Source organism: Hordeum vulgare, chromosome 3H, assembly GCF_904849725.1.
Source record: "Hordeum vulgare subsp. vulgare chromosome 3H, MorexV3_pseudomolecules_assembly, whole genome shotgun sequence".
NCBI classification, from domain to species: Eukaryota; Viridiplantae; Streptophyta; class Magnoliopsida; order Poales; family Poaceae; genus Hordeum; species Hordeum vulgare.
In genome coordinates, this window is record NC_058520.1 from 556,577,750 (window position 1) to 556,649,838 (window position 72,089).

At 43.9% G+C, this 72,089-nt stretch overlaps 3 protein-coding genes across 4 annotated transcripts; all 3 read left to right on the forward strand.

The window, feature by feature from the left end:
* The first annotated feature begins 27,234 nt into the window (after nt 1-27,234).
* Nucleotides 27,235-29,558, forward strand: LOC123440589 (protein LOW PHOTOSYNTHETIC EFFICIENCY 1, chloroplastic-like). Its single transcript, XM_045117152.1, has one exon. It carries the CDS (start codon nt 27,299-27,301, stop codon nt 29,183-29,185), a length of 1,887 nt encoding a protein of 628 aa, XP_044973087.1. The 5' UTR covers nt 27,235-27,298; the 3' UTR covers nt 29,186-29,558.
* Nucleotides 29,559-38,190: 8,632 nt separating this feature from the next.
* On the forward strand, nt 38,191-43,272 carry LOC123445012 (UDP-N-acetylglucosamine--peptide N-acetylglucosaminyltransferase 110 kDa subunit). 2 transcript variants are annotated; one of them, XM_045121926.1, is made up of 12 exons: nt 38,191-38,525; nt 38,945-39,018; nt 39,090-39,154; nt 39,343-39,435; nt 39,513-39,614; nt 39,713-39,877; nt 39,979-40,067; nt 40,142-40,263; nt 40,425-40,609; nt 41,446-41,730; nt 41,854-42,001; nt 42,380-43,272. In XM_045121926.1, exons 1-12 carry the CDS (start codon nt 38,338-38,340, stop codon nt 42,718-42,720), a joined length of 1,857 nt encoding a protein of 618 aa, XP_044977861.1. In that variant the 5' UTR covers nt 38,191-38,337; the 3' UTR covers nt 42,721-43,272. The 2 variants fall into 2 exon arrangements, with proteins under 2 accessions (XP_044977861.1, XP_044977860.1); XM_045121925.1 differs by having other exon boundaries at nt 38,198-38,525; nt 40,428-40,609.
* A 1,075-nt stretch (nt 43,273-44,347) lies between these two features.
* LOC123445010 (vacuolar protein sorting-associated protein 53 A) lies at nt 44,348-52,945 on the forward strand. Its single transcript, XM_045121924.1, has 24 exons — nt 44,348-44,690; nt 44,866-44,960; nt 45,204-45,260; nt 45,472-45,622; nt 45,740-45,810; nt 45,971-46,095; nt 46,550-46,710; nt 46,814-46,955; nt 47,176-47,239; nt 47,607-47,795; nt 47,885-47,926; nt 48,036-48,140; nt 48,229-48,288; nt 48,514-48,591; nt 49,250-49,357; nt 49,449-49,514; nt 50,327-50,404; nt 50,498-50,631; nt 51,238-51,331; nt 51,437-51,514; nt 51,589-51,651; nt 52,002-52,070; nt 52,179-52,274; nt 52,384-52,945. The coding sequence occupies exons 1-24, from the start codon at nt 44,642-44,644 to the stop codon at nt 52,723-52,725; spliced, it is 2,517 nt and encodes an 838-aa protein (XP_044977859.1). The 5' UTR covers nt 44,348-44,641; the 3' UTR covers nt 52,726-52,945.
* Nucleotides 52,946-72,089: the final 19,144 nt, after the last annotated feature.

Here is a 72,089-nt window from a genome sequence, read left to right on the forward strand (position 1 = left end):
TCGGCCGAGTCCAAGGGGGGAGGACTCCCCCCCAAACCGAGTTGGACTTGGTTTGGTGGGAGGGAGTCCCCCTTCCTTCCCACCTCCTCCCTTTTTTTTCTTTTCTCTTGATTTTCTCTTCTTGGCGCATAGAGCCCTTTTGGGCTGTCCCACCAGCCCACTAAGGGCTGGTGTGCCACCCTCAAGGCCTATGGGCTTCCCCGGGGTGGGTTGCCCCCCCCCCCCCCCCCGGTGAACTCCCGGAACCCATTCGTCATTCCCGGTACATTCCCGGTAACTCCGAAAACCTTCCGGTAATCAAATGAGGTCATCCTATATATCAATCTTCGTTTCCCGATTATTCCGAAAACCCTCGTGACGTCCGTGATCTCATCCGGGACTCCGAACAACATTCGGTAACCAACCATATAACTCAAATACGCACAAAACAACGTCGAACCTTAAGTGTGCAGACCCTGCGGGTTCGAGAACTATGTAGACATGACCCGAGAGACTCCCCGGTCAATATCCAATAGCGGGACCTGGATGCCCATATTGGATCCTACATATTCTACGAAGATCTTATCGTTTGAACCTCAGTGCCAAGGATTCATATAATCCCGTATGTCATTCCCTTTGTCCTTCGGTATGTTACTTGCCCGAGATTCGATCGTCAGTATCCGTATACCTATTTCAATCTCGTTTACCGGCAAGTCTCTTTACTCATTCCGTAATACAAGATCCCGCAACTTACACTAAGTTACATTGCTTGCAAGGCTTGTGTGTGATGTTGTACTACCGAGTGGGCCCCGAGATACCTCTCCGTTCACACGGAGTGACAAATCCCAGTCTTGATCCATACTAACTCAACTAACACCTTCGGAGATACCTGTAGAGCATCTTTATAGTCACCCAGTTACGTTGCGACGTTTGATACACACAACGCATTCCTCCGGTGTCAGTGAGTTATATGATCTCATGGTCATAGGAATAAATACTTGACACGCAGAAAACAGTAGCAACAAAATGACACGATCAACATGCTACGTCTATTAGTTTGGGTCTAGTCCATCACGTGATTCTCCTAATGACGTGATCCAGTTATCAAGCAACAACACCTTGTTCATAATCAGAAGACACTAACTATCTTTGATGAACTGGCTAGCCAACTAAAGGCTTGCTAGGGACGGTGTTTTGTCTATGTATCCACACATGTAAATGAGTCTTCATTCAATACAATTATAGCATGGATAATAAACGATTATCTTGATACAGGAATTATAATAATAACTATATTTATTATTGCCTCTAGGGCATAATTCCAACAATTCACACCTATCGTTTCCACTTTCGCTTTTACTTTGCTTTGTTACTTTTTTGCTTTTAGTTCTCACTTGGCAAACAATCTATAAGGGATTGGTAACCCCTTCATAGTGTTGGGAGCAAGCTTTTTGTGTTTGTGCAGGTACTTGTGATACTCCTTCACTGGATCGATACCTTGGTTCTCAAAACCGAGGGAAATACTTACCACCATTGTGCTACATCACACTTTCCGCTTCGAGGGAACACCAATGCAGAAAGATTCCTGGTGCCGTTGCTGAGGAGTATCAAGACAAGAATAGTCTCCCGTCAGCACGTATTTCTGGCGCCGTTGGAAGGTCTTTTGTTGCAGTAGCAGTCCTCGCTATGTTACTTTGTCTAGGCTTGTCCCTTGCTACAAAAGGGATTGGACCACTTTGCTACTACTGTTGCTACTGCTATCACTTTGCTGCTACTGTTGCTATTGCTGTCACTTTGCTGCTACTGCTGCTACTATTGTTCCTTGCTACTCCGCTGCTACTTAGTGTAAGACCTTTTCTGGAGAAGTTGCTGGGTAAGAATAGTCCCCCGTCAACGTGCTTTTTACTGGTGCCATTGATACAACAGTTAGGAATAGTCTGCCGTCAACAGATCGTTTCTAGCACCTTTGCTATCATACTACTTTGCTACTGATACTTTGCTTACACACACTAATCTTTCAGGTGTGGTTGAATCTGACACACTCAGCTGCTAATACTCGAGAATATTCTTTCGCCTCCCTTGTGTGAACCAACAAATTTGGGTTGAATACTCTACCCTCGAAAACTGTTGCTATCCCATACGCTTGTGGGTTGTCAGCTGGCAAAGTCGACAAAAGTATATTGGATATACATGATATTGATGTGTACCTTACTAGTACTCCTAGTAGCACTGTTAATAACTCGAAATTATAGCTACGGATTAAACGAATACTAGTAACGGTTAGGTGACGATGTGTGTTGGAAGTAATTCCAAGGTTGATGTGATCGACATCGCACGCTCCCTCTACCTTCGCGATTAGTGTTAAACCTAAATGTAGATTGGTGCTTCCGTTGGACATGATTGGATCATGTTTATTGCAATGCGATTATTCATTTATAGAGAATATTGTTACTCTATTTACTTGTATAATACCTTCAATGGTCATGCACCTAATATGAATGGTTTATTGAATCTTGATCGTAGTGATACACATGTTCATAATATTGATGCCAAAAGATACAAAGTAGTAATGATAGTACCACTTACTTGTGGCACTGCTGATTGAGTCATATTGGTATAAAACACATGAAGAAGCTCCATGTTGATGGATCTTTGATTCACTCGTTTTGAATCATTTGAGACACCGAACCATGCTTATTGGTATAAACGCATGAAGAAACTCCATGCACATGGATTGTTTAGACTCACTTGATTTTGAATCACTTGAGACATGCAAATCATGCCACATGGGCAAGATGACCGAAGGCCTCGTTTTTTAGTAAAATGGAACGAGCAAGTGACTTGTTGGAAATAATAAATTTTGATGTATGCAGTCCAATGAGCGGTGAGACACGCAGTGGATATCGTTGGGTTCTTATTTCACTAATGATTTGAGTAGATACAGGAGTATTTGCTTGATGAATCACAAGTCTGAAATATTAAAAGTTCAAGCTATTTAAGAGTGAAGTTGAATATCGTCGTGATAAGAGGATAATATGTCTACGACGTGACCGTGGAGGTAAATATATCTGAGTTGTGAGTTTGGTAAACATTGAGGACAATGTGAAAATTGTTTCACACCTCATGCCACCTCGAACACCATAGAGTGATGTTGTGTCCGAACGTCGTAGCCGCACACTATTGGATATGGTGCATACTATGATGTCTCTTATCGAATTACCACTATCGTTTTTGGGTTAGGCATTAGAGACAACCGCATTCACTTTAAATAGGGCACCACGTCATTCTGTTGAGATGACATTGTATGAAATATGGTTTAGAGAAACCTAAGTTGCCATTTCTTAAAAAGTTTGGGGTTGCGACACTTATGTGAAAAAGTTTCAGCCTGATAAGCTCGAACCCAAAGCGGATAAATGCATCTTCACAGGACACCCAAAACAGTTGGGTATACCTCCTATCTCAGATCTGGAAGCAAAGTGTTTGTTTCTAGAAATGGGTCCTTACTCGAGAAAAGGTTTCTCTCAAAAGAATTGAGTGGGAGGATGGTGGAACTTGATAAGGTTATTGAACCATCACTTCAACGAGTGTGTCGCGGGGCGCATGAATTTGTTCGTGTGGCACCTACACCAATTGAAGTGGAAGATGATGATAGTGATCATGAAGCTTCAGATCAAGTTACTGCTAAACTCGTAGGTCGACAAGGAAATGTACTGCTCCAGAGTGTTACGGTAATCCTATCTTGGAGGTCATGTTGCTGGACAACAATGAACCTATGAGCTATGGAGAAGCGATGGTGGGCTTGGATTCCGACAAATGGCTAGACGCCATGAAATCCGAGGTAGGATCCATGTATGAAAACAAAGTATAGACTTTGGAAGAAATACCTGATGGTCATAAGGCTGTTGGGTACATATGGATCTTTAAAAGGAAGACAAACGATGATGGTAAAGGTCACCATTAAGAAAGCTCGACTTGTCGCAAAGATGTTTCTGACAAGTTCAAAGAGTTGACTATGATGAGACTTTCTCACTCGCAGCGATGCTAAAAGTCGGTTGGAATTATGTTAGCAGTTGCTGCATTATTTATGAAATATTGTAGATAGGAAGTCAAAACATTGTTTCCTCGACGGTTTCCTTGAGGAAAGGTTATATGTGATACAACCAAAAGGTTTTGTCGATCCTAAAGGATGCTAACAAGTATGCAAACTCCAGCGATCCTTCTATGGACTGGAGCAAGCATCTCGGAGTTGGAATATATGCTTTGATGAGATGATCAAAGATTTTGGGTTTATACAAGGTTTATGAGAAACTTGTATTTCCAAAGAAGTGAGTGGGAGCACTATAGAATTTCTGATTAGTATATGTGATTGACATATTTTTTATCGGAAATGATGTAGAATTTCTGGAAAGCATATAGGGTTGTTTGAAAGGTGTTTTCAAAGGAAAACCTAGATTGAGCTACTTGAAACATTGAGCATCAAGATCTATAGAGATAGATCAAAATGCTTAATAGAACTTTCAAATGAATACATACCGTGACAAGATTTTGAAGGAGTTCAAAATGGATCAGTCAAAGAAAGAGTTATTGACTGTGTTATAAGGTGTGAGTATTGAGGAAGACTCAAAACCCCACCACGGCAGAAGAAAGAGAAAGGACGAAGGTCATCCCCTATGCATCAGTCGTAGGCTCTATAGTATGCTATGATGTGTACCACACCTGATGTGTGCCTTGCCATGAATCTGTCAAGGGGTACAAAAGTGATCCAAGAATGGACTACTTGATAACGGTAAAAAGTTATCCTTAGTAACTAGTGGACTTTGGAATTTTTTTCGATTATGGAGGTGATAAAATAGTTCATCATAAAGGGTTAGGTCGATGCAAGCTTTGACACTAATCCGGATAACTTTGAGTAGTAAACCGGATTCGTATAATGGGGGAATCATTTGGAATAGTTCCAAATGGCGCGTGGTAGCAGCATCTATAGGATGAAATAGAGATTTGTAAAGCACACAAGGATCTGAAAGGTTCAGACCCGTTCACTAAAACCTCTCTCACAAGCAAGACATGATCGAGCCCCAGAACTATATGGGTGTTAGATTCATTACAATCACATAGTGATGTGAACTAGATTATTGACTCTAGTGCAAGTGGGAGATTGTTGTAAATATGCCCTAGAGACAATAATAAATTAGTTATTATTATATTTCCTTGTTCATGATAATCGTTTATTATACATGCTAGAATTGTATTGATTGGAAACTCAAATACATGTGTGGATACATAGACAACACTGTCCCTAGTGAGCCTTTAGTTGACTAGCTCGTTGATCAAACATGGTCAAGGTTTCTTAGCCATAGACATGAGATTTCGTTTGATAAGGGGATCACATTATTAGGAGAATGATGTGATGGACAAGACCCAAACTATATACGTAGCAATGATCGTGTGAGTTTATTGCTACTGTTTTGTGTGTGTCAATGTATATGTTCCTTTGACCATGAGATCATGCAACTCCCGGACACCGGGGAAATACCTTGTGTGTATCAAACTTCGCGACGTAACTGGGTGACTATAAAGGTGTTCTACAGGTATCTCCGAAGGTGTCTGTTAGGTTGGCGTGAATCAAGACTGGGATTTGTCACTCCATATGACGAAGAGGTATCTCGGGGCCCACTCGGTAATACATCATCACAATAAGCCTTGCAAGCAATGTGACTAAAGAGTTAGTCACGGGATCTTGTATTATAGAACAAGTAAAGAGACTTGCCGGTAACGAGATTGAACTAGGTATAGAGATCTCGGGCAAGAAACATACCGAAGGACAAAGGGAACGACATACGGGATTAACTGAATCCTTAACATAGAGGTTCAACCGATAGAGATCTTTGTAGAATATGTAGGAGCCAATATGGGCATCCAGGTCCCGCTATTGGTTATTGACCGGAGAGTGTCTCAGGTCATGTCTACATAGTTCTCGAACCCGCACGGTCTGGACACTTAAGGTTCGGTGACGTTTCAGTATTATTGAGTTATGTGGTTTTGGTAATCGAAAGTTTTTCGGAGTCCCGGATGAGATCCTGGATGTCACGAGGAGCTCCGGAATGGTCCGGAGGTAAAGATTGATATATAGGAAAGTTGCATTTGGCTTTCGGAATGGTTTGGGGCATTACCGGTAAAGTACAGGGAGTGACGAATGGGTTCCGGGATTTTACCGGGAGAGGCCACCCACCCGGAAGAGAACCTAATAGGCCTAAAGGTGGTGCACCAACCCTTAGTGGGCTGGTGCGGCCAGCCAAATAAGGCTATTTCGGCCAAGGAGCAAAAGAAGGGGAAAACCGAAGGAGAGGAGGTTTACAAGTAGAAGGAGTCCTACTTGGAGTAGGATTGGAGGTGGACTCTTCTACCTCCACCTATTCGGCCGAGCCAAGGAGGAGCCTTTGGGCTGCCTCCTCCCCTCCCCCTCCTATATATACTAGAGGGTAGAGATGCTTTTGACACCTCGAGCAATGGCGCAACCCTCTCCCCCTCTAGATCGTTTACTCCTCTAGATTAGTTCCGCAGAAGCTTGGCGAAGCCCTATTGGATTAGTTCACCACCACCACCACCACGTCGCCGTGCTGGAGAACTCATCTTCCTCTCTGCTCCTCTTGCTGGATCAAGAAGACGGAGATCATCATCGGGCTGTACGTGTGCTGAATGTGGAGGTGTTGTCCGTTCGGCACTAGATTGGGAGGAATCCTGATGGGATCGCGGGACGGATCGTGATGAGATCGTGGGACGGGCTGCGATTTGGATCGCAAAGATGTTCCACTACATAAACCGCGTTATATACGCTTCTGCTTAGTGATCTACAAGGGTATGTAGATTTACTCTCCCCTCTTGTAGATGATCATCATGATGTATAGGTATTGCGTCTGCGTAGGAAATTTTTTGTTTTCCATGCAACGTTCCCCAACACCCTTAGCCCGCTGATAACCAACAAGTATAGCGGATCACAATAGTTTTCAAGGGTAGAGTATTCAACCCAAATTTATAGATTCGACACAAGGGGAGCCAAAGAATATCTGAAGGTATTAGCAGTTGAGTTGTCAATTCAACCACACCTGGAGATTAATTATCTACAACAAAGTGATTAGTTGCACAGTAATATGATAGTTTTGATGATAGTAGCAGCATCAATAATAACGTAAGAGTGATAGCAGTGATTTTGTAGCAGTAACGATAGCAGTAGCAATAGTAGTAACTTAGCAAGAATAATATAAGGTAAATTCATAGGCATTGGATCGGTGACTCGTTGGATGATATTCATCATGAGACACTTACAACCTAGGACGATACGGCACTAGCTCCAGTTCATAAATATAATGTAGGCATGTATTCCGTAAATAGTCGTACATGCTTATGGAAAGAACTTGCATGACATCTTTTGTCCTACCCTCCCGTGGCAGTGGGGTCCTATTGGAAACTAAGGGATATTAAGGCCTCCTTTTAATATAGAACTGGAACAAAGCATTAACACACAATGAATACATGAACTCCTCAAACTACGGTCATCATCGGGAGTGGTCCCGACTATTGTCACTCCGGGGTTGCCGGATCATAACACATAGTAGGTGACTATAACTTGCAAGATTGGATCTAGAACATGGATATAATGGTGATAACATAAACGGTTCAGATCTGAAATCATGGCACACGGGCCCAAAGTGACAAGCATTAAGCATGGCAAAGTCATAGCAACATCAATCTCAGAACATAGTGGATACTACGGATCAGGCTCTAACAACACTAACTCGATTACATGATGAATCTCATCCAACTCCTCACTGACCAGCGAGCCTACGAAGGAATTACTCACCCCCGATGGGGAGCATCATGGAATTGGCGATGGAGATGTGTTGGTGATGACGAAGATCGAAGATCCCCCTCTCCGGAGCCCCATATGGACTCCAGATCTGGCCTCCCGATGAAGAACACCGGCGGCAGCTCCGTCTCATGAAACGCGATAATTCTTTCTCCATGATTTTTTTCTAGAATAATGTGATTTATAGCGTCGGTTTCAGGGTCATAGGGGCCACAAGGTGGGGACAACCCACCGGGACATGCATGGGGGGCAGGCGCACCCTCGTGGGTTGTACCCACCTAGGTGCCTCCCTTAGGTGGCTCTCGGCTCCAGAAATTTTCTTTATTGATATAAAAAAATCCTCGCAAAGTTTCGTTCCATTCCGAGAACTTTTATTTCTGCACAAAAACAACACCATGGTAGTTCTGCTCAAAACATCGTCAGTCCGGGGTTAGTTTCATTCAAATCATGCAAATTTGAGTCCAAAACAAGAGGAAAAGCGCTAGGAAAAGTGGATACGTTGGAGACGTATCAACTCCCCCAATCTTAAACCTTTGCTTGTCGCCAAACAATTCACTTGATAAACTGAAAGTGAAAAAGAAAAACTTTTACAAACTCTTTTGCTCTTGTTTCATAAATAAGCTTAAACAACACCCAAGTTTTCAGCAAAGATTATAACTAACCATGTCTACAATAACTCTTAAAAATTATATTAACTCATATCAATGAAATAATCAACTAGAGAGGAATAATAAGATTTATCAAACAACAACACGTTATCAAAACAACCATGATACAATATGACAATAGTGGTATCTCGCTAGCCCTTTCTAAGACCGCAAAACATAAATGCAGAGCATGACAGGGTTATAGCCCTAGGGTAGGGTCATAGGCCTGACCTACAAGTCCTACCCAAGGGCACCTCATTATTAGCTTAAGGATCGCAAGATACTTACTGACTGGATTAAGACAACCTCTGATCCACTTGTTAAAGAAGCACTCGGAAGATTACCTAATGCTCGACGACTGGATTCCACTCGGTAAAGACCACAAAGCCAGTCGACATAGAAGGCCAGAAGACACTCCACAGAGGCTAATGGTCAGACGTTATACTGCCATAGTTAATGTCATTTATGGCATACATTACCTTTAATGTATGCATTCAATCTCATTTATTGCACCCTTGAAGGCTGGACACTTATGAGGGGCAGCGCACTCTATATAAGTCACCCTTCCCCTCTGGCACAAGGGTTCACATTCCGTAACATTCATATTCCACTCGACACCAAGCTCCAAGAGTACTGAGATGTAGGGTTGTTACCTCCACCGCAGAGGGGCCTGAACTAATACAACCTTGTCGTAGCTAGGACTCTGCCCTCTACTTTTGTACCCTACACATCTACTATCAGGCTTATATCCACGACAGTTGGCGCGCACCGTGGGGCAAGCGTCTAGGCGACTTCCGACAAGTTTGCATTTTTTCCTCTTCACCATGTCTTCGGGCGGTGATTTGTGCCTGGGCCACGAGATCGTGTTCAGCACTCCCGTCTTCATCGCCGACGATTCGGCATGGCTTCGGGAGGTGCCTCTCGACGTCGAGGAATTTCTGTCATGCTAGTTTTCATCATGTTCATATGATTCGCGTCCGTTACTTTGATAGTTTGATATGTGGGTGGACTGGCGCTTGGGTACTGCCCTTACTTGGACAAGCATCGCACTTATGATTAACCCCTCTCGCAAGCATCCGCAACTACGAAAGAAGAATTAAGACAAAGTCTAACCATATCATTAAACTAGTGGATCCAAATCAGCCCCTTACGAAGCAACGCATAAACTAGGGTTTAAGATTTTGTCACTCTAGAAACTGATCATCTACTTACTACTTCCCAATGCCTTCCTCTAGGCCCAAATAATGGTGAAGTGTTATGTAGTCGACGTTCACATAATACCACTAGAGGAAAAACAACATACAACACATCAAATTACCGAACGAATACCAAATTCACATGACAACTATTAGCATGACTTACCCCATGTCCTCAGGAACAAAAGTAATTACTCACAAAGCATAATCATATTCATGGCCAGAGAGGTAATGAGTAGCATCAAGGATCTAAACATAAACTCTTCCACCAAATAATCCAACTAGCATCAACTACAAAGATTAATTAATACTACTAGCAACCTTACAAGTACCAATCGGAGTCGCGAGATGGAGATTGGTTACAAGAGATGAACTAGGGTTTGGAGATGAGATGGTGCTGATGAAGATGTTGATGGTGACGAGTCCCCTCCGATGAGAGGAGTGTTGGTGATGACGATGGCGACGATTTCCCCCTTTGGGAGGGAAGTTTCCCCGGCAGGATCGTCCTGTCGGAGCTCTAGATTGGTTCTGCTCAAGTTCCGCCTCGTGGCGGCGGCGAATCCTCGAAAAAGCCTCCTCCTGATTTTTTTCAGACGAAACCCTTCATATAGCAGAAGAGGGGGGCAAGAGGGCCAGCTGGGTGCCCACAAGCCCCCTAGGCGCGGCCACGGGGGGTGGCCGCGCCTAGCAGGCTTGTGGCCACCTGCTGGCGCCCCTCTGGCACTTCTTCGGCCCAGTATTTTTTATAATTCTCAAAAAAATGCTCGTTGATTTTTATGGTGTTTGGAGTTGCGCAGAATAGGTATCGCAAACTTGCTCCAATTTTAGGCCAGAATTCCAGCTGCCGGCATTCTCCCTCTTGATGTAAACCTTGCAAAATAAGAGAGAAAAGGCATAAGTATTGTACCGTGAAGTGAAATAACAGCCCAAAAAGCAATAAACATCAACATGAAAGCATGATGCAAAATGGATGTATCAACTCCCCCAAGCTTAGACCTCGCTTGTCCTCAAGCGAAAGCCTAGCTCAATAAATATGTCCCCATGTTTAGGGAGAGAGGTGTCGACAAAACAAGATACGAACATGCATGCATCATGACCATGATCAGAACAGCAATACCAACATATAATCTCTCACGCTAAAGTGACAATCCCTTCACAAAGTAAACTATGGATCAAGAACCTTACCGAGAAGTAACAACCGATAGCCTTTAGTAATTGAAGCAATTGCAATTTATCACAACATCAAAAAGAGTCAAACAAGATCTTGTAAAGCAAATCCACATACTCAATCATCTTTTCGTTCTCTACAATTGCTACAACTCACGTGGTACTCGTGAGATCAAAGTTTTAGCTGGACACAGAGAAAGATAGGGGCTTATAGTTTTGCCTCCCAACTTCTTACCTCAAGGGTAATGTCAACAACAATAATTCATGAATGCCTACCTCCAAGTTGACATATGAATATAGATCTTTCCCTAGCATATGATGTTAGCCACGATAAAGGCAAAACAAGGAATTGCTGAAGATCACCATGACTCTTTCAAGGGCAAAAAGTAAAGGTACAAGATAGGCCCTTCGCAGAGGGAAACAGAGGTTGTCATGCGCTTTTGAGGATTGGATGTGTGTCCTCTTAGTGCGGAGGAACGTCACTTTATATTGCCTCTTGTGATAAAGAACTTTATTATGTAGTCTGTCGCTTTTATGTCTTCCTCATCACAGGTTCGTACAAAGCTTATTTTCCACACACTAATAGATCATACATATTAGAGAGCAATTTTTATTGCTTGCACCGATGACAACTTACTTGAGGGATATTATTCAATCCATAGGTAGGTATGGTGGACTCTCATGGCAAAATTGGGTTGAAGGTTCGTGGGTGCACAAGTAGTATCTCTACTTGGTGCGGGAGTTTTGGCTAATATGAGGTGGAAGCAATCGTCACATGCTAAGGGATATCTAATCATATAACATTGTTCAGAACCAAGCAAACACAATTCATTATGTTGTCTTCTTTGTCCAACATCTACTCCTAGGCATGCAATAGTTTAGTGAGTGTTCACAATCATAGATGGTGTCAAAGATGATATATTTATATGTGAACCTCTCCTTCTTTATCACTTCCTATTAATTGCAACAATGACCAAGGTCTACGTTTGTCTACCCTCAACAAGTTTCAATCAACATTCTTTTTATATGTGAAGCCATCACTTCCCATAAGATCATTACATGATCTTTCATGCTTTTGTTATTTTCTCACTCTTTTGATCATGGCAAGAGGCAAAGCCCTCAACTAAGACACTCTTTATTATATGGCTCACGAGCTCGAATACATCGGGGGTGACACAAAGCAAAACTCAAGACTAAAACACTAAGACTTTTAAACTACTGGAGAAAAAGAAAACTGAAAAGGAACAAACTAAAACAAAGGTAAAGGCAAAAGATATGATGGTGATACGATACCGGGGCAACTCCCCCAAGCTTGGCACAAGCCAAGGGGATTGCCCATACCCATGCTTAGTTGTCTTCCTTGGGAGGTGATGGTGGTGGAGTTGTTGTAGAGGTCTTGAGCTTGTTTAATTTCCACCTGAGCATAAAATTCTGCTCCCTCAAATCATCATTTTCCTCTTCAAGCTTCAACACCCTTTGGCATAATTCCTACTTGCTCTCCTGCAAGAAATGAGAAGGGATAAACAGAGTCTTAGGTTTCTTCCTTGAGTCAGGGAGGCTCGACTTCTTGAACTCCACATGCGTGTGTCCAGGTTGAGGTAGAGGAGCCTCCTCTTCATCAGAACTTGTTTGTTCCTTCCCCTTGGGATCATAATCTTCTTCCTCATCAGTAGTCCAGCAATAAGGATCCAAGTCCCCATAGACCTTGGGGTTAGCGAGGTAATCAGCCACATAGCTCTCCCCTCTGAATCCTGAGAAGACATCTTGACCTAAATCTGCGGCAGAAAACAGGCTCGAAACGAAAACAAAGGAAATATGCGTGATACAATGGTCATACCTTACGGGAGAATATATAATGACTTTTTCCAGACTAGAAGGAGTACTCTGCACGAAAACGGAGTCCGGGAGGCACACGAGGTGGCCACAAGCCCCCCCCCCCCAGGCGCGGCCAGGGGGTGGGCCCGCGCCTGGCAGGCTAGTCACCTCCTCGCGCGCTTTCCGGACTACTTCCATTTTTTCTATTTTTTTCAAATATTCCAAAACAGAGAAAAATTCCTACTGGAAAAGTTTTGGAGTCTGTTTTCTTACCGAATCACATACCTCTTCGTTTTCGGAGTCTGAAACAGGCTGATAAATATCCCTTAGGTATTCTTCCGGAGTTATGGTATAGATAATATTGCTTTCAACATTTATGGGAGTACCTGAGATATAATGTTTGATTCTCTGCCCATTTACAACTCTCAGACAATTACCTTCCGTGTTGTTGATCTTGATAGCACCGGAACGATATACTACCTCAACAAGATAGGGACCTTCCCATTTAGAGAGAAGCTTCCGTGCAAAAAATCTTAAACGAGAATTATATAGCAAGACATAATCACCTACATTGAACTCATGCTTTTGTATCCTCTTATCATGCCACCTCTTAACCTTCTCTTTGAACAACTTGGCATTCTCATATGCCTGAGTTCTCCATTCATCAAGCGAGTTAATGTCAAATAACCACTTCTCACCAGCAAGTTTGAAATCAAAGTTGAGCTCTCTGATTGCCCAGAAAAGAGTCTTGATGAACCACAAGTATGGGGGATCAATCGTAGTCCTTTTGATAAGTAAGAGTGTCGAACCCAACGAGGAGCAGAAGGATCTGACAAGTGGTTTTCAGCAAGGTAAAATCTGCAAGCACTAAAATTATCGGTAACAAGTGATTGTGTCGTGAGATGATTCGTAGCAAGCAACAAGTAACAAAAGTAGCAACGGTGCAGCAAAGTGGCCCAATCCCTTTTGTAGCAAGGGACAAGCCTGGACAAAATCTTATAGGAGGAAAAATGCTCCCGAGGACACACAGGAATTTCTGTCATGCTAGTTTTCATCATGTTCATATGATTCGCGTTCGTTACTTTGATAGTTTGATATGTGGGTGGACCGGCGCTTGGGTACTTCCCTTACTTGGAAAAGCATCCCACTTATGATTAACCCCTCTCTCAAGCATCCGCAACTACGAAATAAGAATTAATACAAAGTCTAACCATAGCATTAAACTAGTGGATCCAAATCAGCCCCTTACGAAGCAACGCATAAACTAGGGTTTAAGCTTCTATCACTCTAGCAACCCATCATCTACTTAATACTTCCCAATGCCTTCCTCTAGGCCCAAATAATGGTGAAGTGTTATGTAGTCGACGTTCACATAATACCACTAGAGGAAAAACAACATACAACACATCAAATTACCGAAGGAATACCAAATTCACATGACTACTATTAGCATGACTTATCCCATGTCCTCGGGAACAAAAGTAACTACTCCAAAGCATAATCATATTCATGACCAGAGAGGTAATGAGTAGCATCAAGGAACTGAACATAAACTCTTCCACCAAATAATCCAACTAGCATCAACTACAAAGAGTAATTAATACTACTAGCAACCTTACAAGTACCAATCGGAGTCGTGAGACGGAGATTCGTTACAAGAGATGAACTAGGGTTTGGACATGAGATGGTGCTGATGAAGATGTTGATGGTGACGAGTCCCCTCCGATGAGAGGAGTGTTGGTGATGACGATGGCAACGATTTCCCCCTCCGGGAGGGAAGTTTCCCCGACAGGATCGTCCTGCCGGAGCTCTAGATTGGCTCTGCTCAAGTTCCGCCTAGTGGCGACGGTGAATCCTCGAAAAAGCCTCCTCCTGATTATTTTTTCCGGATGAAACCCTTCATATAGCAGAAGAGGGGGGCAGAGGGCGAGCTGGGTGCCCACAAGCCCCCTAGGCGCGGCCAGGAGGGTGGCCGCGCCTAGCAGGCTTGTGGCCACCTGCTAGCGCCCCTCTGGCACTTCTTCGACCCGGTATTTTTTATAATTCACAAATAAATCCACATTGATTTTTACGACGTTTGGAGTTGCGCTGAATAGGTATCTCAAACTTGCTCCAATTTCAGGCCAGAATTCCAGCTACCGGCATTCTCCCTCTTCATGTAAACCTTGCAAAATAAGAGAGAAAAGGCATAAGTATTGTACCGTGAAGTGAAATAACAACCCAAAAAGCAATAAACATCAACATGAAAGCATGATGCAAAATGGACGTATCAGTGGCAACCATTGAACCTGCTACACATCCGTGTGCTACATCTCACTCGGTGTTAGATCGGTCCGGCTCTCCTTCCGAGTGTGAGAACCGCAGCCCTGCGGCGGAGGTTTTCATGGCCGGCTCACACGAGAGCCTGCCAAGGACCAATCGGGACAAGCGGGAAACTGGAGAGACTTCGGGTGCGCGTCATCATCCGCGCCCCCAGCATCCGGTCGGCGTTCTCATCAGGTCGACAACATCGAGGTATTCCGCACGCCTATCCTCAACTTGGCTGCGGCCACAAGGATTGCAGACTCCATCCAGCCATCAAATTCATCAGCGGGTAGAGGAGTGCAGCAGATTCGTGCCCTGTTGCACGCGGCGCAACAGCAGAATTTTGTTGTCTCTCAGTCTCACCACAGATTGCACAGCAATTCCGTCCGTGAAGACACAGTTCGGTCGGTTTACAGCCTGGGTTCTCCTCAGCATCGCAGAGGAGATCACCGAGAAGATCGGTACAGAGACCAGGGGCGGAATCCTCTTCCCCCCGGTTCAATCGTGAAGATCGCCATCGCTCGCGCTCTCCTCCGCGGAGTGGTTCGTATGCGCCCCGGCGCAACGATGAAAGGCAATTGGTGGGCGACGGCCGCGACCAGAGGCGTGATGGAAGAGATTATCTCACTCAGAAGAGAGTTGACAGAGGCCGAGCCCATCATGACGGATACAACGGTGATCATCCGAGTGGAAGTGGCTCTATCATCTCTGGACCCGCGTGTTTCAGCCGAGCAATCCGCTCCGCTGATATTCCCCCCAACTTCAGGTTGCCGGCCGGAATAAGCAAGTTCACTGGAGAGTCCGAGCCAAAGACGTGGTTAGATGATTACCGAGTGGCAGTTCAGATCGGCGACGGCAACGACAACGTTGCAAAGAAGCACTTAGCCTTGATGCTGGATGGTTCGGCCCGTGCCTGGCTGAATCAACTGGCTCCATCAAGCATATACCGCTGGGCAGATTTGGCCCGAGTGTTCATCAAGACCTTCGAGGGCACTTGCAAGCGCCCTACTGGTCTCTTAGAGCTACATCATTGTATCCAGAAGTCGAGTGAGTCTTTGTGTGATTACATCCAGCGATGGACCACTCTTCACCACACTGTGAAGAACGTCACCAAGCATCAAGCAGTTCGCGCTTTCAAGGCACACGTCAGGTACTGCGAGTTGTACTTGAAGTTCGGTCGGACATGAGATATGTCTATGAGCAAAATGATGGAGATAGCAACTTGCTACACCAATGGAGAAGAAGAAGACCGCCTCCGTAGCGGCAAAGGTAAAGCAGTCAATAGAGATGCCAACCGAAAGCAGAAGCAGAAGGTAGAGCGCATTCCCTCCAAAGTTGAAGGGAAAAGGCAAGGGCCAATTCCCCCCAAAGAAATTCAAGAAGCAGTTGGGACCAGATGTCCTTGATCAACCGTGTGCAATTCACATGAAGATAGATGAAGGCAACACCATCGTGCCTAAACATACCACTCGGCAGTGTAGACTGTTGATCCAGTGGTTTGGAGAAGATCAGTCAAGTGAGAAAGATCAAGAGAAAGAAGATGAAGAACAAGAAGACCACTTCCCGAAGGTCCACACCACTCTGATGATCTTTGCTGATGTCGAAAGCAAGAGTCGACTGAACGTGGTCAACCGAGAGGTCAACATGGCAGCTCCTTCCACCTCGAAGTATCTCAAGTGGTCGCAGACTGCCATCACCTTTGACCAGTCGGATCATCCGCCACATGTACCCACTCCAGGACGTCAGGCTCTTGTTGTCGACCCGGTGGTAGAAGGAGTTCGACTCCGCAAGGTGTTTATGGATGGAGGGAGAGGCTTGAACATCATCTACACTCACACTCTCAAAGGGATGGGCATTCCAATGTCCAAGCTGAGCGACAGCAATATGCAGTTTCACGGAGTGATCCGAGGGAAGAAGGTTGTTTCACTCGGTCAGATCGCGTTGGATGTCGTCTTCGGCTCCGACAAGAACTTCCGCAAGGAGAAGCTCACGTTCCAGGTGGTGGACTTCCAGAGTGCCTACCATGCCATACTTGGGCGACCAACATATTTACGTTTCATGGCCCGACCATGTTACGTTTATTTGAAGATGAAGATGCCAGGACCAAAGGGAGTCATCACCATCACTGGTGATCGGCAGAGAGCTGAAGAATGTTTGCAGCACGGCTCCAAGATCGTCGACCAGCAGATGTAAATGACAGAGCTCGATGAGTACCGAGAGACAGCAGATCCTGTCGAGCTGATGCGCGCAAAGAAACCAGCTTCCGAGTCGGCATTCCAGTCGGCAGGCGAAATCAAGAAGGTGAGCATCCACCCAACGGATCCTAAAGCTGCCCCGACCAACATCTCAACAACCCTTGACCCTAAATAAGAAGCCAAGCTCATCCAGTTCCTCCGTGAGAACTGGGACATCTTTGCATGGAAGCCTGCTGACATGCCTGGTGTACCCAGGGAACTGACTGAGCACCGACTGAGGGTCGACCCCAAAGCTCGACCTGTCAAGGAACATCTGCCTCGGTCCGCCACGTATAAAAGGAAAGCAACCGGCGAGGAGGTGGCCAAGCTCCTAGAGGCCAAGTTCATTCGTGAGGTTTACCACTCCGAGTGGCTCACGAATGTTGTCATGGTGCCTAAGAAGGACAAGTCACCCCGAATGTGCATCGACTTCAAGCATATCAATCGGGTCTGCCCGAAAGACCACTTCCCACTCCCCCGCATAGATTAGATCGTCGACTCGACTGTGGGATGTGAGCGATTGTCTTTTTTAGATGCTTACTCTGGGTACCACCAGATCCGTCTGTATGGCCAAGATGAAATAAAAACAGCCGTCATCACCCCTTTTGCTTCTGCTACATCACTATGCCATTCGGTCTCAAAAATGCAGGAGCAACTTTTATGCGCATGATTCAGAAATGCCTCCTCGACCAGATCAGCCGGGACGTGGAGGCATACATGGACGATACCGTAGTCAAGTCGCGCAAAGGTTTCGACCTGCTGACTGACTTGGCTGAAACGTTCGCCAACCTTCGAAGGTACGATATCAACCTTAACCCAACCAAGTGCACATTCGGAGTCCCCGGAGGCAAGTTACTCGATTTTCTCGTTTCCGAACGAGGAATCGATGTTAACCCCGAAAAGATTGGGGCAATCGTCCGAATGAAAAGCCATGTGCGAGTGCACGCCGTCCAAAGGCTTACATGATGTTTAGCACCTTTAAGCAGATTCATATCCCGACTCAGAGAGAAAGCCTTACCATTATACCGACTCATGAAGAAGTCAGATACCTTCGAGTGGACTCCCGAAGCAGAAGCTGCATTTGTCGAGTTGAAGAATTTCCTATCCACCCAGCCGGTTCTTGTTGCTCCGTACAGCAAAGAGCCACTCCTCTTATACATAGCAGCTACAAATCAAGTTGTCAGCACAGTCATGAAAGTCGAGCGAGAGGAGGAAGGCAAGGCTTACAAGATCCAGCACCCAGTATATTATGTTTCTGAGGTATTGACTCCTTCCAAGCAAAGATATCCCCAGTATCATAAGTTACTTTATGGGATTTATATGACTGCGAAGAAGGTAGCTCATTATTTTCAAGATCACTTTGTGTCTGTGGTCAGCGATGCCCCATTGTCTGAAATCCTTCACAATCGGAATGCATCAGGCCGAGTGGCGAAATGGGCAATCAGCTATTATATTGTGACATAAAATTTGAAGCCAAGAAAGCCATCAAACCTTAGGCTCTGGCAGATTTCATGGCTGAATGGGTGGAACAACAACAACCAGCCCCTACACACTCGGCACATTGGACTATGTTCTTTGATGGCTCGAAGATGCTGAGTGGTTCTGGTGCAGGCATGGTTCTTATATCCCTAAAAGGCGATAAGGTCAATTATGTATTACAGATCCACTTTGATTCCTCGAACAATGAAGCGGAGTATGAAGCTCTCCTTTATGGGTTGCATATGGCCATTTCACTCGGCGTCCGTCGCTTAATGGTATACGGTGACTCGGATCTAGTGGTTAATCAAGTAATTAAAGAGTGGGATGTGAGAAACCCTGGAATGACTGGATACTGCAATGCAGTCAGAAAACTTGAGAAAAGATTTGAAGGGTTGAAACTTCACCATGTTCCTCGACTGAAGAATCAAGCTGCTGATGAGTTGGCAAAAATCAGATCCACTCGGAAAATCGTGCCTAGTGATGTTTGTCTGGAGCACATTCATACACCTTCGGTTCAAGAAGATCCATTCACTGAAGAACTTCCTCAACCTACAAGTGCAGTTGATCCGATTGAAGTTGAGATCCCGACAGTCATCGACCTGATCATGGAAATTCGAGTAGTCACGCCCGATTGGACAGTGTCGTACATTGCATATATCTTGAGGCAAGAGCTACCCGAAGACAAAGATGAGGCCAGACAGATTGTTCACAGATAAAAGGCTTTCACAGTCATGGGAGATCAACTCTACAAGGAAAGTGTGTCTCGTGTAGCTCAGCGTTGCATTTCCCCCAAAGAAGGCAGATTAATTTTGGAGGAAATTCATTCGGGAACATGTGGACATCATGCATCCTCCAAAGCCATCGTTGCTAAGGTGTTCCGAGCTGGATTCTTTTGGCCACGTGCAGGTGAAATGGCTAAAGAGCTTGTGGACCGCTGTGAAGGATGTCAATTCTACTCCAACAAATCGCATAAGCCATCATCTGCTCTGAAGACAATCCCTCTCATATGGCCTTTTGCCGTATGGGGCTTGGACATGGTTGGACCCTTTCGTACAGGGCAAGGCGGTTTTACTCATTTTCTACTTGCAGTCGACAAGTTCACTAAGTGGATAGAAGCCAAACCAATCAAGAAGCTAGATGCTCGCACTGCAATCAAGTTTATGAGAGAAATCATTGTCAGATTTGGAGTCCCACGCAACATTATTACTGACAATGGATCAAACTTTGACTCGGAAGAATTCAAGAGTTTTTGTTCCAATCAAGGAACCCGAGTGGATTACGCATCCGTCGCTCATCCCCAAACAAATGGCCAGGCAGAATGAGCAAATGGGCTCATACTTCAGGGGTTAAAACCTCATCTCTTGAGAGAGATTGGACACGCTGCAGGCGCTTGGGTCACCGAGTTACCTTCTGTGCTATGGGGACTCAGAACGACCCCGAACAGGTCGACTGGACGATCTCCATTCTTCCTTGTGTACGGTGCAGAAGTTCTCCTCCCGAGTGATCTGCTTCACAATTCCCCCAGAGTTGAGCTCTTCTCAGAAGCCGAAGCTAAACAAGCCCGCCAGGATGGAGTTGATCTTTTGGAGGAGAAGCGTGAGATGGCGTTGATTCGGTCAATGATCTACCAACAAGACTTGCGACGGTTCGAGTCCAGACACATCAGGAGTTGGACGTTCCAAGCAGGCAATTTGGTGCTCCGAGTGCACCAGCAGAGACCACACAAGTTGGCACCCGCCTGGGAAGGACCCTTCATCATCTCCAAGGTGCTGAACAACAGAGCATATAGACTCTACAATTTGGAGAATAGGATCGACGAGCTACGAGCATGGAACGGAGACTTACTTAAGCGTTTTATGCCTAACTTTCACTTTTTGATGTAACGAACAAGATTCCATAAAGCAATTTACTTGCCAAAGGTTTTGGTTACCACAATATATTTGTCGACTCCGGTTTTAGCGAATTTCTCCGAGTGAAGAGTGATACGTCTCCATCGTATCTACTTTTCCAAACTCTTTTGCTCTTGTTTTGGTCTCTAATTTGCATGATTTGAATGGAACTAACCCGGACTGACCCTGTTTTCAGCAGAATTGCCATGGTGTTGTTTTTGCGCAGAAATAAAATTTCTCAGAATGACCTGGAAATTTACGAAGATCTTTTGTGAATATATAAAAAATACTGGCGCAAGAATCACCTGGAGGGACGGAGCTAGCAGCTCACAAGCCCACCAGCCCCCCCCCCCTGGCCGGGCCTGGCAAGCTTGTGAGCCCCTCGTGGCTCCGCCGTCTCCAATTCCAGCTCTATATATTCTCTTCCGACCGGAAAAAAAATCAAGGAGAAGAGTTCATCGCGTTTTACGATACGGAGCCACCGCCACCAGCTATTCTTCCTCTGGAGGGCAGATCTGGAGTCCGTTCTAGGCTCCGAAGAGGGGGAATCGACGCCTTCGTCATCATCAACCATCCTTCATCTCCAGTTCCATGATGCTATTCACCGTTCGTGAGTAATCTCATCGTAGGCTTTCTGGACGGTGATGGGTTGGATGAGAACTATCATGTAATCGAGTTAGTTTTGATGGGGATTGATCCCTAGTATCCACTATATTCTGAGATTGATGTTGTTGCTACTTTGTTATGCTTAATGCTTGTCACTAGGGCCCGAGTGCCATGATTTTAGATCTGAACCTATTATGTTTTCATCAATATATGTGTTTTCTTGATGCTATCTTGCAAGTTGTAGTCACCTACTATGTGTTATGACCCGGCAACCCCGGAGTGACAATAGCCGGAACCACTCCCGGAGATGACCATACTATGAGGAGTTCATGTATTCACTAAGTGCTAATGCTTTGTTCCGGTTCTCTATTAAAAGGAGAACCTTAATATCCCTTAGTTTCCATTAGGACCCCGCTGCCACGGGAGGGATGGACAATAGATGTCATGCAAGTTCTTTTCCATAAGCACGTACGACTATATACGGAATACATGCCTACATTACATTGACGAACTGGAGCTAGTTACATATCTCCCCATGTTATAACTGTTACATGGTGAATGTCATCCGACATAATTATCCATCACCGATCCAATGCCTACGAGTTTTTCCTACTTGTCCTTGCTACGTTACTTTACTGCTACTGATGTCACTGCTGCTACTGTTACCGCTACTGTTGTCACTGTTGCTACTGTTCCCGCTACTGTTGTCACTGTTGCTACTATTACCGTTGCTACCGTTGCTATCACACTACTCTATGATACGTCTCCAACGTATCTATAATTTTTGATGGTTTCATGCTATTATCTTGTCAAACTTTGGATTATTTGCATGCCTTTTATATATTTTTTGGAACTAACTTATTAACTTAGTGCCAAGTGCCAGTTCCTGTTTTTCCATGTTTTTGACCCCTTTCAGAGGAGAATTTGAAACGGATTCCAAACGGAATAAAATCCCCGAAAAGATTTTTGTCGTAATGGAAGAAGATCAGGAGACTTGAGAGCCAAGGAAGGGGGTCCCCAGGGGCCCCACAAGCCCCCACCCCGCGGCCAGGGGGGAGGTTGCGGCCCTCAGGCTTGTGGGCCCCCTGGACCTCCTTTGCCCTAGGTTTTGCGCCTATATATCCCCAAAAATTCCACAAAACATCACGAGATCATCGAAAGTACTTTTCCGCCGCCGCAAGCTTCTGTCTCTGCAAGATCCCATCTAGGCACGTTCTGGTGCCCTGCCGGAGGGGGGATTCGAACACGGAGGGCTTCTTCATCAACACCATGACCTCTCCGATGATGCGTGAGTAGTTCACCATAGACCTACGGGTCCATAGCTAGTAACTAGATGGCTTCTTCTCTCTCTTGGATCTTCAATACAAAGTTCTCCATGATCTTCATGGAGATCTATCCAATGTAATCTTCTTTTGCGGTGTGTTTGTCGAGATCCGATGCATTGTGGATTTATGATCAGATTATCTATGAATCTTATTTGAGTTTCTTTTGATCTCTCTTATGCATGATTTCATATCCTTGTAATTCTCTTCGAGTTGTGGGTTTTGTCTGGCCAACTAGATCTATGATTCTTGCAATGGGAGAAGTGCTTGGTTTTGGGTTCATACCATGCGGTGACCTCACCCAGTTACATAAGGGGTAGCGAGGCACGTATCGTGTTGTTGCCATCAAGGGTAAAAAGATGGGGTTTTCATCATTGGTTTGAGATTATCCCTCTACATCATGTCACCTTGCTTAAAGAGTTACTCTGTTCGTTATGAACTCAATACACTAGATGCATGCTGGATAGTGGTCGATGTGTGGAGTAATAGTAGTAGATGCAGAAAGTATAGGTCTACTTGTCTCGGACGTGATGCCTATATGGATGATCATTGCCTTAGATATCGTCATGACTTTGCGTGGTTCTATCAATTGCTCGACAGTAATTTGTTCACCCACCGTAATACTTGCTATTTTGAGAGAAGCCTCTAGTGAACACTATGGCCCCCAGGCTCTACTCCACACCATATTTTCAGCCTTACACTTTTTACTTCATTGCACTTTCCGCCTTCAGATCTCACTTTGCAAACAATCTTGAAGGGATTGACAACCACTTTACAGCGTTGGGTGGAAGCTCTTTTGTGTTTGTGCAGGTACTCTAGACTTCACGAGATTGTCCTACTGGATTGATACCTTGGTTCTCAAACTGAGGGAAATACTTGTTGCTCCTATGCTGCATCACCCTTTCCTCTTCAAGGGAAAAACCAACGCAAGCTCAAGAGACGACAGAAGGATCTCTGGCACCACTGCCAGGGAAGGACTTTTGTTGACGTAGCAGAAGGATTTCTGGCGCCGTTGCCGGGGAGGATCAAGTCAAGAACTCATCCAAGTAAGTGTCGCAAACTCATCTCTTGCATTTAATTTGTTTGCCAGTTGCCTCTCGTTTTCCTCTCCCCCACTTCACCAATTTGCCTTTTTCGTTTGCCTTTTTGTTCGCCTTTTTCTCGCTTGCTCTTTGTTCGCTTGTGTGCTTGCTTGCTTGCCGAAGTCACCATGAATGAAAACACCAAACTTTGTGACTTCTCGAATACTAATAATAATGATTTTATTAGTACTCTGATTCCTCCCGCCACTAGTGCGGAGTCATAGAAATCAATGTCGCTTTCCTGAATCTTGTTATGAAAGAGCAATTCTCCGGCCTTCCTAGTGAAGCTGTCGCACCCCATCTCAATACCTTCATTGAGGTTTGCGATATGCAAAAGTAGAAAGATGTGGATTTGCAATAGTTGGGACTTGGGGTTTCATCGGGTGCTTTCTCTTCTAGAATTGGAGGAATAACACGGTCTCACTACTATTTTCCCCACGCTCTCGGAGGCCGTGGATTCGGTGATTTGACCCCATACCACTTTTGGTCGTTTCTAGGTTAAATCTCCGTACTCTAGCTTGATTTTTGGCCCAGTCTCTTAGTTTAGGGACATCTGGCGTGCTTGTATCCCTTTGAAAATAAAAAATCGTGTGGCAAGCTATGAGAGACAGGTTATCGCATGTGGATCAAATTCGTAAACGTAACATGTCGGCGCCTCGATTTCTCGCCATGTGTGTTGGGCGTGAGAATTTTGATCATAACCTTTTCAATGTGATTTAACTGCTTTGCTTTGGAACCTCACTTGGTTGTGGGTGGTTGTAAATTGATGCCCTAACTTTTTGCTGAGTTGCTTCAGCTTGCTAAGACATTGTTTGATCAATTGAAACATATGTTCTAGTTTCGCTTCGATGTGTTGTGCTCGGTTTTATGTACCATTAGAAACAAGTCCGTTATTAAACAAGTCTTTTCAAACAAACCTGATTATTGTATTTTTAAATTTCTCATCATTTTACAACAACGGAAGCCGTTGGTTAAAGCTTGCGACGAGAATGCCATAGATCTTATGATTTCTCGTGTTCGGGTAATGGCTTTCTCTCTCATCCAACGTGATCAAGATCATTTGACGCGGCTTGGCGTTTTGCCGTATTTTCATGGTTTCCCCCTCTTTATGCGTAGGTTGTCGGATTACATCTTCAATTATTGGTACTCGCTACTACATATGCAACTTCTGAACTAAGTCTATCTGGTTATGTTTGTATAAGGATGTGGTTCTTGTCTTATAACTTTATTTATAGGACAGCGCTAACTTCCCGTCGACCGGAAGTTAGCGACACATTTGCCCGACTCGTTCCTACGTGACCACTATCATCACATGCTCGCTTGCACTTATTTTTTTCCTTCTCTCAAAAACTATAGTGAATCGCTAGTCGTTTTTTCTGGTTTTTCTCTGCATAATATGAAAGTAAAATAAAAATTCTTTATAAAAATGCTTGAAAGAGGATTTGAACCCAAGTCTATGCAATAGTTATTGAGCCTAATAACCAACAAAGCCATCTTTTGTTTTTGTCTATTGTAGATAAGCAATGTTATTTGAATGTTTCTTATTTCTACCATATCAGAAGAAAAAAAGATTGGTTTGATAACTTTGACATGACCAGCATGATAAATATAGTATGAGTAACATGATAACTATACCATGATAAGGTTGATAACTATAATACGAGAAGGTTAAAGCATGCTGCAGTATGGTAATTTAACATAGAAATTACCATTGTAATGTTTCAAAAACTTTTTCTCCTTGGATGAAAAATACCATGGTGTTTAAACGTAAGATATTGGGTTTTTGATGCATAAAATTGTCGTAAATTTACATGAAAACCGAAGGAGTTATGTTTCAATGTTTTTTCCTAGAAGTCAAAGTTAACATGGTGGTTGAACGTAAGTTATGTGGTCCTGGGTGCATAAATGACCATGCTATTTACATAGAAGTTATCGTGGCGCGTTTAGTAACTTTTTCTCAATGGTAAAAAGTTATTGATGTGTTATATGTAAGTTCTCGTGCGTAAATTACCATCCTATTTGCACTAGGTTATCAGGGGATTTTTCGCCCAAGGTGAAAAGTTATCAATGTGTTTATATGTAAGTTATCAGGTTAGTTACGGTTAGTTGTACGTAAGTTATCATCTTATTTACACAGAAGTTACCAAAGGTATATTTCAACAACTTTTTCACCTCGGATGACCAAAAATGTGGTATTTTATTTGAACTTATCACGAGCCAAGTAGTATTAAGATCTCAATATTGAAGCCTTGAGTTTAATTCTCAGCTTTAGCATGATTTTTTAGGCTATAAAACTACAAGTATGAAGACTACTAGCATCAAGATTTGTTTCCAACATATTTTTCTCCTGATAAATTTTTTATCTTGGTGTTTGTGTGATAGCTATCAGAATTTTAATGTGTATATCATCATGCTATTAACATAGAAATTATCGCGGGTATGTCTTCAACAACTTTTTTTTCACATAAGTCACTGTGGTGTTTGTACCTAAGTATCATGTCTATGGTGCGTATAATGAACTGATATTTGCACAAAAATTGTCGGGGTTATGTTTTCAACACCCTTTTCCCTGAGTTAAAATTATCACGACGTTTGTGACTAAGTTATCAGGCCTGTGGTGTGTATATTATTATGATATTTATATAGTAGTTATCACTGGTGCGTCTTCAACAACTTTTTTCCTCACGTAGAAGTTGTCACGGTGTTTGTACCTAAGTTTAAGGTCCACGGAGTCGTATGATGAACTGATATTTGCATAAAAGTTAACTGGGGTTGTGTTTTCAACAATTTTTATTCTAGATGAAAGTTATCACGATGTTTATACCTAAGTTATCATGTCTGTGGTGTGTATACTATCATGCTATTTAGATAGAAGTTATCACGAATGTGTCTTTAACAATTTTTTCCGCAGGTAAAAGTTATCATGGTGTTTGTTCCTAGGCTATCAGGCCGGCGGTGCGTAGATTATCATGCCATTTTGCACATAAGTTGAAAAAGGAATGAATAAATATAGCCAAAAACAATCTTAAAAACAGACATGTTATATGGCTCATAGTTGGTGACCAATCCAGAAAAAATCAAAAGACAAATCCCACTTGCTTCACAAAATGTACTAGACGCAGTTGTGGAAATAACCTATATCTAAGCACTAGCAAGGTATTAACCTAGATGGCTGGCAAGAATAGGGCTAAACCACTAGAAATAAAAATCGATACTAAAACGAATCGAGGAATCGCACGGGAGAACCGAATCGAGCGATCGTCTGGTCGTGCGGATCTGTTGCTAACATCCCGTCGACTGGGCGTTAGCTTTCTCGTTATCTATAAAGTCGAGCAAGCTCACACGAAGCGTAAGCTTAGTCATCGACATTACATCAAAAATCACTTGCAATCCTATTTAAATCCATCTGGAGACTGGTCTGTCCGGTTTTAACAAGTTTAGGGAGTGATTTATCAAGTTCTAAAGCGTTAGAGGGGATTTGATCCATGAGAAGAATTCGAGGGGAAAAGTATACTTTCCTGGTACGCATCCCCTCGACCGCACGATTTGTATCGTGCGCGCGCGAGCTGTGAGCACGCCGTAAGACGAGCCCGTGCTCGGTGGAGAAATAGGATTTCGCGTTATCCTGAAAAAAATCCTATACCATGCCACGTGGGAGCCCTCTAGACCATCCGCTGTCACCAACGGCCGGGCACTGCGGCGGGAACCAGCCAAATGGCTTCCTCCCTCGCCGTCTTTCACCCCGCCGGCCACCTTCCCTCTCCCCGCCGTCCACAAAACCCAACATGCCCGCGCGCCTCCCTGAAGCTCCTCCGGCCGCCGGCTTCCCCGCCGCCTCGGCGCTCCCGCGGGTTCGCCGCCGAGTCCGCAGCCGTCAGCGGCGGCGGCGGCGGCAGGAGGAGGGGAGGGCCCGTCGATGTCGTCGCTGTCGCCGCGGCGCTACGCGACGCGAAGACGGCCGAAGATGTGAAGCTTTCGGTGGAGGGCTTCCTCGGCGGCGGCGGCGACGACGACGGCGAGCACCTGCCCCTCCAGGTATACACCTCGGTGATTCGGGGGCTTGGGAAGGAGAAGCGCCTCGACGCCGCCTTCGCCGTCGTGGAGCATCTCAAAGCAAGTGGAGACGGCAGCACCCTCAACCAGTTCGTGTACAACTGCCTGCTGGGCGCGGTGAAGAACTCCGGGGAATTCGGGAGGATTCAGGATGTCCTCGCGGACATGGAAGCGCAGGGTATCTCCCCAAACATAGTGACCTTCAACACCCTGATGTCCGTCTACGTCGAGCAAGGCAAGATCGAGGAGGTCTTGAGGGTGTACGACGACATCGAGGGCCGCGGGCTGGTGCCGACCGCCGCGACGTACTCGACGGTCATGTCGGCCTACAAGAGCGCCGGGGACGGGTTCGCCGCGCTCAAGTTCTTCGTCAAGCTCAGGGAGAGGCACAAGAATGGCGAGCTCGCGGGGAGCCCCGCGGACTGGGAGCAAGAATTTGTCAAGTATGAGAAGCTGGCCGTCCGCGTGTGTCACATGGCGATGCGGCGGTCGCTTGCTGGAAGTGCAAACAACCCAGCCGGTGCGGCATTGAAGGTCCTTCTCGCCATGGACGAAGCAGGGGTGAAGCCGGACAGGAGCTACTACGAGCGCCTCGTCTGGGCCTGCACGGGAGAGGAGCACTACACCATTGCCAAGGAGCTGTACCAGAGGATCCGCGAGCGCGACGATGGGGAGATGATAAGCTTGTCAGTGTGCAACCATCTGATCTGGCTCATGGGCAGGGCCAAGAAGTGGTGGGCGGCTCTGGAGATCTACGAGGATCTGCTGGAGAAAGGCCCGAAGCCGAACAATTTGTCACAGGAGCTCATACGGTCACATTTCAACGTGCTGCTCAACGCTGCCAAGAGGAGGGGCATCTGGAGGTGGGCTGTGAGTCTGCTCGAGAAGATGCAGGAGAAGGGCCTGGAGCCGGGAAGCCGAGAGTGGAACGCCGTGCTCCTCGCCTGCTCCAGAGCGGCGGAATCGTCCGCCGCAGTGGACACGTTCAAGAGGATGATAGACCGGGGGCTGAAGCCAGACGTGGTCTCCTATGGAGCATTGCTCAGCGCACTTGAGAAGGGCAGGCTCTACGACGAGGCGCTGAGGGTCTGGGAGCACATGCGCAAGGTCGGCGTCGATCCGAACCTGCACGCGTACACGATCCTGGCGTCGATTTACGCCGGCAAGGGCGACCATGGTAAGGCAGACGCTGTGCTTCGGGACATGCTGTCCGCGAAGATAGAGCCGACCGTCGTGACCTTCAACGCGATCATCACCGCCTGTTGGAGGGGCGGCGAGGGCGGCGCGGCGTTCGAGTGGTTCCACAGGATGAAAATGCACAAGGTTGAGCCGGATGAGGTGACATATCAGATGTTGATCCAGGCTCTGGTGCAAGACGGTAAACCGAAGCTTGCCTATGAGATGTACATCAGAGCCTCCAACCAAGGGCTCAAGCTCTCTTCAAAATCGTATGACACCGTCGTGGAGGCATGCCAAGATTATGCTTCTGTTATTGATCTCAGTAGCCTGGGTCCTCGCCCTGCAATGAGAGTGGATCCATCGAGATAAACGACGACTTTCAAAGAACTTCTTGTGTCGAGGGGATAATCCCTTGCAGCATCGAGCATTTTGGTGTCACTGGAATCTGTGTTTTGTACAGAAACAAAAAGGAAAAAAACACATCTTTTGACCGGAAGCAGCAGGAGTTTTTCTTTTGCATGTTACAAGAGGGAAAATGTTATTCATCTTACGGAGGGTAGGCCACAGTAACCCCCCGGGGACAACACGCGTGCTAGCACGCCCACACAGACTCAATTTAGTTAACAGTTTTGCTAATTCTCAATTTAGTGTACAAGAGGGAGACTTCGTTATGTTTCAGTTGTAACACCTTCATCTAGCATTGTTGATTTGTACAAAATATTATTTTCAGTTTTTTTTGTTATATACCATGTCACTTGATCAAGATTTGATTAAAACATTAAGTCTCGGCCGATTGAGATCTAGCTACACCCTTTAGTTAAATATTAAACGTCCTTAGTCATTGCAACTATCGGGGGGGGGGGGGGGGGGGGGAGTGGCTTGGCTTCCATGTGCTCAAATATTGTTCTGTTTGTTCCTTACATAAATGCCACAAGGAATACACAGCCAGATTGTAATTTATCTTCTTCGCATTGGCCCATTTGCCGCTTCATTCTTTTTAGAGAAAAGTCAATTTTTGTCCCTCAAATCTTTGGTTTGCCCACTTTTGGTCCCTTAACTTTAAAACCGGACATATTGCACCACAAACTCTCGAAACTGGTCATCTTTCATCCCTGCGAGATTTCGCTGCAGAGTCAATCTGGTTTTGATCACGACATGAACATTACATCGATGAACAATAAATTCAGAATAATAGCAAAAAGAATGAAATTATGACATAGTCAGGTAAGCAATGTTTCAGTAAAATTTTGTCATGTTTGGACGTTCGATGAGCTTGTGGCAAAAAAGCAAAATTAAATATGCTCTTTGATGAAAAGTAAATTCAAAAAAATGTTAAAAAACTGTTTTTTTTTGCATCAAAGATACTCCCGTGTGCAAGATGCATGCAAATTTTCGTGGTCAAATGACATCTGATGGTTTGGAAACCACTCGAAGCACCACGCTCCTAGGATGCTCATATGTTATTTTGTTTTTTTGCCACAAGCTCCTAGGATGCCATTTGATCACGAAAATTTGCATGCATCTTACATACCCGAGCATCTTTGATGGCAAAACATTTCAGACATTTTTGTTTTTTTTTGCTAATTTTTTGACTTTACTGTTTATCGCTGAGCATATTTACTTTTTTTTTTGTTGCGAGCTCATTGAACGTCCAAACATGACAAAAATTTACGCGGACCTTGCGGACCCGACTATCTTCGATGTCATAAAATTTCAGATTTTCTTTTATTTTTTTTCAAATTTACAGTCATCGGTGTATTGTTCATGTCGTGGTCAAAACCGGATTGACTCTGCAGCGAAACCTCGTAGGGACGAAAAATGACCGGTTTTGAGAATTCATGGTGCAATCTGTCCGGTTTTTTGAGTGAGCAAAAGTGGCCAGGCCGAAGAATTGAGGGATGAAAAATGGACTTTTCTCTTCCTTTTACCTGGAATATGAGGATCTTTATTCAACAAAAGTACACCTAGTACAATCTGATCTGCCAACAGGCAGCTAACTAGGAAAGAAGGTCCGGTATCCATCCAACTCTCGGTGACCAACAAGGAACATGCTCACTTTGTCACAGAGGTGAGCCGAGACATTGGATGATCTAGGTACATGTTGAGTAATAAAAGAGCTAAAACACGAAGATAATTCCCGGGTTTCTAGAAGTAGCGGTGCCACAAATGAACGACAATTGTGGCGAGAGTTCTAGAGGTTCACAACCTCAAGGCAATCAACCTTCATCATGACATTCTGATAGGCTCTGAGTTTGGCAAATACAACACCATCTCACAATGATTTAGCTTCACCTATCAACGAATCGGTCACTCTATCATGAGGCTTGCACCATTGCACCCTTCAATCATAAAAAAGATCACACCATTCGACTAGTGCCCTCACTAGTAGAAACAAGGGCTTTCGTCCCAGCTCGAAAAACACATTAGTCCCGGTTCCTTTACGAACCGGGACTAATGTTAGTATTAGTCCCGGTTCGAGCGGCAAAGGCGCCGGTCGGGCATTAGTCCCGGTTCAAATGGAACCTTTAGTCCCGGTTCGTGTCTCGAACCGGGACTAAAGGGTTTGGAGGATTTAGTCCCGGTTCGTGTCTTGGACCTTTAGTCCCGGTTCGTGTCATCGTGACACGAACCGGGACTAAAGGTGTTCAGTTTTTTTTTCTGTTTTTAAATTCTTGTTTGTAGTTTCTGTTTTAAATTGCTTATATATTTTAGGATATTTGATGTTTTTGATTGATTCTTTTTTGCATTAGATTCAAAATTTTGTCTAGTTTCTGTTTGTGCCATTAGTTTTTAAATTTGAATGGTTTAAATTTGAATTTGTTTAAATTTGCTTCAAACCCAGTTTTTGAATAACTTGAGTTTACAAATAGTTTTTAATTTAATTCTTTTTGCTCTCACTCATGTGTTAGATTGTTGTCACAGTAAGATTTATTTGGCTAATTTTAGAATAATTTAAATTAGGATTTTAATTAAAGAAATATTGTTTTGCTTATATAGTTGTTTTAGTCATTTAATTGTTGTTTTTTATTATTTTTAGTTAGTTCTTTCTGTAGATTTTAACATGTTGTAGTATGGTGCATATTTAATGCACACAAAAATCTACAGTTCAATTAATTTCAAAAAAATGCCTTTGTAGCAGATGGGTTTCGTCTGAAACCTTGATACTTTGAGTTTTGTAGGAAATAAACAAAAATGATAAAATCTTCAAAAAATAAACAAAAATGATAAAATCTTCAAAAAATAAAATCCTTTGAGATGTTGTTAGGTTTTAGTGTCTAGTCGGTATAGAAATTTTGAGATATGAATTTTGACCATTTTTGCAAAAAAGGAAAAAAATAAACGGACATAACTTTTGCATACGACGTCCAAAAAAAATTAATATATCAAAAAAACTAGAAAAAATTGGTACTCGATTTCACCCGGGCTTGCCCGGTGAAGTTTTCTCACATGCTCAAATTTCCAAATGGAAAAAAAGTTATTTCAAAAAGAAGTTTTTTCCAAAAAAAAAGAAAAATAATTTTATTTAAAAATATTAGGTTGTTTTCATTGAAATTCACTATTATTGTTACTTATTAAGTTTTTTTTAATAATTGTTTGTAATTCAAAAAATTAAATAATGTGACATGACATCAAGACCCAAGTTGTTTAGGATTGATAGCTTACTATTGTCAGAAAAACAACAAGTGCACACTTGGCAACTAGGGGCGATAGAACCAGAAAGTTAAGCGTGCTCGGGCTGAAGCACCGGGAAGTTAGACGATTTGAAATGAGTGATCCACGCTAGCGCAGTGAGGATGGGTGATTAGAGATTAAATTGTCAAATAATTCAAAGATTAGAAAATTGGAATAAAACATAAAAAATATTCAAAAATAAAATTAAAAAAAATCTACAAGTACTCCCTCCGAGGCGGTCACGTGGAGCACCTTTGGTCCCGGCTTGAAACAGGGCCGGGACTAAAGGCCCTGTCCCCACTAGTGCGTATTTACCGGGATTTGCAACATCTGTATTGATTTTTATGCAGCCTGGGCGCCAACCGTGACGTGGCAAAAAAGAAACTTGCTCTCTAGGTAGCTCTAGACTTGCAAGTGATTCACTGATAAGACGAAGTGAGATCATTGGATTAGACTTCTCCTTTTCATGCGTATGACAGTTTCTGAAGTGCCATATGGACCAGATTTCTAGGACTATCTTTGCTCCAAAAAGTGTGGGCCCCAAAGTATATCTCTTCCACAGATCCAAGGGGAAAATTGAGAATAGATTTGTGTCCGGACGCCCGTGACGCCGGAAGCCTTGATGCTCAGATTCATTCTATCTCTTGCGCAAAAGGCGAGTTATAATCACCAAGTGATCAGCTTGGTAAGCTATGAACAAACATTGCAATAAAAAAAGGCGGATTATAATCGCATTGTTATTAACTCTGATAATTTAAAGGTAATTAACATCATGAAGAATGAAGTTCGATCTGTGGGAGCAGGAGCGGTATTTTTCAACATTGTTATTATATTGCTTGACTTTTTTATCACTAGTTTCGAACATTGTAATAAAAAGGCCAATAGGGTTGCTTCTAAGCTGACTAGGTGGCTAGATTTTCTTTGATTTTTTATTGGGTTGAGGAGCCTTGGGTGAAATTTTACCTTTTCTAATAAACGATGTAACAATTATCTCGAATGAATAAAGTCATGTGTTTTGTCTTTTAAAAAAATGTATATCTCGCATCCAAGTTTTGGGGTGAAGCCGAGGTTGACGAAAATCAAACCAAAGTTGAGCTTCATCCCAAAAACTTCTTTGCTTGTGAGCAGTGGATCCGTGTATGCATGCTATGCTCTTCCTTTGTCATGCAAATCTGACAAAGATTATCATCTTTATATATGCGTTTTCAATGAAGCGAGTGCTCATTAGGAAATATTTCCTTCAACACCTCCACCCAAAAAACCATATTGAGCATTCCCGGACAATTTATCATACTGTGAGGTTCTTGTAGCCTTCCCTTCCACTAGAACTAATTGCTCTTTCTGAATCATCAAAGTACAACACGCAAATTTTATAGTGCAAATGTCCGACTTCTCATAAGCCCAAGCTAGACTATCCTCCCCGCGGTCATTTCACAAAGGTATATTGAGTATTGCATCAAACTCTAGATTCATGAATACATCTCGGACACATATCTCTTTCAAGTCCAATTATCTGTGTCAATTAGCTCGCTCACATGTTTAGTCATCATATTGCTGGCTTGAGCATAGGTGTCATAGATATAGTTACAGGAATCCAATTACCGTCCCAAATGAAAATAGGGGATCCATCTCCAACCCGGTTAATCATCCCAGATCAAAGGGCCTCCGGCCCAGCAAGAGTAGCCCATCAAATCGCCAAGGAAGATGACAAGGCATCTGCATGCATGAAATCCGTGTTGGGAAAATACCTTCCTTTCATCACCCTAGCACATAGACTCAGGATTTATAATAAATCTCCAACCGTGTTTACCAAGTAGAGCCATATTAAAAACTATAGATCGCGGAAGACCATGCCGCCTTTCACTTTTGGTGTTCCAAGCTTGTCCCATGCTAACTAGTGTAAAGATCAGTTGTTTAGGGAACTTGATCACCATTCCTTCGCCATGCATGACAAACATTTTGAACAAACTTTCATGGTCAAGAGGAAAAATCTCATATTGTGTGTTGGCATAGACTAAATGCCCAATTTCACCATATCTCATTTCCAGCACATTCTAAATTTCTCTCTAACCATCCTTAGATCTTACCATGAATTCTCTCGTGGACATAATCAAACATTTCACTTGTAATTCTTCCTTCTATCATAAGAAGTCCAAGGTACAACCCATTGAATGCCTCATTGCTTATACCAAGCATCTGCTCCTGTGTTTGGACTGGAAAAATAGTGCTCTTATTGAGTAGACCTATAGGATCAATCCCGAACATTCAACATAGACCTAGAGGATCTCATTGAGTAGCACTCTACATATTAGGACTAATGAAAAATAAGGCTATCGAGAAAATGATTGAGCCAAGGATCCCTCGGGTTCACTTGATTCCCCTATCCAGACAATTACCTTCAAAAGGAAGTAAATCCATGTGTGTTGGACATGGAATATCCTTGTCATAATCCCAGGGATGAGGTAAAAAAGGTAGCTCATTGTTCACTCTCAATGCTAAACTGACTGAGGAAACACATTTCATGATCAGACGCGCAATATTTGCTCTGAAATCTAACTTTGATAGGATAGGCTTCAAATCAAGCCCCTTTACACTATCATATCATTTCATCATGTCAAGTTTCACTTCACTACAAAAAATAATCCCCTTTATCTGCCTTGTCATCGCATGTATACTTTAAAAGGAACAACCACCATGTTTGTTATTAGACAGTCGGGAATAAACACACTTTGCCAGCACAAGATTGATTTGTAATGTGATATACAAATGGGTGACTAGCTTGAAAAGAAAATCAAACATCATTTGGGGAAAGGGAAATACATCATTAGGTGTGAAAGGCGTGCCAGTCTAGTCGCACAAATTGCACACATCAATGTGTGTCCATCCCCGCGAGTGCAACCTTCCAGCCATCTAAAGACAGGTTTGCAACAAGATCCAAGTGAAAAATAAAGGCCCCCCCATTGTAACCTTCCAAGTGTGTTGAAGGTGCGGCTTCTTATCCTCCCCCCCCAAATTGTTTGACCTAGCAGAGTAAGTCTCGTCGGAAGGTCAAAGTCCAGGTGATCATATCCCTCTTATCATGTCTATGCACTACTTTCAAATTGTCCCACATAGTTATGAATTGGTCCATAGTTGCGTATATTTTTCAATTCTTTGAAGGTCCATCGTCCATATATCAACAGTCATTTGCATCCATAACTTTTAGGGTTTTTTAGCAAGTAGGTAGATAATGATGGCAATGCCCCTTGGCGTCACTGTTGAGCCGACAATATTTCCAAAAGGAAGCCATGTTTCCTTGTCCTAATGTGGTTTGGGAGTAGGCCACAAACAAATGCCTGACATGGTCATTGCATGGACTTGCCATCCTCTTCTAAGATTTATCATAGTTGTACCAATTGTGACGTTCCCATTATAACCTAAATGGAAAAGAATAATATATCCATGACTTTCCTATCTAGTGGACACCACTAACCACATAGTATAATTAGAGGGCTCATATCACCAGGAATTTCCTTGATCAATGGAGGTTAAGGTTAAAAATTCCTCTTACCTCCACGGATGGACCTTCAAAGAACTGAAAAATATAAGCAAGGATTCAAGAAAACCATGGCTTCATCATTAGCCGGAAGTAACAGACGCATGATGGTACAAAGCTCTCCAAAGTTGTTTTGGAACGGAGCCCCGGATAGGATAATTAGCTTTTTGGTACGAAGTTCAGCAAGAGTCTTCCGAATATCGCTATTTGAAAGGCCTTTGCTGAACTTCGTACCAAAAAACGAATTATCCTATCAAGAACTATGTTCCAAAACAACTTTGAAGATCTTCGTACCATCACGCACTTGTTACTTCTCGCTAATGATGAAGCCATGAATTTCTTCAATACTTTAACACAAGACAACGTGACATATAGAAGCAAGCTAGGGTACGTAGATGAGATAAAAAAAATTTGGATCAGCTTGTGCACATCCATAATGGGGGCATTAATTCATGATAAATCCTTTATTAAAGGACTAAGAGAATCTATTGTCTACATACATATACTAATTAATCGGACAATAGGATTAGGATATGGTGGTTGTTTTGCTAAACAGATCCAAAATATATGGGGGGGGGGGAGGCTCGGGGAGGGGCGCTCGCTAAGTAGTGACTCCCGCAACAACCTAGTTCCCAAACAAAACCCCAATACCCGAAGGTCCATGGCAGGCCTATGTATGTTTGATTTGCCCCCCAACAAAGAAATAGCAAGTCCACTAAAAAATACGGCAACAAAAGGAAAAAAGAATGTAGTTCTACAAAAAACTAAGAAACATAATATAAGCATTTTCTAAGTTGTTCTAAAACAGTATTTTGCCAGCTTAATTACCTTGACCGAATGCTATTTATTTTCCTGAAATACCCTATGGGTACTAAAGAAAACTAAGAAATGGACTATATTGGATTCACGGTGTAAGCAAAATGAATGAATCTACATTCTAAATTATGTCTATAAGGTTACTTTATCCTAAATTCATTTTCTTCTGTTTCACTAAATTTGCTGGGAATTTATCAGTGGCTGCAATAGTAAAAAATAGTATGAAAATAAATTTCCCGGTGGATCTAATAATATCGATTCTATTGTGTAGGTGTTAATAGTTTTTCTATAAACTTTGTAAAGAAAAAACTTTCTTAAGTTATAAAAATAATGGAGAGAGTATATATTCACCCGCAAAAAAATAACAGATAGAGTATATAAATACTTCGAGGTCAGTGCAAGGTCATTTCCTGGAAGCATCCAATACTGCGAGGTCAGTGCTATTCCGATGAGAGACCGCTAGTGCTGTGATGATCTAGTTCCAGTCTTGCACGAGATGGTTGTCGATGAGTCGGATGCAGCAGCGCCGGCTGTCGCGGCGAGTGGGGTTGCAGCAGTAGTGAACGGTGGCGCGTCGTATGTAGCAACGTCAGAAATTGTGACGAGGGGGTCGCAACATCGATGAATGGCGGTGATCTAGATGTAGCAACGTCGGCGACGATGCTCTACGACTCCGACGATGCTGCGATAGAGGGGTGGAGGCGTTGCTGCGAACCACTGTCGCGGTGGCGCATGAGTTGCTACAAAGGGAGCGGCGTTATGGCTAGGCTGCGGGAGTTGCTACAAAAGACATGCACGGTTGATGACAGCTGGGACAGGAAGACCAGTGATACGCGAGGTGCTCTGCATTGTGTGACGTGCGGATGACGAGATCAAATGGCCAGCACTGCACATCTAACGACTGTCACCGCGGCTGTTGTTTTAATTCGCTACAGTCGGATGACGCCTAACACAACCCATTAAAAATATAGTAAGCTTAGTGTTATAGAGGATTAAAATAGTTGAGTTAAAAATTATTGATCCGGTCAAAATTGATGACCCAATTCCAAATCGATGACCTTAGTTCAACGAGAGGCCTCTAATTTTAAGGGGGTCAGTGATATAGTATAGTATATGACATTTGCACAAGTCATGGCAGAAAAAACAATCTCGATACTTCAAAAGTTTTATTTTCGAAGGCATTTTGAAGTGCTGATTTTTTTTTCTTTTGTTCACGATTTATACAAATATCATTTCACGATGAAATTTTAGAAGCACCGAAAGTCCTCAAAGAGTAGCTGGGCCTGCGTGCCTCAGTGCGGTCCATCAAAGATAGAGGTCGTAACAGTCTCACTCGGCCCACTGTACGCAGTCCACGGCGACGTACCACCGCAGACCCGGCCTCACACTCCCATCGACCCGCAGGCGAGGAGGACATCTCGTCGCTACTGTCCCCGGCAGCGCATCCGCAAGCCCCAGGCCGGTGCTCGCCCCCTCGCCGGAGACACGGGTGGAGACGATGCTGGAGGCCAAGCCTCCTCCGCCGCAGAGGGCGATGATGCTCGCCGACCTCAACGTCGACCCGCCGGAGAGCGACGGCGAGGATCGCCCACCAACCCCCAAACCCAATCCCGCCGCCGCCGCCGCCGCCGCCGCCGTAGCAGCCGCCGCCGCTGCTCCGGTGGTCGCCGTCGACTCCTCCACTAGGTACGAGCATAAAGTTCGAATTCGATCTGACTGTGCCGGACTGCTTCTACTCGTGGGTTCATGGCCCCTGCAAATAGTTTCGAATTGGGCATTCTTCCTCGCGCACTCCCAGTCGTCACCTCGTAGGTCATAACCCTAGGATGCGCTCTCTTTTATTTTTTGCGTGGGAGGGTGATCCTGCCATAGCATTGGACACTCTAGTGAATTGTGCTAAATCCAGCACAATCCCTGTGCATGGACTGCTAGATTTACTGCACATGCTCATCCAACGAAGTTCGAAGCTTGCTTGCCAGTCTTTTAGAATTAGCACACATCTCTTCAGCACCACATGACCTTTATTTTCGCTTGCCCGGTAGTTTCCTGGTTTTCTATTGTGTGCTTAGGCCTTAGGCATTGATAGTTTATATATTTACTTGCAGGAGTTGCAACGAGGAGGGTAGTTTGGCAAAAAACACGACCGCGGCGAAGGAGCCTGATACTGTTGAATGCGAAGGTGAGACATGCTAAGCAGTGGAAGGGAAATTTTTTGTAGTGAATTGATTACTTATGGTTCTTTGTGAACAGATGTCGAGCAACATTGTCCAGGGGCTTCCGTTTCACGCGAGGAGAAAGTTAGCAGCCTAAAAGCTGTAAGTTATTAGTCCTAATGCCACCGGAGAATGAGCATTCATAGTTCTTTTTTTATATCTCTAATATAAAAAAAGGTGAAACTGTATTTAGACACCATTTAATACTGTATCGACAACGGGGCTGTCATCCCATCACTTTGATGTGTAAGTTGGTGGTTTGGTGGAATCTTCTAATCTTCGTTTTGCAGGCTCTGGTAAATGTCGCCCGGAAGATGCCTAAGAATGCTCATGCCCATTTTATGTTGGGTTTGATGTACCAAAGGCTTGGTCAGCCACAGAAGGTAAATGACCCTTAACTTTGAAAAATTAAACGCTGTAACATATGCATAGAGCTTAATCGGCTCCTGAAATCTGGCAGGCAATAATAGCATATGATAAGTCGTCAGAAATATTGCTACAAGATGAACAAGAAGTGCGGAGGCCTGATTTACTCTCATCAGTGAGGATTCACCATGCTCAGGTTCATCAGCCTACCTTCTGTTTAATTTTTTTCTTGCTTCTCTTCTTCTGGCTGTGTATCCCCCCTCCCCCCCTCTGATGCAGCTATTTCTCATGCAGTGTATTTTGCAAGCAAGCATGGGCGATAGTTTTGACGAAGAGCTTGACACTAGTGAATTGAGTGAAATCCTTGTTAAGCTGAAGAGTTCCGTTGAATTGGACCCCAGGCAGGCCGCTGTTTGGAACATTCTTGGTTTAGTTCTTCTTCGGGGTGGTCAACTTCAGGTACCAATACGCTGTTTGTGTTGTGATTCTTTCTATTTGTCACTTTTCAGCGCCTAAAAAGAAATTTCTTGGAATACTACCTGATGGTTCACCCTGTCCAGAGTGCTATCTCAGTTTTTTCTACTCTCACGACTGTTGCTCCAGATTACCTGGACTCGCTTGCCAATCTTGGTGTTGCATATATTCAAAGGTGTGAACTGTGAAATTACCATTCCAATTTTCCTTTGTTTCACACTGTTAATTAATATATTTATCAATTTTCAGTGGGGATCTAGAACTGTCCACAAAATGCTTTCAAGAGCTCGTTCTGAAAGATCAAAGTCACCCAGCTGCTCTGATGAACTACGGTGCTCTCCTTCTATGTAAATATGGGTCTTTGGCCGCAGGTAATACTAGCAACGTCTTTGCCGTAGTCTTCTCTTCTTTAGTCTTTTCATATCTTATCTTAAAGCTGAGCGGTTGCCATTTAGAACCAAGCTTATCTGTATCATGGTATTTGGATGAGTCGATATTACTTTTAGTTGCTGCCTTATACATTGTCACATAGCAGGGGCGAGTGGTGCTGTCAGTGCAGGGTCTTATCTGCGTCAGAAAGAAGCCTTGGTTGCTGCAAAAGAGTGCTTACTTGCAGCTGTGAGGTCTGATCCTAAAGCCGCATCGGTATGGGTCAATCTTGCAAATGCATATCACATGTCTGGTGAACATAGAAATTCAAAGAGGTGTTTGGAGCAGGTAACAACTGTTGTAATTTTTATTTTATTTTACATTATTTCTGGCGCATTTAGTATTGCTCAAATTAGCTGTCATATACACTTATGTACCGTTGATACTATGTACTACTCCCTCCGTCCGGAAATACTTGTCATCGGAATGGATGTATCTAGATGTATTTTAGTTCTAGGTACATCAATTTGTAGTAATTTGTGCGACAAGTAATTCTGGACGGAGGGAGTAGTATCTTATAAGCACAATTGGTACCAGCTTTTAGTAAATTTTTAATGATGATTTATTCTTTGATGTGTCTTGTCTCTTTTGCGTGTGTGGATTTCTGTGTGTGCATTTTTTTGGGGGTGGGGGGGGGGAGGGGGAGGGGAGGTGCATGAAGTCCATTGCTAAGAACAGTACTATGGCTCATCCAAATAAACTGTGGCCTGTCTGCCAGCTGGTTACCGTGTGTGCTGTGACATGATGCCCTGCGCTTGTTATATTGGAGTTATTAGGTAGTTCTTGGCGCTTGCCCTGCCAGTACCTAAAACTGGGCTAGTCACAGAGCTTCCAACTGGTTTTAAGTGGTTTAAACTGTGGGTCCTGACTGTGTTATCACTGTGAGTTTGTGGTCTACAAACTTCAGTGAAATTTACAATATTCAAGTTGAAAAATGCTTGCCCACCAGCCAATCTCCCTCCAGCTCCACCATTGCCGAATAATGAAGCTACTCAATGACATGAAATACTTCCTTTTTGTTATGGTGATGGTCCCAGTGTTACATTTCGTTGTGACGAAGTTGCTGATGGTTTGGTAAATGGGCAAACTAGACATCACATTCTTTTATTTTCTATTCTTTTCAGGCAGCAAAATTTGAACCCAATCATATGCCTGCTCGGTATGCTATTGCAGTTCACCGTATCAGAGATGCTGTAAGGTCGCAATGTTCTGATGATCAGCTTATCTGGGCTGCAAGTGAGATGGCAACGGTTCTAAAAGAAGGAGACACTTCAGTAGTTGATCTCCCAGTTGCATGGGCAGGGTTAGCAATGGCTCACAGGGCACAACATGAAATTGCAGCTGCTTATGATGGTGAACAGGCAATTCTAATTGAGGCAGAAGAGCGAGCTCTTTATACACTAAAGCAGGTGATGTTTGCAAACTATCACCACCACGAAGCCATTCACTTCTTCCTGAACTGACAAGTGCAAAATATGGGCACTGGAAAACAGCAATAAAATAATAATATTATATTGACATCTTATTCACAGGCAATCCAAGAGGACCCAGATGATGCTGTTCAATGGCATCAGCTTGGCTTATACAATATGTGCACGACTCAGTTTAGTCGATCTGTAAATTTTCTCAAAGCTGCTATAGCTCGTTCTCCAGAATGCTGCTATGCTTGGTCTAATCTCGGTAAGTGTAAAGCTCAGTTCAGTCATGTATATATCTTGAGTAAGCAAGCTCTAAGTCGTGATCTCGGTCTAATCTCGGTAAGTTTAAAGCTCGGTTAATTCTTTTTATGTTTTGTCAAGGTCATGATGTCAGATGCTTAAATGAATGCTCTAACATTTTTTTTGTTAGTATACTTGGTTAGTTCCATCAGTCTTCAAATTTTATCAATTTATCTAATTAGTCCAGCAATGCTCTAAGTCGTACCTGTGGACAAAGTTAACTTGACCACCATATTGTTTATTTACCGTATATCATCCGATCATTATCTGTAATTCCCTAAACATTATTTCTACATTAACTCCATGACTAATGTGTGTGCATTGATGGCTATTTACACAGGTATTGCGTTGCAGTTATCGAATGATCCGTCCTCTGAAACTGTGTATAAACGGGCACTAGTGCTATCGTCAAGCCAGCAGTCATACGCAATCCTCTCGAACATTGGGATCCTTTATCGGCAGCACAGGTTGTATGAACTTGCAAGAAAGATGTTATCCAGGTCATTGGAAATTTGTCCCGGATATGCACCAGCCAATAACAACCTGGGGCTTGTGTTTGTCGCGGAGGGCCGTTGGGAGGATGCTATAAGCTGTTTCGAGAATGCCGTGAAGTCTGATGACTTGCTTGATGCTGCCAAATCGAACCTGGCAAAAGCCCTCACATTGGCTAAGAAACAGTAGGGCAAGGAAGGGATGATGAACGGTGATGACCTTTCAGCCTCGCGCCGGAGCTTCGAATTAGGAGGACTAGCCCGTGCAAATCTCAGATCTGGAATGTCAGCTTTCAAGGGGCCAACTCAGAAGCTATGCTTGGTGACTTCTAATGCTGCTGCCGTCCGTGTGTCGTTGATCAGCACCCAGGCTCCGCGTTGCTGTGCTAGTAGGTTCTCTGTGGCCGGCCACTCGGAAAGGGCCCAGAATCTGTAGTAGAATTTGACTGCTGTAACAGGCATGTGACATGAACATGAACCGACTGCACCTGTACCATGTACATAACACCTCACAGGTTTAGTTGCATACACAACTCACCGTCACTGTAAGATCAGTTGCCACTTCGCCAGCTCTAGGTTTTCTCTTGGAAGACTCCGTCTCTGGTATGAAGTTGTGTTAACACCATTATCAATATTCGGTAGTGTCACTTGAAGTTTGTAGGAGTTCCCGACTCCCCACTACTATGGACGCAGCCTATTTCTGTATTTCCCCACAAAATATGGTGCCTTGGTTCCCCTTTTACTTTCTATATGCCGCCCTGTGAAATTTGGCATCTTTGTTCCTCTTTTAATTTGACACCAAGTCCAGTTCCCAGTTCTTTTTGGTTGTTGTCCGTCTGAGTTTTATATTGAAAAGCCTATAATGCCTCTGAACTGAAATAGTGTGTTGTTTAACTGATATTGACTTCATAGTATTTTAGCCATGTTTCACTTAGTTTATTTTAGTTATTTTTGTTCCAATCTGGCATAACAACTTACATGCAATAGCAATGCACAATGATCACCATATATCACAAAATACACCACACCTCGTAGATCCACCAGTTAAATTATGACCAGATTATACAAAAACTTGACCCCTCTGTGAAACTACAACAAATCGTACAAAGAATTTGCATTAACTGCGCAAATATTGATACATCCATTTAAGCGTCAACTAATTCCGGACGGAGGTAGTAGTAAAAAGTTAAATATTCAAGTACACAATAAACAATTTCTCCTCTGCATCAACTACATATCAACAAGAAAGCAATTACATGAGCATACAGATCGATGGAGCAATCGACAACAATTAAATGAACTACACAGTCAACAGCAACAAAAACTTGAATGGTGTGGATGACCATACAAACAACTGATCAAACAACAACAATGACACGAGCACAGCCAAGTCCACCAATCCACCAATATTAATCGTCCTTCCCTCTGCCTCCACTAATGTGTTGGAAGCCACGTCATCAGCTCTGCCTCCATGGAACCCTAGTCTCTTTGAAAGTCTCCGGTCTTGAAATTTGAACTTTAAGCGCAAGTTTGTAATTATTACATAGTACTAGTATATGTAAACATGTGTATTGCTCCCTTGGTCCGGAAAATACTTGTTGAATGTATCTAGATGTATTTTAGTTGTAGGTACATCCATTTTTATCAATTTGTGCGAAGAATAATTTCGAACGGAGGAAGTATTAATTCACAATTCCTACCTTGATGCCCCCCTCACTAGCAAGAGGTCACTATGTGCAAGTGCATTTCATCTCACTCGAGACTCGACTCGACCAACAAGTTTGAAAACCAAACCATAGCTTAACTACCCAAGTGAAGTTCGGGCTCACAGCTGGAAAAGCGGGTAAACTGGGGCTCCACCTGCCAGCAACCGACTCGGCGCCCACCACCGCCGAGCACAAATCGGCCGAGCAGACGACGCCGACGACCCCGCCGACGAGTCCGCGCCTTCCATTCCCTCCCCCGCTCGCCCGCCCTCTGCTCCGGCCCCGCCCCTCTCCCCGACCGCCCGGTCCCCGCCGGATCGTCCCCCCCTTCTTCCAGATCCTTCTGGAGGGCCTCGCCAGATCCTCGAGGAGCGGGCGCTCGGGGCAGCGAGATCTCTGCCCGGCATGGACAAGTCCAGCGCCCTCGAGTACATCAACCAGATGTTCCCCACCGGTACGCGCGCCGCTCGAGTTCGATTCCCGTTCCTCGGCCAGGCCGCTCGCTCGCGATGCTGCCGCGGCGGCAATGCGCTCGCTTCCAGCTTCGCTGGCCCGGGATTTAACATTGGGTGCTCGAGGAATATAGCGTTTATAACAGCTTGCGTTTGTTTTTTCCTGCGGCTTGGCAGAGGCGTCGCTGTCGGGGGTCGAGCCGCTGATGCAGAAGATACAGAGCGAGATTCGCCGTGTGGACGCCAGCATCCTCGCCGCCGTGCGGCAGCAGGTTCGGACTCGTGATCTCGTGCTCCACTTGTAGCAGTGTTGTGGTTTGCAATATCTACGCTCTTTGCATTTAGAACTGATGTGTTATGTAGTTCTTTGGTACGAGGAAGTGGTGTGGTATTATGATGATGCAATTGCAGTGAATTTACTTTGAATATGCTCCGGAATTGTTTGGTATTTGCTTATTATTGCTTATGGCTATACTATATATATCTGATAACGGGAAGATGTTGCTACTCCACAGAGTAACTCGGGAACCAAGGCCAAAGAAGAACTTGCTGCTGCCACAAATGCTGTTCAGGTCATACTTCCCCCTTTCTGTATGATTTGCATTTTACCCACAATGAACTTACTCGATGATCGATTGAGTGGCAAGCCTTACTAAGCTGTAGTTGGATTAGCTCTGCAAAGGGTAGGATGTCTATTTAGGGGAAAAGGGTAGGATGTTAATCAGGTACTGGAGTGAATACTTTATGGAATGATTGGAGTTTAACTTTGCTCTATACTAACAGGAACTAATGTATAAGATACGTGAAATAAAAACGAAGGCTGAGCAAAGTGAAACAATGGTTCAAGAAATCTGCCGGGACATTAAAAAGTTGGATTGCGCCAAGAGGCATATAACAACTACAATAACGGCTCTTCACCGCCTTACTATGCTTGGTTAGTTTCTTTACTTCACTTTATTTGGGGTATGTGCTATTGTGCTTAAAAATAAATGTTCAGTAGCAAGACTGCATCCACCTAAGCTAACTCATAATGTGCATACGTCATGTCCAGTTTCTGCTGTCGAGCAACTTCAGGTCATGGCCTCAAAGCGTCAGTACAAAGAAGCAGCTGCACAACTCGAGGTAAGCGTGTAAGACACATTAATCCACGACACACCTGCAAACTTTCTAGTGTTTATATCCATGCTACCGCTTGCTGTAACCATTTTGAATTGGCATGCTGGTGCTTTTATTTGTGTGCATAAGTTATCCAGGAAAGTTCCTTATCCTTTTTTACATTCAGGCAGTAAACCAGCTGTGCAGTCATTTTGAAGCCTATCGGGATGTGCCAAAAATATCAGAGCTCAGAGAGAAACTCAAGAACATCAAGAAAATCCTTAAATCTCATGTATATTCAGACTTTACAAGGTACACAACAAATGAACTGTATTTTGTCCTTGGTAGCAGCACTTTATCTGGAGTAGTAAACCAGTCAGGTACTGCAAGTAAGTTCAATGCAAATGACAATTAATCCCTGAGTTAGCCAGAAACAGGTGGCCAAACTTGGGAAGTAGCACCTTTTCATTTCCTCGTCATTTTCAGTATTATCACTCAATAAGTGAGGTTTTATCAGCGGGTATAGTTTGAATCCAGTGAGTAGCAGGTAAGTTGATTGAAAAAGCCATAGAAATTATATTCCCTAAATAGGCTACTTTATCAAATACTTCCCCTGCTGGACCGACAGTTTGGGATCCTGACTATTTCATGCCTGAGAAATGGGAACACATCGTAGCACTGCAAAGTTGTATTTATTAACCAACTGTTTTGTTTGCTATATATTTCAAACTATGAAACAGATCCACAAATTAGTATAACTTTGCAGCTTAGGGACTGGGAAGGAAACAGAAGATGAGAATTTATTGCAGCAGCTATCTGATGCTTGTTTGGTGGTTGATGCTCTGGAACCGTCCGTGAGGGAAGAACTAGTAAAGAATTTTTGCAGCAAGGAACTTATCTCGTATAAGCAGATCTTTGACGGAGCAGGTCAAAACCTTGTATATGTTACGTACATCAGTTGTCTATTTCACTTTATTACAAATGGGTGTACATTTTGCTTATTTTTCTGATACTTCTTTGGGGGAGACAGAACTGGCCAAGTTAGACAAGACTGAAAGGAGATATGCATGGATTAAGCGTCGATTACGGTCAAATGAAGATACCTGGAAAATATTTCCACCTTCTTGGCATGTTGATTATCTGTTGTGTATCCAGTTCTGTAAGATTACAAGGTTTGATGTTGCTTCTCCACTTTTGCATTTTATGAACTTACTTCTTTTCTTCGCCAAGCACGGAGTTTCACATAATACTAAAGCAACCATCACTTAACTTAGTTTACATCCTCTTTTATGCATTATGTCGCTAATAATATTTGACCACTCAGATGTCAGATCAATTATTATCTTCTGCTGGACAAATTAATTTACTGGTGACAAATTACTTCTTTTCCAGGACCCAGCTTGTCGATATCCTGAATAATCTCAAAGAAAAGCCAGATGTTGCAACTTTGTTATTGGTAAGTTGCTTGTTATTTCTTTGAAGTATGGATGACAGATGGGAATTACTATGTCCCCTTTGTCTTACCATTTTGTGCAGACGACTATACCTATATCATATCAAATCATTTTATCTTTTAGATAATTTTTCTATTGGTTTCATCTTGCTTCTGGTATACTGTTAGATTTCTGTTGGTTTTAATGCGACAAAATATCAATGAAGTAACACAATTATGTACATCATAATGCATTAATGTCGTAGCAGCTTATATCTGGGATTATGAGCTGTGTCATACTACATATGTCTAATGTTTTGACTGAGTGTGCAATTGCTCATTTACGTTATAGAACTTCTGCGCCAAACACTCTGACATTCTTGCAATGCAGGCGTTACAAAGAACCCTTGAATTTGAGGAAGAACTGGCTGAGAAATTCAGTGGAGGAACCACGACTGCTCGGAATAAAGAGCTGGAAAGTGATGATGAAAATGAGGGTACGGAACACAACAAAATTGTTTCAGATATACGGAAGAAATACGAGAAGAAACTGGGAGTGCCCAATGATGAAGCTGAACAAGTATTTGCTGCTTACTTGCTTAATCTCTCAACCTTTTCTTCCTCTGTTGATATTTTCTTTCCAACTCTTCTGCAATTCTTTACTGGCAGGACAAAGAGAAGCAGAAAGATTTGTCAGTTCCTGGTGCTGGGGTTAGTAGTCTATATCAACTATGGGCCAGTGCATGTTTATTATTCTTTTGAATAATACGAGCTGTGTGTCATATACTCATGTATCATATTTTGCTCTTTACTCTGGCAGTTCAACTTTCATGGGATCATATCATCTTGTTTTGAACCATACATGGCTGTGTACACAGAACTAGAGGAGAAATCTTTGGTCGAACAATTAGATAAACTTATCCAGGTATGCTAGACAAGTATAGACATACTTGAAGTTTGAACCCTTGGTGTTTGAGCCTGCTTAGCTTGATTTCGCCCTTCTATGCTGGCAGGAAGAAAAATGGGAAACCGAGGAAGGGAGTCAAACAAACATTCTATCAAGCAGCATGCAGGTATGAGAAATAATTCTTGCTAGTTCGAAATCTTGTTTCTGGCAAATTTGCTTTATGTGGCCGATAGCAAATAGCAATTCAGGTTTGGTCAAAACTTTGCCAGTATACTATAACTAGGCTAGGTTTCCCTAAGCCGCTAGCAGATCTCATGTGCAAATCTGCATTTGATAATCCACAACATGTCAAAATATTATGTTAATCTGCTTTGCAATTTCCCTTGTGCAGGTGTTCTTGGTAATTAGAAGAAGCTTAAAGAGATGCAGTGCATTGACAAAGAACCAAACATTATTCAACTTGTTTCAGGTATACACTGTTTCCAGATTTTGTTACTCCCTCTGATCCATATTACTTGTCGCTCAAACGGATGTATCTAACACTGAAATACGTCTAGACACATCCGTTTTTTTTTTATCTATCAGATGCATCCGTTTAAGCGACAACTAATATGGATTGGAGGGAGTAGCAGTTTTCCTTTGTATGGATAATTCTATGTTTTTTCCCAATGGTACACTTTCATGCATACTGTTTGTGCACCTCTCAGATTTTCTTTGTTTTCCAATTTCATCTACTTTCTCCATTTGTGATTATTGAGCAGTTTGTTTTGCTATGTATAATGATGCTTGATCCAGGTGTGGTAAAATTAATATGGACTTGACATTAGGTGATTTGGCATCTCCATCACCGAAAATAGCTGCATGGAATGGAGAACCATATATGTTTGCTTGCAGTGTCTAATATTGATTCTTGTGCATCGTTCAATTGTTGAAAAGAGTATAGGACAGGTATCATACCTACAGAACAAGAATGCGCCATGAAATAACCTTGAATAATCAACCATATGGTTCAACTGAATACATGTTTATTAGTTCAGCGACTATGGTTCTCTCTGCCAATTTTATGAGTTATCACATCTGATAAATTTAAACAGATTTCATTGCTGATGAAATACATTTGTTTTTAGGTATTTCAAAGAATACTTAAGGCCTATGCAGCAAAATTATATGCCAGGTTGCCAAAAGGTGGTACCGGCATTGTTGCAGCTGCTACTGGTACCGACGGGCAGATCAGGGTATGACAATCATCATTGCACTGGTTGCTTTTCGATCACTTGTTTTTCTCATCTGGTAACAGCATTTTATTTTCTGTGGGCACTACTGCAGACCTCTGACAGGGACGAGAAAATGATATGTTACATTGTTAATACCGCAGAATATTGTCACCAAACGGTAAGTTTTAATTCTTAAGCTGTATCTGGTAGGTGTAGAAGAAAACAGAAAGAAGTTACTGTCCATGACAAGAATTATGGAACGGAGGGAGTATTTTTCTATCGATATATTGTCCTCTGACAGAAACAACATGTTCGGACTAAATAAATTCTAGGTTCATGCATTCAAGTAGCGTTCTATTCTCAAGTAAATGTTTACAGGTCTGCTGTAATCCAAAATGTTTCTTCCCCTTCCGGGGAAAGTTAGCTATGTGTCATAAATTATTACCGCACTTCAAAAATAAAAATGCCATCACAAACAAGCGTGTAACACATGCTGCCAACGTTGGTTATTTTTGGAAAACTCCATATTGGCTTTAAAACAATAACAGGAATTCAGAAACACAAATCGGACCCCTGCATATTTTCAGCCACCTAGCCCTTCTCCACGGTTCTCCAAGCGTACCATGTTGTGATGCACATAGCATAACAACCTGGCATTTCACATCGGAAAGCTGGCATTGGAAGTGGGTGGCACCAGAGATGGGCCACACAGTGCTTCCTGGGTGAAAGTCCCTTGAATAGCTTATGTTTCTTGATTAAAAAGAGATGGTATACTATTATGATTGCAATTGAGCAAAAAACGGCATCGTATATGCTGGTTTGTCAGCATTGGTGGCCTGTTGTCAGTCTCAGTGCAAAGTTGGTGGGAGGAGAGGGGAGCCTAGTACGGAGCAGCATGTACCTAAGCTTTCCTTATGTGTGCGCTTGCATGTGTGTGATGCCTCTGTATGCTCCTTTTATGTGACTTAACTTTCTCTGTAAATTTGGCAGTCTGGTGAGCTAGCTGAGAGTGTTGCTAAGATGATTAGTTCTCAGTTTTCTGACAAGGTGGACATGTCTGACGTTCAGGTGACTGATCTTTATGTTTTATTCTTTTTTCAACCTGATTCTAATATCACTATTAGATTTCTAGGAAATACCTTAATACTTCAATGCTTGCAGGATGAATTCTCAGCTGTGATCACAAAAGCATTGATGACACTTGTGCATGGCGTAGAAACCAAATTTGACGCTGAAATGGTTGCAATGACTCGCGTTCCATGGTCGACTCTTGAAAGTGTCGGCGATCAATCCGAGTAGGATTTTGCCAAATCCCCTTTATAGTACACACCCCACTAATATTTGAAAGTAGTATGAAGTTATGCCAAGCCACTCTCCTGTCCCATGGCCTATAGTTCATGGGCTGTGAAAAATGTATCTGTTCCATAAAATTGCAATGATTTCACATATCTCATAGCTGATGTAGTTAGTTTTATCTGACTGAAGAGAAGAGGATATTTGATAACTTATGAACTGCCAATTAGGGTCTGCATTATCAGAAGTGGCATCCCGTTACCTGTAAAGAGATGCATATACACCAACTCCCATGGCAGAAGCATGGATGCAGAATTTGCATGCAATCCCCTAAAAAATGAAGTTATCGCCCCATCGGGTTTTTCTAAATATTCCGACCAATGGCTCATGCAAAAACTAGCACTTTGAGCACAAATATGTTTGCAGTACATATTTGTAGTCATAAAAATCAGATCATTGAATGTTTGGAACACTGTATTCTTCAGTTTATTCAACTTCATAAATACTCCCTCCGTCCCTAATTCGGACGGAGGGAGTAACTGCTAAGTGGTTTCACCGAGTTTTCCCCTACTCTATTTGAAGCTAAGTTTTACATTGTTCCATTCCAGGTATGTGAATGGTATCAGCTCTATTTTGTCCAGCACTGTTCCTGCGCTAGGTAGCCTGCTTTCACCTACTTACTTCCAGTATTTCCTCGACAAAGTAAGTTCAGCAATTTTCTTTATTATAGATAAATCCTTGTAGGTCCTTATCACTTGTTTTTCTATCAGCGCGGTTTATTATACTTTGTATATTGGTGTGCTGCAGCTGGCTGCCTCGCTTGGTCCTCGGTTTTATCTCAATATATACAAGTGCAAGCACATATCGGAAACTGGTGCACAGCAGGTGCATATGAATTTAACAAAGCTATTTTGTGCTATTTTTAGCAGAGACTTCATCACTTTGCATTGTTTCTTCAGATGCTTTTGGACACTCAAGCGGTTAAGACTATTCTATTGGACATCCCAGCTCTTGGGAAACAGGTAACCTTGTCTTGTCAGAACAAAATCATCACGCCATGCTGCATAGCCTACGTGTTTTCAGTTAACAGTGACTGGTTTAGGGAACCAGCCAGGTGGAGAAGTAATTATTTTGCACCAAGTCTTCATTGAATATTTGAAAGAAATTTGGCCCTGCAAATGGTTAAATATGTTTAGGATAGTTCAAATTCAAATGTTACTCAAAGAAGGTTGGCAGCCAATGAATGCAATAAATTTGCTTTGTTGGCTTCACAAGGCAGCATAGTTGCACTTTATACTTGGTTGCAGAAAGACATTCTTTTTGCGTTATTTTTCATGCTTTACCTTTGGTTTCTTTGTATTGCATAAAACAGACTACAGTTGCGGCTAGCTACTCAAAGTTTGTAACCCGGGAAATGAGCAAAGCTGAAGCACTCCTCAAGGTAAATTGGGAAAATGAATCTAGGTTTCGATGGTCTACATGAGTACTGTGGAAAGGCACTTTGCATTACATCCAGATTGGATCAAGTTAATAACATTGTTCGATGCAGGTTATTTTGTCACCAGTTGATTCTGTTGCTAGTACCTACCGTGCCCTCCTTCCGGAAGGGACGCCTCTTGAGTTTCAGCGGATACTTGAGCTCAAGGTTTATGCTTAAAAATCTGCACTCCTTTTATACGCCAGGTGCAGCTTTCCATCAGTATGGTTGCCTAACACAACTTCATTATTTCTGTTGCTCTTTGCCGTCGCCACAGGGCTTGAAGAAAGCAGACCAGCAAGCTATACTGGAAGACTTTAACAAGCACAGCCCCAGCATCAAACACCCTACCATTACCCCCACAGTCGCGCCACCAGTTGCCACAGCCACGGCATCAGTCCCGATGGCAGCAGTCCCGCTCCCAACCCAAGCCGTCGCAACGACCCCAAGCATGTCCACCGCCTTGACGGGCGCCCTGGCCAACCGGGAGGACGTGCTCGCCCGCGCGGCAGCGCTTGGACGCGGCGCGGCCACGACAGGGTTCAAGAGGTTCCTAGCATTGACAGAGGCGGCCAAAGATCGGAAGGATGGACCGTTCCGTAAGCTTTTCAACGCGTAGAGTTCTTGTCCCCGCTTGTCCATAGTTTGTTTACGCTGCTCTTTGCAGTGCACATAGCTATAGAAAATTCTTCCCACACCGGTGTGTTCGTGTACCCTGACCTTCAGTGTATAATGGTTAGATGTTTTTTGACGCTCCCCAGTTTGCGGAGAAAAAAAATGGTAGCTCAGCTGTATTGAGGACTTTTTTGTCAGAGGAATAAGATTCCGTTGTATGTGAAGGCTCGAGATCGCCCATTATTTGAAGTCGAGTGCATAGGATTTGTCCTGAGAATAGCTCGGGCTTGCATGCTTACATTTGGACTCATCACCAGCTACTCCCTCCGTTCATAAATATTTGTCTTTTTAAAGATTCAATTACGGATTATGTAGGGAGCAAAATGAGTGAACTTACATTCTAAATCGTGTCTATATACATCCGTATGTAGTTCGTAGTGAAATCTCTAAAATGATAAATATTTATAAAATGGAAGGTTTGAGTGCTTGACAGTGACTATATGATGCAGCCCTTGAAATTTCGGTAAGCAAAAGTTAGGAAGCGAAGTCCTTTTTTTTTAAGATCCACTTGGTAGTTTAACTGAACACTTGACAGTGAAGAACGAACTTGATCCTTGCACAAAATTCACGGGTTAGACGCATCGGGCCTTTTTAGTCTGTTGGGCTTGAACGCAGGCTCTTGTCTGAAGTCTGATGCTTTGTGTGACAAGCCGTCAAGCAGCCACTAGTCAGGTCCTCCCAAAAAAGAAAAGAAAAACTGCTAGCGAGGTACAGCAGAACAAATAATCAAGGTGCCTTGGAACAAGTACGAACAGGGCGCCAAACAACCACTAGTGTAGTACAAATAATAGTACTATACTATACTATATACTCTGGTGCTGTCATTGGTTGACCCCCGGTTTGGAGATCGCGCAGGAACAAGGAACAACTAGGAACAGGGTGCCAAACGAGTGAACAACACAGAGAGACGAAGTGTTCAAGAAAAGAAAAAAGAGAAAAAAAAAACAGGCGCACCGATCGGCCGGGCCGTCCCGCTCCAGGCGCGAGGATCAGGATATGCTGCTGCTCCCGTTAGCCGTTACCCGTACTACGTACCATCTGCGCCCTGCCAAGCCAAGCGGATATTCTGGTGCCATATTCCCCTCCTCGCAATCATCGAGACCGCCATCTCCCGCTCCCCGTCCACTGACCCGGCGCATCGCCACGACTCACGACGCCAAGCGAGGCCGGCTGCCTGCGTGCAATCAAGCGGAGACACGGCGTTTTCTTCTCTGAACGAGCACTAGGAGTACTCCCTCCGTCTCGGTGCATTAGCCATTTTAGGAGGTGCACTGCAACCTAGACACATATAGATTGGATAGGAGAAGAAAATTAAATTGTAGAGGAAGCCAATCACATCATTCCTTTCTCAATTGAAAACGTGCTATTAATTAGAAGACCTCTTGAAATTCAAAAAGTGTGCCGCATAAATTGCATGCATTGATCCTTCAATTAATAGATGTGATCTAATTAATATGCATGTAAGTAGTACTACTCTAATGTGTCTTAGTGTTTTGGGATTATTTGATTTTCGTAAGATGTCTAATGCACCGAGCACTAACACCGCCGTCCGCAGCCGTTTCAGACTTGACCAGCCGCCCAGTAAACATGCACCGGTCGCACTTGCACGTCACGGCGCAGATCCGCAGGCCAAAATTTCCAGTTCTTTTCCTTGCCATGCCCATCAGTGCGGCGTGACGTGTCGACTCGCCCGGACTCGTGTGGTGTGTTTTTCATGCGCCCGGGTCTCCCGTTTCTCGAGCTCGCGTGGGTCTCCAACACCGCTCGTGTGGTCAATGTTGCGAAGCTGTCAGAGAGGACGAAGAGATAAAGGCCAAGTCCAACGGACGATTCGTTTTGGTAGAATTTCAAAGAAGCAAAGAGGCATCCGGCTCTTTCTATGTTTGTGTTGGTCGTGCCTTCAATGGACAGACGCATTTCGTTTGATCGTCTGATATTTTTTGCAAAGAGATAGAAAAATAAAATTTTGGTACCGCTGTTGTAGTTCATGTCAGTGGCCTCATATCGGTGAGAGCGCCACCCCTAAACTCGTGTATTGAGTTGATGTCACGGATGCTCGCAAATTTGTAGGATGAAAATTTCCTCTGTTTATAAAAGGTTGTATGGACTCTCGTTCAAAAAAGACTTTTTTTCCACCTCTGACAAATCAATATGTCCTTTTTTCGATGTACGATCCGTACAACTAACTGCTTTGCTTCCTCCTTTGTGCATTGGCTCTTTGGATGAACTCATCAATAAACAATGGCTCCTCCTCAATGTCGACACCCTCTTCTTCATCTTCGCAATAGATGTCTTCATGTCATGAGTCGCCATGGCCGTCAGCCTCTTCTTCGTCGTGGCCACCAAAGTGGTCGGCATCATCATGGTGGCCGTCGTCTTGGCTTTGGGTCTCGTCGAGATCGAAGGCTTGGCCTTGGCCCTCGGGGTGGAAGGCTTCGCCACGGCCCTAGTAGATGACGTGAAGTCAGGGTCGTTTTCCCGTGCCGCTGGGTTCGGTATTTCATCAAACATGTTGCAGTTGTTCGGAAGTTTGGCCGTAGGAATCAATCGCGGATGCTTCCTTTGCATCCCAGCGGGTGAATGGCTGACGCCACATGACTCATGCGTGACTTTGAGGTTGATGATGGCCGGGATGGGGGTGGCCGACGTGATCACGTTGTTGTCTGGAGACATGAAGTACCGGGTCGGAGCATGCTACTGCGTCGGATGAACATCCTCCATATGTGGTGTTGTAGACTAGCTCGGCAACTGGCCCTACGAAGGGCGACTGGCCGACGAACATGTGCTCGCCGTGACCATGGCGACAGAGAGAATGAACGGTGCGGGTCGGCTAAACCCTAGCATGAGGAGGGCCCGTGTCGTCGTTGCTTGCGTGGCCTTGGCGATGATGGCCTTGTTGTCCTCAACGATGGCTTTGTGCTGCGCCGCTGCGACCTCGAAGGCGAACTCGACATCGGCTTTCTTCACCATCGGAATGGACCGTCGGGCTCTCCTTTTTGACAACTCTCAATCGAGCCACTCGATCTTCGACGGGTGAGCTTCGAGCACTCCTTCTTCTTCGTTGTCGCGGACGGGCAGTGGTGATGGCCGGTCGGCAGCTGCGGGTTTCTTCGGGTCGCCGGCCATGAAGGAGGGAGGGGAATAAGGGGGAAAATGGAAGTGTTTTGTCCCCGACGAGCGTGCCAGGAAAGGACAAGGATGCCTATCCGCGTACTGTTCGTTTCGACGCAAAGACGGCTCAAATTCAAACTGAAAATACGACTACGGCGAATAAAAAGACAAACGCTCGTCGTTTCCTCCCCCATGTTGAACCATGAGTTGTATTCGTTTGATTTTAAGATAGACGCGGCCGGACCATTTGAGATCGTTTGTAGGACTTGGCCTAACCAAGTAACCAAGGTGACTTGGAACGGAGGATTGGAGGGACGCGACTTGGGCAGGCAGGCACAGAAAGCGATTCGTTGTCAGTTCTGGAAAAAGGTTGGGTTCGACTTCGATCGAATCGCTTCTGTCGTGGCTAGGTCAGCCCATCGGCATCATCATCAATCAAAGGAGGGAATCCATGTGGTGCTCCGACGGCGTCGTGCGCCTGCCTGCCTTTCTTTCGGAACTTCTTTCCCACTGTCTGTGAGTGTGTGTGAGATTGCGCAGCTGCACACGATGCCGGCCAGCGGAAGCAGCAGCAGCACATGCACATGGACGCATGATCCGCCACATGCGTGTGCACGAAGACAGCCGGGTGGGCTGGGCGGGCATCGTGCTACTGCGCTACATGCACGTACACGTCCCTACCGAGTTTTTTCATCTAAAAGTATCTTACATACTGAACCTGTAAATTTAGGCCCTCAAATCTCTACGGACGCGCCGGGGGACAGTCATCGGACAGAGCTTATATTTTTCCATTTGCAACTAGATACATGCAAAGACATACATGTCGATCATCACGTTCGTGTTAGGCCGACGGAACACCAAATAATACTTAAAATTTTCAGATCCGTATTGTCCGGCGGGTTCCGGGTGTTTTTAGTCTCACCTCGTCTCAACCGGCTTAAATAGCCGGATCGTTCAATTACGATAAGTTTCAATTATCATTGTATCATTTCTAAAGCATATGGACTATGACTACGAATCTTCTTTATGATAGAGAATATTCTTAGACATGGTCTATCTCCTTCACAAATGAAATATTGATGTTTGCACGGCTCTTTTTCATTCACAAAATGGATTTTCACTGCTCTTTTTGAACTACAAAGTAAAAAATCTCTTTCATTGTAGAAGGGCATCAATGTACATGAACGAGATGAATTTGACATAACGAGAATTGATCCATCTATGCAATTAACAGAAAAGCTTGTCCCTGTCCGATGACGCAGGTCGGTCGGCGTCCGGCTGTCGCGGTAAGGTGGGGCTAAAATTTGGGTCGACGAACGAAAGCACGCAAGAACATCTCCTCTTCGGCTAGCTGCAAGTGGGACCACTATGAAATGAAATGGAGTGCCCGATCGCGTTCGGACGCCCTCATATCATCCCTACAAGTGGTGCTGATTTGAGGGGTATCGGTTAGTCCGGGCATACAGGGACCAAATGAGGGGTCCGGTTAGGTCATCTTTTTTTAGCCGGGCTCTGATCAAGCAGACGTTTGAGACGTTTAGGAAGGAAACAGGGGGTACGACTGAAGGTGCTCTAAGAGCGTGACGACAACACGAATCTCTTTAGCGCTCCGAGCACCTAGGGTTTCGCGTACCGGAAATGGCGAGCACCGCGTTGGCTGCTGCGACAGCGGGAGTGAATCGGGCAACCACAATTTTTAGGACATGTTTGGTAGCGTGCATTAGGTCTCGTGCAATGTAAGATTTATCTGTTTGTTTGGTAGTTTGCATTCACTGTTTGGTTAACATAGCACAAAACTTAAAGCAGCATCAGCTAGGCCCATTACAAACAGGCGAATCGTCCATTTACTATAACACCCTGATTTTTCAAACCTTTTCTTTTCAAAATATTTTGAAAAGCACTTGCAATTTGGTGGATTTTCAAAGCAAGTAGGATTGTGAAATCTTTGAATTCTTGTCTCAAACAACCCAAAACCATTTGCTTCATGATAAAACCCTTCTGAGATTTATTTGCAATATTTTCTTTCATTAAATAATTCTCTTTTTCTATTTTGGAAATTATGCCATCACTATGGGTTGTGAAGCAACCTATAGCTTGGGTGAGCTTTAAGACCCAAAACTTTTGCAACATTTTCTCAATGCTATGATTTTAAAATATGCAAAAATATTTCTTTGTGCAATGGATAATTATGGCCGGAATAATTATTTATTATCTGACCAGAATCATCCCTTTGTGAAGCAACCCTATGATTCCTATTTTGAAAAATTCCCAATAAATTCCTGTAGTTACTAGGGATCATATATGGTTCCAACATGTAAAAACATCCTATGGCCCAATAAAGTTTTGAGCAAGAACACTCTGCTAAGTTTCTGCTAAAACAAGACCTTTGTGAAGGAAGTGCGAGCTAGGAGTGCACAATGGAGCTGCAAATTTTTGGGCATGTGTGCACCACCAAATGACACTTCCCCACCAAAAGACACTGGTAGCAAAGCTTGCAACTGAGTGCTAGAAGCGCATTTGTGTTATGGACCAGAAAGGTGGTTTACAAAGGAACTATATCCATTTGATCTTTAAACCTTGCCAAAGTTTGCCAGTTTAGAGTCTTTTCTATGTTGATTCCATTAGACATCTTAGTTTGCTCTAATCCCAACCCTGTTGAGCTCTATAACCTCCCAAAGTCTGCTGGCAGAACCTGTTGATGATTTTCCTAGTCGCAGCTGCTACTGCAACAAAAGACCTTCCAACGACGCGAGAAACAAGCATGCTGACGGGAGACTATTCTTGTCTTGATACTCCTCAGCAACGGCACCAGGAATCCTTCTGCTACTGCTACGCCTTTAGGGACTTCCTTGGCAAATATGCAAAGGATTCCCCCGTGGCCTTGGAGCCTTGCGTTGGTGTTCCCTCAAAGCGGAAAGGGTGATGTAGCACAGCGGCGGTAAGTATTTCCCTCAGTTTTGAGAACCAAGGTATCAATCCAGTGAAGGAATATCACAAGTACCTGCACAAACACAAAGAGCTTGCACCCAACGCTATGAAGGGGTTGTCAATCCCTTATAGATTGTTTGCCAAGTGAGAACTGAAAGCAACAAAGTAACAAAGCAAAGTAAAAGCGAAAGTGGAAACGATAGGTGTGAATAGACCCGGGGGCCGTAGGGTTCACTAGTGGCTTCTCTCATGAAAGCAAGTAGACGATGGGTGAACGAATTACTGTCGAGCAATTGATAGAACCGCGCAAAGTCGTGACGTTACCTATGGCAATGATTATATCTATAGGCATCACGTCCAAAACAAGTAGACCGATACTTTCTGCATCTACTACTATTACTCCACACGTCGACCGCTATCCAGCATGCATCTAGTGTATTAAGTTCATGAGAACAGAGTAATGCCTTAAGCAAGATGACATGATGTAGACGGACAATCTCATATCTACGATAAAAGCCCATCTTGTTACCCTTGATGGCAACAACACGATGCATGCCTTGCTGCCCCTTCTGTCACTGGGAAAGGTCACCACACGGTATGAACCCAAAACCAAGCACTTCTCCCATTGCAAGAATCATAGATCTAGTTGGCCAAACAAAACCCAAGACTCGGAGAGACTTACAAGGATATCAAATCATGCATATAAGAAATCAGCAAAGACTCAAATATATATCATAGATAATCTGATCACAAATCCAAGATTCATCGGATCTCGACAAACACACCGCCAAAGAGGATTACATCGGATAGATCTCCATGAAGATCTTGGAGAACTTTGTATTGAAGATCCAAGAGAGAGAAGAAGCCATCTAGCTACTAACTACGGACCCGTAGGTCTGAAGTGAACTACTCACGAGTCATTGGAGGGGCGATGATGTTGATGAAGAAGCCCTCCAACTCCAAAGTCCCCTCCGGCAGGGCACCGGGAAGGGTCTCCAGATGAGATCTCGCGGAAACGGAAGCCTGCGGCGGCGGAAAAGTGTTTTCGTGGATGCCCTTATTTTTTCTGGATTTTTAGGGAATTTATAGGCCAAAGACCTAGGGCAGGGGAGCGCCAGGGGGGCCACAAGCTTGGTTGCCGCGGCCTCCCCCTGGCCGCGGCAATAGGGCTTGTGGTCCCCCTGTAGGCCCACTTGCTTGGCCCTCAAGCCTCCCGATCTTCTTCCGTTCTGGAAAAAATTATTTCGAGGATTTTATTCCGTTTGGACTCCATTCCAAAATCAGACCTAAAAAGAGGCAAAAACACAGAAAAAACAAGAACTGGCGCTTGGCACTGAATTAATAAGTTAGTCCCCAAAAAGATATAAAAGGTAAACAAAACATCCAAAGTTGACAAGATAACAACGTGAAACCATCAAAAATTATAGATACGTTTGAGACGTCCCAAGCTTAACTCCTGCTCGTCCTCGAGTAGGGAAGTGATAAAGAATGAATTTTTGATGCTTTAATGCTACCTAGCATAGATGTCGTTTGTAACCCCTCTTATGTGACGTGAATGTTCAGATCCATTAGATTCAAAACAATAGTTTGCTATTGACGTGGAAACAATAATACTTCAAGCAAACTAGCAAGGTAATCATGAACTTTGAAAATAACAAGGCCAAAAGAAAGTTATCCCTACAAAATCATATAGTCTGGCTATGCTCTATCATTATTGCACAACGAATTTAAATCATGCACAACCCCGGTATTGGCCAAGTAATTGTTTTCACACCTTTACTTTCTCAAACCTTTTCAACTCTCACGCAATACATGAGCGTGAGCCATGGTTTTAGCACTATAAGTGGCGTGGAGTGTGGTGGAGGTTACAAGACAAACAAGGAGAAGATGGTCACATTAACTAGGCATATCAATGAGCTGTGGAGATGCTCATCAATAGATATCAATGTGAATGAGCAGGGATTGCCATACAAATGATGCACTAGAGCTAAGAGTATGTGAAAGCTCTTAAAGAAAACTAGTGGGTGTGCATCCAACTTGCTTGCTCACGAAGACCTAAGGCAAATTTGAGGAAGCCTGTCATTGGAATATACAAGCCAAGTTATATTATGAAATTTTCCCACTAGCTATATGGTGGTGACAAAACGAGAGACTCTCAATCATGAAGATCATGGTGCTTAATATGCACAAGTGTGGAAAGGTGGTAGCATTGTCCCTTCTCTCTTTTTCTCTCTTTTTTTGGATGGGCTCTTTGGCCTCTTTTTTTTGGTAGGCATCTTTGGCCTCTTTTATTTCCTCACATGGGACAATGCTCCATCAATGATGATCATCACACTTACAACTCAAAACTTAGAGCAACGATGACTCTATATGGAACGCCTTCGGTAGTGTATCGTGACAATGATCTAGCATGTCATAGACATTAATGGAAACATCATGCTAGCTATCTTACGATCATGTAATGGCAATGTAGACGTGGTGGCACATGTCATGGTGGTAGTTGCATGGCAATATATCTAGGAATGACTTTGAAAAAGCTATAGTAGGTAGGTATGGTGGCTGTTTTGAGGGAGGCTAATGGTGGATTTTGTGCACTGGCGAAAGTTGCACGACACTAAAGAAGATAGTGATGGTGGAAGGTGAAAGTGCATATAAACCATGGACTCAACATTAGTCATGAGGAACTCATATACTTGTTGCAAAAGTTTTATTAGTAATCGAAACAAAGCATTCAACACATACTCCTAGGGGAAGGGTTGGTAGGTAAAAACCATCGCGCGGTCCCGACCGCCACACAAAGGATAACAATCAATAGACTAATCATGCTCAGACTTCATCACATAGCGGTTCACCATACGTGCATGCTATGGGAATCACTAACTTCAACACAAGTATTTCTTGTTGGGGAACATTGCATGGGAAACAAAAAATTTCCTACGCGCACAAAGACCTATCATGGTGATGTCCATCTACGAGAGGGGATTTCCGATCTACGTACCCTTGTAGATCGCACAGCAGAAGCGTTAGTGAACGCGGTTGATGTAGTGGAACGTCCTCACGTCCCTCGATCCGCCCCGCGAACCGTCCCACGAACCGTCCCGCTATCCGTCCCACGATCTAGTGCCGAACGGACGGCACCTCCGCGTTCAACACACGTACAGCTCGACGATGATCTTGGTCTTCTTGATCCAGCAAGAGAGACGGAGAGGTAGATGATTTCTCCGGCAGCGTGATGGCGCTCCGGAGGTTGGTGGTGATCTAATCTCAGCAGGGCTCCGCCCGAGCCCCACAGAAACGCGATCTAGAGGTAAAACCGTGGAGGTATGTGGTCGGGCTGCCTTGGAAAAGTTGTCTCAAATCAGCCCTAATAGCTCCATATATATAGGAGGAGGGAGGGGAGGCTTGCCTTGAGGCTCAAGGAGCCCCAAGGGCTGCGCACCAAGGGGAGGAGGAGTCCTCCTCCAATCCTAGTCCAACTAGGATTGGAAGGTGGAGTCCTTCTATCCCTTCCCACCTCTTTTTTTTTTTTCTCTTTGATTTTCTATCTATGGCGCATAGGGCCTTCTTGGGCTGTCCCACCAGCCCACCAAGGGCTGGTGCGTCACCCCAAGGCCTATGGGCTTCCCCGGGGTGGGCTGCCCCCCCGGTGAACACTCGGAACCCATTCGTCATTCCCGGTACATTCCCGGTAACTCCGAAAACCTTCTGGTAATCAAATGAGGTCATCCTATATATCAATCTTCGTTTCCGGACCATTCCGCAAACCCTCGTGACGTCCGTGATCTCATCCGGGACTTCGAACAACATTTGGTAACCAACCATATAACTCAAATACGCATAAAACAACGTCGAACCTTAACTGTGCAGACCCTGCGGGTTCGAGAACTATGTAGACATGACCCGAGTGACTCCTCGGTCAATATCCAACAGCGGGACCTGGATGCCCATATTGGATCCCACATATTCTACGAAGATCTTATCGTTTGAACCTCAGTGCCAAGGATTCATATAATCCCGTATGTCATTCCCTTTGTCCTTCGGTATGTTACTTGCCCGAGATTCGATCGTCAGCATCCGCATACCTATTTCAATCTCGTTTACCGGCAAGTCTCTTTACTCGTTCCGTAATACAAGATCCCGCAACTTACACTAAGTTACATTGCTTGCAAGGCTTGTGTGTGATGTTGTATTACCGAGTGGGCCCCAAGATACCTCTCCATCACAGGGAGTGACAAATCCCAGTCTCGATCCATACTAACTCAACGAACACCTTCGGAGATACCTGTAGAGCATCTTTATAGTCACCCAGTTACGTTGCGACGTTTGATACACACAAAGCGTTCCTCCGGTGTCAGTGAGTTATATGATCTCACGGTCATAGGAACAAATACTTGACACGCAGAAAACAGTAGCAACAAAATGACACGATCAACATGCTACGTCTATTAGTTTGGGTCTAGTCCATCACGTGATTCTCCTAATGACGTGATCCAGTTATCAAGCAACAACACCTTGTACATAGTCAGAAGACCCTGACTATCTTTGATCAATTGGCTAGCCAACTAGAGGCTTGCTAGGGACAGTGTTTTGTCTATGTATCCACACATGTATATAAGTCTTCATTCAATACAATTATAGCATGGATAATAAACAATTATCTTGATACAGGAATTATAATAATAACTATATTTATTATTGCCTCTAGGGCATAATTCCAACAGTCTCCTACTTGCACTAGAGTCAATAATCTAGCCCTCACATCACCATGTGAATTACATTGTAATAAATCTAACACCCATACAGTTCTGGTGTTGATCATGCTTTGCCCGTGGAAGAGGTTTAGTCAGCGGGTCTGCTACATTCAGATTCGTGTGCACTTTGCATATATTTACGTCCTCCCCTTCGACGTAGTCACGGATGAGGTTGAAGCGTTGTTTGATGTGTCTGGTCTTCTTGTGAAACCGTGGTTCCTTTGCTAAGGCAATGGCACCCGTGTTGTCACAGAACAAGGTTATTGGATTGAGTGCGCTTGGCACCACTCCAAGATCCATCATGAACTGCTTCATCCAGACACCCTCCTTAGCCGCCTCCGAGGCAGCCATGTACTCCGCTTCACATGTAGAATCAGCTACGACGCTTTGCTTGGAACTGCACCAGCTTACCGCACCCCCATTAAGAATAAATACGTATCCGGTCTGCGACTTAGAGTCGTCCGGATCTGTGTCAAAGCTTGCATCGACGTAACCCTTTACGGCGAGCTCTTCGTCACCTCCATACACGAGAAACATCTCCTTAGTCCTTTTCAGGTACTTCAGGATATTCTTGACCACCGTCCAGTGATCCACTCCTGGATTACTCTGGAACCTGTCTGCCATACTTATGGCCAGGCTAACATCCGGTCTAGTGCACAGCATTGCATACATGATAGATCCTATGGCTGAAGCATAGGGGACGATGCTCATATGCTCTCTATCTTTATCAGTTGTTGGGCACTGAGTCTTACTCAATCTCGTACCTTGTAAAACTGGCAAGAACCCTTTCTTGGACTGTTCCATTTTGAACCTCTTCAAAACTTTATCAAGGTATGTGCTTTGTGAAAGTCCTATCAGGCGTTTCGATCTATCCCTGTAGATCTTAATGCCTAGAATGTAAGCAGCTTCTCCTAGGTCCTTCATAGAGAAACTTTTATTCAAGTAATCCTTTACGCTCTCCAAAAACTCTACGTTGTTTCCAATCAGCAATATGTCATCCACATATAATATTAGAAACGCCACAGAGCTCCCACTCACTTTCTTGTAAATACAAGATTCTTCAACCACTTGTATAAACCCAAATGCTTTGATCACCTCATCAAAGTGTTTATTCCAACTCCGAGATGCTTGCACCAGTCCATAAATGGATCGCTGGAGCTTGCATACCTTGTTAGCATTTTTAGGATCGACAAAACCTTTGGGTTGCATCATATACAACTCTTCCTTAAGGAAACCGTTAAGGAACGTTGTTTTGACATCCATCTGCCAGATTTCATAATCGAAAAATGCAGCTATTGCTAACATGATTCTAACGGACTTAAGCATCGCTACGGGTGAGAATGTCTCATCGTAGTCAACTCCTTGAACTTGTGAAAAACCCTTTGCCACAAGTCGAGCTTTATAAACGGTCACATTGCCGTCAGCGTCCGTCTTCTTCTTAAAGATCCATTTGTTCTGAATAGCCTTGCGGCCCTCAGGTAGTACTTCCAAAGTCCACACTTTGTTTTCATACATGGATCCTATCTCGGACTTCATGGCCTCCAGCCATTTGTTGGAATCTGGGCCCACCATTGCTTCTTCATAATTCGGAGGCTCATTGTTGTCCAACAACATGATTGATAAGACGGGATTACCGTACCACTCTGGAGCAGCACGTGGTCTCGTCGACCTGCGTGGTTCGATAGGAACTTGAACCGGAGTTTCATGATCATCATCATTAACTTCCTCCTCAACCGGCGTCGCAATGACACGGGTTTCCCCTTGCCCTGCGCCACCATGCAGAGGGATGAGAGGTTCGACAACCTCATCAAGTTCTATCTTCCTCCCACTCAATTCTCTCGAGAGAAACTCCTTCTCGAGAAAAGCTCCGTTTTTAGCAACAAATACTTTGTCCTCAGATTTGAGATTGAAGGTGTACCCAACTGTCTCTTTTGGGTAACCTATGAAGATGCACTTTTCCGCTTTGGGTTCCACCTTTTCAGGCGGAAGCTTTTTGACATAAGCATCACATCCCCAAACTTTAAGAAACGACAACTTTGGCCTTTTGCCATACCACAGTTCGTATGGTGTCGTCTCAACGGATTTTGATGGTTCCCTATTTAAAGTGAATGCAGCTGTGTCTAATGCATAACCCCAAAACGATAACGGCAAATCGGTAAGAGACATCATAGATCGCACCATCTCTAATAAAGTACGATTACGACGTTCGGACAAACCATTACGCTGTGGTGTTACAGGCGGTGTCAACTGTGAAACAATTCCACATTGTCTTAAGTGAGCACCAAAATCGAAACTCAGATATTCACCCCCACGATCAGACCGTAGGAACTTGATCTTCTTGTTACGATGATTTTCAACTTCACTCTGAAATTGCTTGAACTTTTCAAATGTTTCAGACTTGTGCTTCATTAAGCAGACATAACCATATCTACTCAAATCGTCAGTGAAGGTGAGAAAATAACGATATCCGCCGCATGCCTCCACGCTCATCGGACCGCACACATCGGTATGTATGATTTCCAACAAGTCACTTGCACGCTCCATTGTTCCGGAGAACGGAGTTTTAGTCATCTTGCCCATGAGGCATGGTTTGCACGTGTCAAGTGAATCAAAGTTAAGTGACTCCAAAAGTCCATCGGTATGGAGTCTCTTCATGCGCTTTACACCAATATGACCTAAGCGGCTGTGCCACAAAAACATGGCGCTATCATTGTTAACTCTAACTCTTTTGGTCTCAATGTCATATATATGTGCATTATCACTATCAAGATTCAATATGAACAATCCTCTCACATTGGGTGCATGACCATAAAAGATGTTACTCATAGAAATAGAACAACCATTATTCTGTGACTTAAAAGAGTAACCGTCTCACAATAAACAAGATCCAGATATAATGTTCATGCTCAACGCAGGCACTAAATAACAATTATTCAAGCTCATAACTAATCCTGATGGTAACTGAAGTGAAAATGTGCCGACGGCGATTGCATCAACCTTGGAACCATTTCCTACGCGCATCGTCACTTCATCTTTCACCAGCCTTCGCCTATTCCGCTGTTCTTGTTTCGAGTTGCAAATATGAGCAACAGAACCGGTATCGAATACCCAGGCACTACTACGAGAGCCGGTTAAGTACACATCAATAACATGTATATCAAATATACCTGGTTTTTCTTTGGCCGCCTTCTTATCAGCCAGATACTTGGGGCAGTTGCGCTTCCAGTGACCCATACCCTTGCAATAGTAGCACTCTGTTTCAGGCTTAGGTCCAGCTTTGGGTTTCTTCGTCGGATTGGCAACAGGCTTGCCACTCTTCTTTGAATTACCCTTCTTCCCTTTGCCGTTTCTCTTGAAACTAGTGTTCTTATTCACCATCAACACTTGATGCTCTTTACGGAGTTCAGACTCTGTGACTTTCAACATCGCGAACAACTCGCCGGGTGACTTGTTCATCCCTTGCATGTTGTAGTTCAACACAAGGCCCTTATAGCTTGGCGACAGTAATTGAAGAAGTCTGTCAGTGATAGCCTCTTGCGGGAGTTCAATCCCCAGCTCAGCTAGACGGTTTGAGTATCCAGACATTTTGAGCACATGTTCACTAACTGACGAATTCTCCTCCATCTTGCAAGCATAGAATTTATCGGAGGTCTCATACCTCTCGATCCGGGTGTTCTTCGGAAAGATAAACTTCAACTCCTAGAACATCTCATATGCTCCATGACGCTCAAAGCGACGTTGAAGTCCCGGCTCTAAGCCATACAAGACTGCACATTGAACTACTGAGTAGTCCTCCTTACGTGTTAACCAAGCGTTCTTAACATCTTGGTCAGCCGTAGCGGGTGGTTCATCTCCTAGCGCAGCATTAAGGACATAATCCTTCTTCCCAGCTTGTAGGATCAACTTCAGATTACGAGCCCAGTCTACAAAGTTGCTTCCATCATCTTTCAACTTAGCTTTCTCTAGGAACGTATTAAAATTCAGGGTGACTGTTGCGTGAGCCATGATCTACAACACAAATATATTCAAAGTGGACTTAGACTATGTTCAAGATAATTAGAGTTTAACTTAATCAAATTACTTGCTAAACTCCCACTCAAAAAGTACATCTCTCTAGTCATTTGAGTGGTTCATGACCCACTTACACTAGCTCAAGTCCGATCATCACGTGAGTTGAGTATAGTTTCAGTGGTAAGCATCCCTATGCTAATCCTATCAACTATATGATTCATGATCGACCTTTCGGTCTCATGTGTTCCGAGGCCATGTCTGCACATGCTAGGCTCGTCAAGCTTAACCCGAGTGTTCCGCGTGTGCAACTATTTTGCACCCGTTGTATGTGAACGTTGAGTCTATCACACCCGATCATCACGTGGTGTCTCGGAACGACGAACTGTAGCAACGGTGCACAATCAGGGAGAACACAATTTTGTCTTGAAATTTTAGTGAGAGATCACCTCATAATGCTACCGTCGTTCTAAGAAAAATAAGGTGCATAAAAGGATTAACATCACATGTAATTCATAAGTGACATGATATGGTCATCATCACGTGCTCCTTGATCTCCATCACCAAAGCACCGGCACGATCTTCTTGTCACCGGCGCCACACCATGATCTCCATCAACGTGTCGCCATCGGGGTTGTCGTGCTACTCATGCTATTACTACTAAAGCTACATCCTAGCAAAATAGTAAACGCATCTGCAAGCACAAACGTTAGTTTAAAGACAACCCTATGGCTCCTGTCGGTTGCCGTACCATCGACGTGCAAGTCGATATTATCTATTACAACATGATCATCTCATACATCCAATATACCACATCACATCGTTGGCCATATCACATCACAAGCATACCCTGCAAAAACAAGTTAGACGTCCTCTAATTTGTTGTTGCATGTTTTACGTGGTGACCATGGGTATCTAGTAGGATCGCATCTTACTTACGCAAACACCACAACGGAGATATATGAATTTCTATTTAACCTTATCCAAGGACCTCCTCGGTCAAATCCAATTCAACTAAAGTTGGAGAAACCGACACTTGCCAGTCATCTTTGAGCAACGGAGTTACTCGTAACGATGAAACCAGTCTCTCATAAGCATACGTGTAATGTCGGTCCAAGCCGCTTCAATCCAACAATACCGCGGAATCAAGAAAAGACTAAGGAGGGCAGCAAGACGCACATCACCGCCCACAAAAACTTTTGTGTTCTACTCGAGATTACATCTACGCATGAACCTAGCTCATGATGCCACTGTTGGGGAACGTCGCATGGGAAACAAAAATTTTCCTACGCACACGAAGACCTATCATGGTGATGTCCATCTACGAGAGGGGATTTCCGATCTACGTACCCTTGTAGATCGCACAGCAGAAGCGTTAGTGAACGCGGTTGATGTAGTGGAACGTCCTCACGTCCCTCGATCCGCCCCGCGAACCGTCCCACGAACCGTTCCGCGATCCGTCCCACGATCTAGTGCCGAACGGACGGCACCTCCGCGGTCAGCACACGTACAGCTCGACGATGATCTCGGCCTTCTTGATCCAGCAAGAGAGACGGAGAGGTAGATGAGTTCTCTGACAGCGTGACGGCGCTCCGGAGGTTGGTGGTGATCTAATCTCAGCAGGGCTCCGCCCGGGCCCCGCAGAAACGCGATGTAGAGGTAAAACCGTGGAGGTATGTGGTCGGGCTGCCTTGGAAAACTTGTCTCAAATCAGCCCTAATAGCTCAATATATATAGGAGGAGGGAGGGGAGGCTTGCCTTGAGGCTCAAGGAGCCCCAAGGGTTGTGCACCAAGGGGAGGAGTCCTCCTCCAATCCTAGTCCAACTAGGATTGGAAGGTGGAGTCCTTCTCTCCCTTCCCACCTCTTTTTTTTCTTTTCTCTTTGATTTTTTATCTATGGGGCATAGGGCCTTCTTGGGCTGTCCCACCAGCCCACGAAGGGCTAGTGCGCCACCCCCAAGGCCTATGGGCTTCCCCGGGGTGGGTTGCCCCCCCGGTGAACACTCCGAACCCATTCGTCATTCCCGGTAACTCCTAAAACCTTCTGGTAATCAAATGAGGTCATCCTATATATCAATCTTCGTTTTCGGACCATTCCGGAAAACCTCTTGACGTCCGTGATCTCATCCGGGACTCCGAACAACATTCGGTAACCAACCATATAACTCAAATACGCATAAAACAACGTCGAACCTTAAGTGTGCAGACCCTGCGGGTTCGAGAACTATGTAGACATGACCCGAGTGACTCCTCGGTCAATATCCAACAGTGGGACCTGGATGCCCATATTGGATCCCACATATTCTACGAAGATCTTATCGTTTGATCCTCAGTGCCAAGGATTCATATAATCCCGTATGTCATTCCCTTTGTCCTTCGGTATGTTACTTGCCCGAGATTCGATCGTCAGCATCCGCATACCTATTTCAATCTCGTTTACCGGCAAGTCTCTTTACTCGTTCCATAATACAAGATCCCGCAACTTACACTAAGTTACATTGCTTGCAATGCTTGTGTGTGATGTTGTATTACCGAGTGGGCCCCAAGATACCTCTCCGTCACACAGAGTGACAAATCCGAGTCTCGATCCATACTAACTCAACGAACACCTTCGAAGATACCTGTAGAGCATCTTTATAGTCACCTAGTTACGTTGCGACGTTTGATACACACAAAGCATTCCTCCGGTGTCAGTGAGTTATATGATCTCACGGTCATAGGAACAAATACTTGACACGCAGAAAACAGTAGCCACAAAAATGACACGATCAACATGCTACGTCTATTAGTTTGGGTCTAGTCCATCACGTGATTCTCCTAATGACGTGATACAGTTATCAAGCAACAACACCTTGTACATAGTCAGAAGACCCTGACTATCTTTGATCAACTGGCTAGCCAACTAGAGGCTTGCTAGGGACAATGTTTTGTCTATGTATCCACACATGTATATAAGTCTTCATTCAATACAATTATAGCATGGATAATAAACGATTATCTTGATACAGGAATTATAATAATAACTATATTTATTATTGCCTCTAGGGCATAATTCCAACATTTCTAGATCCACAACACCCTACTAATATAACTTCAATATTAGCATAACCACAACTCAAAACTAGTTGAGATGAATCAAACTTCTCTAACTATTCAATGCACATGAAGGTGGAAGTTTTCGTATCCCTTTGGATAACTACCCCTTTTGAGACTACTTTCATAGCATAGATCAACTACCAAGCCACGCACCGCCGTGCTCTAAAATATATAAGTGAAGCACATAGAGCAAAATCAACTAGCTCAAAAGATATAAGTGAAGCACACGTGAGCTGAATTGTTTACCAAAGGATATAAGTGAAGCTCGACAAAATCACGGTGAGTGCATGTCTCTCTCTCTAGGTGTGCAGCAAGGATGATTGTTACACAACAAAAATAAAAGACTCCTACGATACAAGACGCTACAAGCAAAACACATAACATGTGGTGAATAAAAATATAGCCCCAAGTAACGTTACCGATGGATTGAAGACGAAAGAGGGGATGCCTTCCCGGAGAATCCCCAAGCTTAGGATTTTACGGCATCCTTGAATCAACTTGGGGTGCCTTGGGCATCCCCAAGCTTGATCTATTGCCACTCTTTATCTTTTTGTCCATAAGAACTTCACCCAAAACTTGAAAACTTCACAACACGAAACTTAAACAGAAACTCGTGATAACATTAGTATAAGAAAGCAAACCACCACTTTCTTAGGTACTGTAGAAAACTTAAATTCTACTTATGTTGATGTTGGGTTACTGCATTTTCAATCTTCCATGGCTAATACCCCCCGATACTATCCATAGTTTCATCAAAATAAGCAACCAACACAACAAAAACAGAATCTGTTAACAACAGATCAGTCTGTAGCAATTTGTATACTTCGTATACTTCTGGTACTGCAAAAATTCTAAAAAATTACTGAAGTCTGAAGAATTTGTGTAGCAATCAACATAAAAAGAATCAACTCAAAAGCTCTTACATAAAAAAATAAAAATTCTTTTCGTGAGCAGAAAGTTTCTGTCTTTTCCAGCATGACCAAACGATCATCCCCAAGACTAATCATAACGGTTTTGCTTGGCACAAACGCAAAAAGAAACACAAAAAATTACAATCATAACAGAATTATGAAAGTGTGGAAAACACTAAACAGAAAGAAAAAGGATAGATTCGTTGGGTTGCCTCCCAACAAGCGCTATTGTTTAACGCCCTTAGCTAGGCAAAAGGTGATGGAATCACGTATAGTCATATTTGGTGCTCAAACCATAAGTAGTGTGATCATTTATCATCTTAAGATCTTCATCTTTATTGGATGACTTACCACTAGCTTTAGGAACAAAAACAGACTTGATGGTCTTTTTGAGAGCTAGATTTGGAGTATTTTGCACAGCGGCAAAAGCGGAACCCAAGTTTGTTATGACATCTTCTAGTTTGCCAATTCTAGAAGAATCATTAACTATAGGTTCCTTCTC

Excerpts from the sequence above, each read along its gene's own strand:
- LOC123445010 (XM_045121924.1), top strand. The coding sequence starts at position 44,642 with ATGGACAAGTCCAGCGCCCTCGAGTACATCAACCAGATGTTCCCCACC. Across the intron at positions 47,796-47,884 it reads CCAATGATGAAGCTGAACAA|GACAAAGAGAAGCAGAAAGA; the intron begins GTATTTGCTGCT and ends CTTTACTGGCAG. Across the intron at positions 51,652-52,001 it reads TCCCAGCTCTTGGGAAACAG|ACTACAGTTGCGGCTAGCTA; the intron begins GTAACCTTGTCT and ends TGCATAAAACAG.
- LOC123445012 (XM_045121926.1), top strand. The coding sequence starts at position 38,338 with ATGCTGGAGGCCAAGCCTCCTCCGCCGCAGAGGGCGATGATGCTCGCC. Across the intron at positions 41,731-41,853 it reads CTCTTTATACACTAAAGCAG|GCAATCCAAGAGGACCCAGA; the intron begins GTGATGTTTGCA and ends TCTTATTCACAG. Across the intron at positions 42,002-42,379 it reads CTATGCTTGGTCTAATCTCG|GTATTGCGTTGCAGTTATCG; the intron begins GTAAGTGTAAAG and ends CTATTTACACAG.
- LOC123440589 (XM_045117152.1), top strand. The coding sequence starts at position 27,299 with ATGGCTTCCTCCCTCGCCGTCTTTCACCCCGCCGGCCACCTTCCCTCT.